Source organism: Cricetulus griseus, chromosome 6 (genome assembly GCF_003668045.3).
Source record: "Cricetulus griseus strain 17A/GY chromosome 6, alternate assembly CriGri-PICRH-1.0, whole genome shotgun sequence".
Taxonomy (NCBI): domain Eukaryota; kingdom Metazoa; phylum Chordata; class Mammalia; order Rodentia; family Cricetidae; genus Cricetulus; species Cricetulus griseus.
This window is the reverse complement of record NC_048599.1, coordinates 79141300-79213388: the sequence shown is the minus strand read 5'-3', so window position 1 is coordinate 79213388 and position 72089 is coordinate 79141300. Positions and strand designations below refer to the sequence as shown.

General features: G+C 38.2%; 1 pseudogene; it reads left to right on the top strand.

Moving 5' to 3' along the window:
* Window positions 1-12216: 12216 nt before the first annotated feature.
* On the top strand, window positions 12217-49050 carry LOC113830729 (annotated as a pseudogene).
* The last annotated feature ends 23039 nt before the right edge of the window (window positions 49051-72089 follow it).

Here is a 72089-nt window from a genome sequence, read left to right as displayed (position 1 = left end):
CTCAATGAGAGATTCAGGATGCTCACCTGAAGGTGCATTACTCATATCAACTTCCATTTTGTCAACATAAAATCCAACTTCATCAAAGCCTGCTAAAGAAAATACATATACATTGAAGTGGTGACCATGAAATAATGATGAGAGTCAGCTTTCCACATTAGGATCCAAAGAGACTTGATTAATTTAACTACTGAAATATAAATGACTTTATACTTACATTTAATGTTAAATGAGGTAAGTGCCATGTTTTTTTTTCATTTTAACAAACATAGCCAAGAAAATTGCAAGCTGCATTTGTGTACAAACTATAAAAAATATAATGTTAAACCTGAAGAGTTATTTGAGTGAAGGTTAGTGGCATTAAAAAGAAGTAGAAATCCAATATTTTGCATTATATAGTCAATAGCCACATTTGAAGCATCACCCCAGGCTTCTAGAATCATATATAGTATTCAAAATGTTACTGCAAACCAATACTAAAATGTTGCCCTAGAAATGCATACTATTAATAATATGGACAAATGAGTACCAAGGTTAAGTGCTGTTGTAGCTTAATGTATTGGGAGTTATTAACAGAAGTGGAATCCTGCAATAGCAATGAGAACCTGGCAATATACTCTCCATTGCAAATGAAGGATAGTCATATGAAGGAAGGATATTTTTGATTTCAAATCAATGCTCAGATATTCTACAACATTAATCAAAGACAATATATTGTGTTGGAAACTCATGGTTTTGCATGGAAGAGTGCTCTGGTGGTATAGCTTCAATAACATGAAATTTTAACTAATCAATTCAGAATTTTTTCAATAAAGTAATTGGATTAATTTTTTCCTTCAAAAAGAAACTTTTGTAATAAAACTGAAAACTTATGAACCACTGCATCTAACTGATGTAGTAAAATGCATGAAGTTTATAGATGCTAATATGTTAAACATATACTGTAATATAGGCTAACATAAATGTCAATTTTAAGGAAAATTATTCTGAGCAGTAATAAGTATGTGATAAGTGCACTGTTTATTAAAGGAACATGTTCACCAAGTATTATTTTAACTGTACAACAAACTTAAAATTAGAACATGAAAATAGTTTTGTGCCAACTATGAACATTCAACATCTTACTTTGTTATTATTTTTAACTTTAATTATAATAAAATTTAAAAATTTATATTAAAAGGAAATAAATACATGAACACATGCATGGATATATATACACATCCATGACATATATATGAAATATTAAAATTTGTATGTGAAACATTTTTCTTTTGGAAGTATCATCAGAGGGAAAAATAAAATTGAAAGTTTAGAATAACATTCTATGTATTCTCATGACAATGTCTATATTTAAAAAAATATAATCAGTTTACTGATGACATTAAGAATTATGCATCTTGAAAAGTAACCATCAAACACTCTATTCAATTGATAGAATAGATGACTTGAATTTCATATTTCAGTAAAAGGAAATTAAAATTAGAAAAATCATGAATCAGTTGTGCATATCTGTCAGGAAATGAGTTTAAACTACTTCAGTATAGGATAAATTGTTGGAATTGGATACTTATGAGTACTTGAAGTTAAATTATGAAAATATTACTTCTCTCAGTTCCACTTTGTGAAATAAAATATTATCCACTGACAAAATTGCTTTGCAATATTGTCTTCTCATTCCTATCACTACTCCTCTTTTACTCTGTTTCTACACTACATTACTGAAATAAACTTTAGCAGCAACTGACATGCACACTATAGCATATAAGCAGTTTGCTAATATGTGAAATGAGATTGAGAATAGTGTTTGATTATATCAATTTCTTTTTCTCTTTAAGTTGCTATTTTTTACTATTATGGAACTCTGTGTACATTTGACACTTCTTATATACATTAGTGGTTTTCCATACAACATATTAATATCATGTGATACAAGAATGAATCCCCAGTTTACCAGGTAGATCTCATGATCTTTATAGACATCTAATGATTATGGTTTTATCAATATTCTATATGAGGAAGTCAAAACAAAAAACACTTTAGGGGAGATTATACAGTTCCTCCAATGCAAAGTTCATATCCTTCTAAATACAACACAACTGTTTAAATACCTATTTTATGTATTTAGTATGACAACCCTGATTTAAAAAATACTTTTTCCACCAGTGCATAACATTCTGCTGATTCAAACAGTATAAATTGTCTCTTCCTAGAGAATCTACTTTAGTTGTTTTTTTTTCTGTAGCAGGAGAAAAACTAATGCTAGACTAGAGATCAATGTGCCTAACAAATTCATAAGCAGATCAGTTGTAGAGGTCTACTGCTCCCCAAATTCTTCAAACTTCTAGGTCAGTTAAAAATCGGGTGGCTCTTTGCTTTTCTGTCTATCTTGAGTTATTTTTTCTGCTTCTGCTCATTTAAGTTTGTTATCATTATCCATGCATTTTACACTGATATATTTTTCCTTCCATTTCATTCTGCATCAGGTCCTCTGTGCATATATTACAGCTATTACCTTAGCACTATTAGGAGACTTGTGACAGTGAGAATGAGTGGATCTCTTACTCTTGTGCCTGTTCCTGGGACACTTTTTCTCCTGTTGGGTTGCTATGTCCAACTTCAATGTTATAGTTTTTATTTCTATGTAAATTTATTGGAAATGTAACATTTTTGTCTCACTCATATACTTTGTAAAGCAGGGTCCTACTGGCTAGTATCTTTTATGAAAGTTCATTTAAGTAAATAGTAGGGCTCACAACAATGGAAGAAGGATGTGGAGTTTGATGATTTTGTGATAATGGAGAACAAATGTTAAGTTCCTTGTGTTCCTTGAATGAAGAATTTAATAAGAAATAAGAAATTGTCATTCTGGAACGTAGTACAATGCAAAGGTTGGTGCTTTGTAAGTATCTCAGTGCAAACAGGAGTCTGTGTTCTTCACAGGCTGGAGAAAGTTTTCTTCTTGAAGAATGTCAGTTCAACATTAAATTGAGTTTCTTACTTATAGTCTGTCATTAACACAAATTTATATGCATAGTCTTACTTGATTTTCAACTCAGTCCTAACTTTTTATTTTTAAATTCTGCATGCATTAGTTAGAAATCATACGATGAATTCATGTTTGTTTTTCATAAAAAATCTTCACTTATCTTACACTAAATTTAAGCCCTCTATGGAAAAAACTACAAATCTGTAGCATATTCCTCATTTTGAGGCAAAGGCATGGAGGGAATGATTTAATAGAAATATAGCTGGGGATGAAAGTTTAGGGTATAAGAAACAAAAAACAAAAATAGCACACTTCCACTCATGCAAGCTTTGCTAGCCACACACCTGTATCATTTAATAAAGGAGCTCTTGGCTTTCTGAAACAAGGCAGAATTCGACAAAGTAAAAATAATAGACAGAAGAATATTGAAATGCATACCAAAGTCCAAAATAATATGGCTTTTATTTGGGTTATGGAAATATCATTTTTTTCAATCCCACATCTTGGTAAACTTGGGAAGTGGTATGTAAAGATTTTTTCATGAAGTCCACAAAAATTATAAGAAAGAATCCCTTCACCTAACTAAAACATCAAAAAAAATCAAGAAAAAAAAGTAATAAACTGGGTCATCTTAGAAACTCCATTGATGACTAATATGCAATTGGGAATCTTATACTATAAAAACAAAGTAGAAATTCCTGAGATAAAATACTCAACAATGAAAGAAGAGGGATGAATGAAGAACATTTCTTTTTGGATTGATGTTGTTTGCATTTGATTTGAACAAAATACATAGCAAATTTTTACTGTGTCTTGATCTTAGAAACAAAAGAAAAATGGTTAGTCAGTTATAAATATGTGAATCAGTTTCCAAAGTCTCTAATTATTTAATTTAATTTAATTTAATTTAAAAATTAAACATGAGCACTTTCATAGGAATAAAGATAACTATGAGGTTAGCTTTCAGAATTATCTTCAATAGGAGAGACACAGGTTCATGACCATAACCATCCCTGAAAAATCCCTTAAAGTGCAAGAGCATTAGAAGAGGCAGCACTATACCACAAGAAGCATAATTTGGTCTTGAAGGGAAAGCTTTTGGTTCTGGTATACAAAGGCACCTTTGGCATCTTACAGGTTTTAAAGAAAATGAGTGCTCCAGACCTGGTGACCTACTCTGGCCTATCCTACATGCCACTAGGTGAGATTTTAAACTATTGCTGTAGCTGCAAAAAGGAGGGCTTCAAGACTACATCCTGGGTTTTTGTCAATATGTGTCTCACAGATAATTGGTAGGTATGTAACCTATAACTAGTACTGGTCTACACTTCATTTTAGGCCAGGACCCTGATATTTTCATTGCTAGAACTCATTAAGGTGTTAATGGTGTGCTTTCACTCTATTCTTAGCCTATGAATTGTTTTCATTATTGTGGGACTTTTGCGTTTCCATGTGATATCTGTGACTCTTTTGATGGGGGATTTAATTGAGTATATAAATTACTTTGAGTATTATAAATATTTTAACAAAATTATTTTTGAATCTGTGATTATGGGACACCTTTATTTTTCTGCACCCACTATATTTTACTTCATTACTAAAGCATAACTTTAATTGTAGTGATTTTCCACATATCTCATTCAATTTATTCAAGATATTATAATTTTGTGTGTTCTGCAAATGTTATTACTGTATAAATTACCCTTTAAACTAGTTTGGGTTCATAATTGTTTTGTGTTGATGCCAAAAGATATAATTTTGCTGGCTGCACTTATCTCTTCTAACTTATTTTTTTAATGTATGTATCATTTTCTACATTGAGAACATTCATCAGAAAATGGGTAATTTACTTCATCCTTTTGAGTTTGGAATATTATTTATTTCTTTCTCTTCCACACTTATCTAGGTATGCCTGTCAGCAGTATGCTGCCTAGTATTAGCTAAAGTATAGCTAATTAATTTGTTTCAGGATTTAGATGAAAAGTTTTATTAATCCTACATTCAATATGATATCTCTCATGCATCTTTGAGTGATATATAAGAATTGGCTAAGGCATGTTGTTCATGAAAATTGAAAAATTTTTATAGTGAAGAAATCTCAAGTTTATTTCATTTTTAAGGCATCTACTGAAATAACACTTTGGATTTTTACCAGTGATCTGGGTCTATTCTGGGTGTCCCAGGTTCTTGACATTGTATTCTTAAATAAATAAAGGTCAATTACTATAATGTGTCTGATATTAAACTTATTCATGCACAATTCTGAGTAGACATAAGATGGTAAGGAGAGGGACTGTAAATGTTGATGTAACTTACATTGCTTACCTAATTAGTGCAGGCATACTAAAATTCAGTTCAGGGAAGTTTGGCATCTCTGCCTGCAGATAGAAGCTTGAGTAGAGTACAGTTGAATAGGATGCATAGCTGATTACACTTAAGAAAAGTAGAAATATATTCTGTTGTTAGGGGAATGCAGGCAGTTTGATACTGGTGGGGGTCCTGGGCCAATAGCCAGTATGTCACTAGAGCTTTTGTTAAATATGTTGTTCCTAGCATATAAGCATATTACATTACTTTGTCAATTATTTGAAGAGGTATATGTGCACAATCCCTATCAAGTTAGTTCCCAAACTCTGAACAATTTCCTATGCTTTCCTGTGTCATGTTTTAAACATCTAATTTATTCAGAGAGTATGTGTATGTGTGTTTGTGTGTGTACATGTGCCTGCACACTAATGAGTACATGACACAGTTCGTAAGTGGAAGTCAGAAGACAAATTTTAGAAGTTGATTTCTCTCATTTCTCAATATAGGTTTCAAGTTTTAAAGGCCTAGCGAAAGTGGCTTTGCCAGGTGAACCATTTTGCCAGTCTCTTCCTCAGCTTTAAGGCAATCAGATATGTGCATTTGAACACTTGGCACCCATCACTGTTATGCAATAATTAACAGACAGATGCTTGTAGGAAGAAGTAGGTCCCTCTGGGTGTGCAATAAAGTTGGGAACTAGGCCTCACTTCCTGGCCTTTAGTTTTTCTATGGACTTAATGTGACCAGCCACCTCACATTCCTGCTCCAATCCATGATGGACTGTATCCTTTAGAACCATAAGCTCAAAGAAGTCTTCTAGTTTGAACACACACAAATAAATAAACACAGAAACATATAGTTATACAAATATACACCACGGTACTTTATATAGGTCACTAATGAGATGTACAACTTTAGTATCTTGGTTAAACTGCCAGTGTTAAACCCAGCTATGAAATAGCTATCATTTCTTTTTACAGCAAAGAATTATTTGACCAAAACTATTGCAGTTTGGCGAAGTTGTGTGCTTCACATCTTTTCTCTTTCAGCCAAAATGAAGATGTTACATGATGTTGCATGATGGTGAGGCTTCCATTATTATGAAACCAAAATTGTGCCATTAATTTTGTTGAGAGTTGGACGCAGATGATTGAGTCATTTTTTTATTGTTGTGGATATTAAGAAATACTTGAATAAAATAAATAGTGGAGAAAATATTTATTTTGGCTCATTATTTAAGATAATGTGTTGCAACAACTTGGAGAAGAGTTGGTATGAGAGAAGCTTGTCTGTGGTGTCAGGAGCAGGAGCCTGCTAATGATATAAGTCTTTTGGATCAGGGCTGAAGGATAAGTAAGAATATGAAGTCAGGCACTAAAAGTCATACTGTGTAGCACAAAATATAAAAGACCCAGGGACAGTTATTGGGGTTCAAGTTTCAAGCTGAAAATCAGAGAAGCAAAGCAGCAGACCACTAGCTCTTACCTCTACCTATGCTCAGACAAAAGGTGTGATTCTCAGACTACTCCCAACTTCACTGCTCCTCAGATTCACTCACACTGATATGCTCTCCTCAATGCCTCTAACTTTTACACCTCTCAAATACTGGTATTAAATACATGAACTTTGATTTACTCTCCAGTAACCCAGGGTGGTCTTGTACTCAGAGATCTATGTGCCTTTCTCCCGAGTCCTGGAATTAAAGGCATATGCTACTACTGCATGATCTCTATAGCTTGAGGCAGACTTAGCTTTCTGAATCCTGAGGCATGCTTTCATAAATCATAAATAATATATCACCACAATACTGCCTCTCACAAACATACTTGCTCCATATCCTACGCTTTTCACAAACTTCTTAAAATATAACAACATTTGGGAACAAGTAGGGAACATTTTACATACAAAATAATAGTGATCAGTTCAGTGAGCATTATTGTATTTAATACAGTGAGATTATTGTTGGTTTCATTGTTACAAAAACAAATTTTCTCCTTTACAACTTTATTCATGGGTTATGAATAATGAAAAGCTGATGAGAAATGACAATGGATATGTCAAACAAATCATGGGATGTTTTCTTGCCTAGTTAGAAAAACTACCCTTGAATCATAGTTATATTTATGCCTACTTTTTCTTTTCACTCCATCAAGGAATTATTATGGGAATTAAATTTGATAATATCTTAGCACTTTCAAATAGCTTCAAAGTTTTTAAAAGAATGAAGGTGTCCCTTTTATTTTGATCCCTTAAACTATCAATATTAAAATGTGTAGAAATTATTGAATTATTCATTTTCTTGTATATTTTGCCATGTAATAATTCATACAAAGTTTCCTGGATAACAGATTCCCCTGTCTACACCTCCCAGGTTTTCAAACTACCTTTCTGTCTCTCTTCAGGAAAGAACAAGATTCTATGACACAACAAAACATAACAAAATAAAATTAGTAAGATAAAGCTAAAAGCATCACATCGAAGGTAAAAAGGGCAAAAAAAAAAGCAAGGAAAAAACCCGGGCATTGGTGGCACACGCCTTTAATCGCAGCACTCGGGAGGCAGAGGCAGGTGGATCTCTGTGAGTCGAGTCCAGCCTGGTCTACAAGAGTTAGTTCCAGGACAGCCTCCAAAGCCACAGAGAAACCGTGTCTCAAAAACAAACAAAACAAAACAAAAAGACAAGGAAAAGAGCCCCAGGATAATGCACAATAATCAGAGACCCATTCATTCACACACCAAGGCAATCAGTAAAAATACTAAACCGAAAGTTCCCATATTCCTTCTGCCCCTTTTTCTATTGGATTCTCCAAGCTTTGAGGGGAAGGTTTGATGGAGACATCTCATTTAGAGTTTGTTTTCCAAGGTCTCTGTGCATAATATATGGCTGTGGATCTCAGTATTTGCTTGCATCAACTGTAGGAATAAGTTGCTCTGATGATGGTTGAATGAAACACTACTTTATGTGTGTAGCAGAGTATAATTAGGGATGTTTTTATTGTTAATATTGTTTTAAAACTGTAGTACTTTGTTTTACCCTAGGTGTCTGGGCTTTCTAGTCATGTTTCCCTTGTCACTCAGTTTCTGTAGTGGTTTTATCTCCTGAGGTAGTCCTCAGTTCAAACCAGACATTGGTTGCTTATGTGCCACCATTACCATAATATATTTTTCATTGAGAGCAGATTGCAAGTCAAAGCTTTTGTGGTTGGTATGGTATTCATTGTCCCCTTCTCAAATTCTGCAGAACATTCATACCAAAGTCACTAGAATAGAGGGGTGAAGTTTGCATGTAGGCACCAGCTCTACCTCCCTATATTTAGTGAGTTGATTGGGTAGTGTCTTCATCAATGAGACCTTGCTATGGGTTTTTGGAGAGTCTCCTATTGGGTTGTTTGTGGGTTTTCATGGAACCACATTGGCCAACAACTTAATTAGATATAACTCATTCCTGGTTCTTGAAACTTTGTTTGGTGGTAAGAAACGGCCATTTGGAACTCCAACACCCTGATTATTTGGAGACTACATTAAGATTACCTTCATATATTTTCAAAAGTTTCTGCTGCACTAGGTTTCCATAGCACCCCTTAAATGCCCCTCAATTCCAGCTATATCTCCCAACCCTCCCTCCCTCAATCCCATCTTCCCTCCCTTTCCCCACTCAATCCTTCCCTTACCATCACCTGGGCTGCAGTACATTCATAAAATATATTCTATTGATCCCTCAAGTGAGATATATGTGTTCATCCTAGTCCCTCTCTATATATCTAACCTTTCTGGGTTTACAGATTGTACCTTGATTGATAAAACACTCAATAAGGCATATACAAAATTGGTAAAATTGCTTGAGATGCATAATTTAATCATAGCCTCAGAAAAGGTACAAAAGGACACTGTTGTTAACTATCTAGGGGCTAAGATTCTCCCTCATACAATTATTCCACAAAAGATAGAGATTAGAAAAGATAATTTAAAAACTCTTAATGATTTTCAAAAGTTGTTGGGAGATATAAATTGGATAAGATGTTATTTAAAATTACCAAATTATGAGTTGAAGCCATTGTATAATATTCTCAATGGTGATTCAGCATTAGATTCACCTAGGCAGTTAACTGCTGAAGCCAGAGAAGCTTTAAAGAAAGTGGAGACAGAATTACAAAATGCCAGCCTTAAACGGCTAATAGAAAATATGGATATTCTTTTGTGTGTGCTTCCAACATTCTCCCAGCCTACAGCTTTGCTGTGGCAAGATGGTCCGTTACTATGGATTTATTCTAAATCCTCCCCAGGAAAAACTATTGAATACTATCCTGCAGCGGTTGCTGACTTGGCTCAAAATGGGATACAGCAATGTATTCAATATTTTGGGAAACTACCAATTAAGATCATAATCCCTTATACTGCTCAACAAGTTAAGATACTTTGTGGAACTGTGGATGATTGGGCAATTCTTCGATGTGGATTTTCAGGAGAAATAGATAATCATTATCCAAAACACCCTCTAATGTCATTTTTTAAAGAACATCCAGTCATTTTTCCTAAAATGACTGCAGCAGCTCCTATTGCTGGAGCCACAAATATTTTCACTGATGGATCCAAGACGGGCTGTGGAGCCTATATGATAGAGCATCAGGATCCAGTGCAATTTCAATATCAGCCTGGCTCCCCCCAGATTATTGAATGTAAAATTGTTCTTGAAGTGTTTAGAAATTGCCCGTTCTCCTTTAATCTGATTTCTGATTCGGCATATGTTGTGAATGCTGTTAAGGCCCTGGAGGTTGCAGGACCTATTAAACCTAATAGTACAGTTTGCAAACTCTTACAGGAGTTGCAAAAGTTGATCTGGCATCGCGATCAGAAATTTTTTATACAGCATATTAGAGCTCATACCAACTTGCCTGGACCTCTATCAAAAGGCAATGAGATCGTAGATCTCTGTACTAGAGGGGAATATGTATTTTTCGCTTCCTCTATGGAACGAGCACAGCACTTTCACAAACAATTCCATGTATCTGCAAAAACTTTACAGCAAAGGTTTCAGCTATCTCGAGCAGAAGCTAGACAGATAGTATTGAATTGTCAACAGTGTATAACCTTTTTGCACCCCCCTAGCCTGGGGGTCAATCCCAGAGGGTTATTGCCCTTGAAGATCTGGCAAATGGATGTAACTCATTTTTCAGGATTTAGAACTCTTAAATATATCCATGTGTCTGTGGATACCTGTTCAGGCATCATCCATGCCACCCCTATGAGTGGGGAAAAGGCTCGCAATGTCATTGGACATTGCCTTGAGGCGTGGGCTGCCTGGGGAAAACCTCAGCAATTAAAGACTGACAATGGTCCTGCTTATACAGCTCAATCTTTTACCTCCTTCTGTAAACAGATGGAAGTCCAATTAAACCATGGCCTGCCTTATAATCCCCAAGGACAAGGAATAGTTGAAAGAGCCCATCGCACATTAAAAGAATGTTTATTAAAACAAAAAGGGGGAATAGGCCATGGTAGAACACCAAAGGAACAACTATCTTTGGCTCTCTTTACTCTGAATTTTTTAAATTTGGATTCTCAAGGCCTTTCTGCTGCCGATAGGCACCAGACTCAGGCACCTGCTCAGAAGGGCTAGGTAAAATGGAAAGATATCCTTACGGGTCTATGGCATGGACCGGACCAGGTGTTAGCATGGGCGAGAGGTTCTGTTTGTGTTTTCCCTCAGGATCAGCAAGACCCGGTGTGGATTCCAGAGAGACTAACGAGGAGGTGCAACAAACAAGATGAAGCCTCCGATATTGATCCTGCTGCTGACCTTGACAACACCGTGGCTGATCCAGGCCAGAGAACAAATCCTGTGGGCCATAGCGAAAGCGTGGCCAATTCCCTTGCCTGTTCATAGCACATCTAAAGTTTTGCCTGTTTTCTTTTCTACTAGTTGTGAATTGGGCTTGCCTTGTGTCAATTTAGACCCTGACACTGCCCAGTATTCAGCCACTAATATTTCTCTCAATGGAGCATTATGCTTCTCCCTTATTAATAGTTCTAACCCATGCATTTGGTGGAAGAATGGTTCTGTTGGCAATTGGCTTGATCCCCTTACTAATAACCAGATCTCGAGTACTATGCTCACTGAAGCCCTGTCTCAGTTTAGTGCAGGTGCTAGTTCTGGCTCTGGCACTGGTACAAATGGAACCAAAGATGTAACTACATTTCTGTTCACTACATTTCTGATGCTGATGGAGGGGCTTCGACCCTCAAATTCACGCTTTAGTCAAGAGAACTCCACTGCTCGACAAGTCTTGCCTTATTGTGCACCCAATCGAGGCTATCCTCCTCATTGGACGCCCTGTCAGAGTCGGGACCACAAACTTAAGCAGATAGCTCCAGGTTTTGAATTTACTCCCCCTCTTGGCAAGTACCAGTATAACCTAACTCAGGGAAGTTCCCAAAGAACAGGCAGTAAAAATACCTGGCCATGGTTTCAATGGGTACTCTCCAACGAGCGTGGAGCATTTACTTCTCTTGAACCTTTTGCGGTTCTCCAGAATCTCTGCATAAGACTTCTTAATGTTTCTGGTACAAGGGATGAGAAGGGACCTTCTCTTAAAAATCTATCAGTACATAAAGCTTTGAATAATCTCACTGTTCCAGCTAGCCCAGTATGCTTAAAAGTTCCTTTTTTCTTTCTGCTCTCTAATGCTACTGATGCTACCAAAGAAGTGATCTCATGCAATTCGACTGATGTCTCCTGCATTGCTAGCCAATGTTGGAATGGTTCTGCTAATACAGCAGTAGTGATGAGGATTCCTATGTATGTTCCTATTCCGGTCAAAGTGGATACAGGAACGTTTCCCATTACGGAAATCATCAGAACCAAACGGGATTTTGGCATAACTGCAGCATTGGTTACTGCCATTACCCTTTCTGCAGCAGCGGCTATGACTGCCGCCGTTGCCATGGCTGCTCAGGTCCAATCAGCTGAGACAGTCAATGACATTGTGGAAAAAACAGCTACAACATTAACTACCTTGAGATCTATTGATGGCCACTTAAAAGCTGGCATTCTAACTGTGAACCAAAGAGTGGACCTGTTGCAGGAACAGGTGGATGATTTAGTAACCTTAACTTCCATAGGATGCATTCATTCCTTTTCTTCTTTGTGTATCACCTCCAGGATGGCCAATAATTTCACGGAGAACAGCAACCTGAGTTGGCAGCTGAGTGCCTACCTTCAGGGAAATTGGAGTCAACAGTTCGAGAACCTGACAGACACCCTGACACAACAGATTATTGCCGTGAATGCTACACGCCTGAGCCTGCCCACTGTTAATACCCTCTTAACTACCCTTAAGCGAGCCTTTAGTTTAGTTAAGGAATGGGCTGGAGTAGGGGTTATGTTTTCCATGATGCTGTTAGCCATTTTTGTTTGCTTGTGGTGCCTATGCAGGATCAGGAAGTCGCAAAAATCCCAAGCTGCTATGTTGGTACAGGCCTTTGCTGCTGTGGAAGCAGGACAGTCCCCTCAAGCATGGTTATCCATGCTGACAGACAAATAGATGTCTGTCTCGCCCTTGCTGAGTGAGTGATGCGTATCTGAATCAGTCATGCTCAATGACGGGCACCTACCCTCATGCTGAGCGAATAAGCATACATGTGTTCCCTTCAACCTAAGACATGAGCCTGTGAGGGCGACACAGTGACTCTTTGATGGGTAAGATAGGGACACTGGGGTTGAACCTAAGACAGAGATGACTGAAATCTGACAACAGATAGATAGTGCTACTCCTATAATATTAAAACAAAAAGGGGGAACTGTAGGGAGCTGCAGAAAACCGCACACAAAAGATGGCGCCGGTTTCCGCCCTCCGCCAGCCCGACGGCGAGCGCTCTCTGTGGTAAACAACTCCAAATTTGGTAAAGGTCATTTATCCTCTTAATTCTGCTTGGAGACAACCTATCCTGACGGGCCACGTAGGGTTAGGTGATTGGTAGATGTAGACTATATCAGGCCCCGTCTCGCCATTATACATTGTACAAAGCAAAGAGGTTCCCGATTAAACTGTATTTGAAGAAGATTCCTCGGTGTGGCGTCTTTCTTGCTGGTCAAGGGTGGACGCCGCACCAAACCAAAATTAATCAAAAGATATAGAGGGTGACTTTTTGTACTTATTAAAGGAAAAGTCAATCAGGATGACCATCTCAATTCTGAACATCCCTGCCCCAAATTCAAGGGCACTCTCTTTTGTAGAATAGGATTTTCAGTTTCATGATGTTCCACTTATTAATTGTTGGCCTTGGCGCCTTTTAAAATGTTCTTTATTCAAAAAAATCTTCTACTGTTTCTTGTGTTCAAACTGTACCCAGTTCAGGAATGCTAAGACTTGTAACAACAACGTATTACACAGTGCCTGTTTCATAAAAGATCAGTTTCCTGCATGGTCAACATAGGTGTGACCTTGACATTTCTAATTGGTGATCTGACCCTTTTCTTCCCCAGATAAGGTTGTTTTTTTCTCCAGTAGCATTCTCATACTTGTTCGAACATGTTAATTCTAAGGCAGCAATGAAAGGAGCCAAGTGTCCTGGTCTTTTTTTTTTTTTTCTTATTTAAATTCTTTAATTACCACTCATATTTACATATCCATCCCCCATTCCCTCGCCCTCCCATCCTGGCATGTTCCCTCCCAGCCCCCTGAGCCCATCCCCTAACTCCTCCCGAGGTCTCCCTGGGGAGGCCCTCCACCAGGGACCTTCAAAGTCTGTAATATCTTTTGGGGGAGGGCCCAGGCCCTCCTTGCTGTATCTGGGCTGCAACAGTATCCCTCCACAGGGAATGGGCTCCCAAAGTCCATTTGTGCTCTCCGGTTAAAGACTGCCTCCAATGTTAGCGGTTCCATAGACTGTCCTGACCACCTAGCTGGCACCCACATTCAGAGGGCTTGGTTTGGTCCAATTCTGTTTCCACAGCTTTATGACTAGGGTCTCCATGCTCTCACTAGGTCAGGTCCACTGTTTCTGCAGGTATCTCCAGCCTTGTCTTGGCTCCTTTGCTCATTCCTCCTCCCTCTCCACAACTGAATTTCAGTAATATGCTTCAGTACTTAGCTGTGGGTGCCTGTTTCTGCTTCCAACAGCTACTGGATGAAGCCTCTAGGAATGGTAACAAAGGTAGACACCAATCTCATTATAGGGGAAGGGCATCAATGGCATTTTCTCCACCACTGCTTGGATTCTTAGTTGGGGTCATCCTTGTGGATCCCCTAACATTTCCCCTGTGCCAGACCTCTCTCCCTACCTGTACTGTCTCCCTCTATCAAGGCATCTCCTTTCTTGCCCTCCTCTATTCCTCCCCTGTCTCAGTCCTCTTTTTCTCTCCCCCCTCCCTTCCTGTCTTCCCACCTCCCTCCTCTCCACCCCAGGCCCTGTGCTCCCACTTCGTTTAGGGGTTTTTGTCCCCCTCCCTTTCTTTGAGCAGTCAACCACATGTTCAAATCTCCAGAGCTTTCAATACAGAGGCTTTATTATAATTTACGGAATGGAAATCATCTTGACATACATAATTTTTGATATTGGATGAAAATGTTAATGCATGAAATTATGAATCAATTTATCCAATATTTATTTAAAAGTCACTATTCATTTAAAAGTAAAGGGAAAGTATTGTAAAAGTGATATAATTACATATATTACTAAAAAAATGCACACAGATGCAGCAAATTTCTCATTTTCAAACTCTTAACAGTATTAAATATTTTAAAGTAATTTGTTTCAGTTTCAAAATTTATAATATGTGGCTGAGGGGATTTCTCTGAAACCAAGAGCATTGACTGCTCTTACAGAGGACTCATGTTTAGTTCACAGTTTCTATATGGTAGCTCGTATCAGTTAATATTGTCTGTCCTAAAAGTTCTGACCTCTTCTCTTCTTTTGCATTGCACTACCTGGTGTTCAAAAATTCATGAGGGAAAATTAACTGAAATGAAACTGAAATAAATAAATATTTATTTAAAATATACCCAATCATTTTTTAGAACAAAAAGATACTGCTAATATAATGTTATCACAATAAAATGATAACCACATATTTTTGGAAAAATTACAAATTTCATGAGCCATTAATCAATCATATAAAATTTTGTTATTATGGATCTAGGTAAGTAATATATACAACATGGCTAATTTTTTCCAAATAGCAAATGTATTGAAAATGCTGAATCAACAAATCTATGCTTGATATGTGTTTTCTAGGCATTTCCATGCAAACATAATGAATAAAATAAATCAAAATAACATTGCAATTATGTATATATAAGCCCTATGGCCACTTGTATTTTAAGTATAAAATTATTTACAATATAATGTGAAAAACTCACCTGATATTTGATGGTTCAAATTTCTCTAAGTTAATGACATCTATGATGAAAAATTGTATTCACATTTTAAATTATTATGAATTATATTTATATCTAACCAAGGAAAGTTAGCAATTTATATGTCCATATATATACATATATATATGTTTATATATGGAGATATAAATTTATATGCATATATATATAGTACACACATACAAATATATGTATATATATGTGAAAAATCAAAAGGTAATTTAAGTAAATAATTAAAAGTATGAATTTATTTTATAGCTTTTAGAGCCACAAAGATATTTCACACTAACAATGAAATTTAAGCATAAGCATCTTCTATCTTTAATTCCACTTCAGATGTCCTGAAATCAAAATATCTGTGGAATTTAGAAATATATTCACTTTTCAAACATTTTTGCATGTGAGAATGTAATTCTTATACAATCATAAATAAGTGGACAGTTTCAGAAACTAAAGATATGTTCTGATAAATTTGTAATTTTACCTGCTGTAATCAAATAATAGGGATCTATCAACTATTATCATATCATCAAATGTTTAAATCACAAAATGACATATCCAACATTTATTCCTACAAAAATAGAAAAAATACTTTAAGTTATTCCTAATCTTCAGTAAAATTGTTGAGAATTCAAAATTGACCATGGTCTTGGAAATAGAATTTGGTAACTTAAATTATTCTAAAGGGAGAATGAATACAAGAAGCTGTAATGTTTATTAAATAGACAATCACCATTATTTTAGTTATACTGGGAGTCACAATAGTGGAATTTAAGCAAGATCAGTCAAGATTACCTAGCACATACACAAGTCAGTTTCTAGCAACAGGAAACAAAATTTTAAATTGTTTGACACACATACATGAAATCACTATGCAGGGAAACTGTCTCCAGTAGAAACTGAAGTGCAAATACTGGTTTCTATGACACAGAACCTGCCATTCCGGCTCATTCTAACAAAGTCAGGATAGCATTTGAACACATTCTAGAAACTTAAAATTTTACAAAGAATAAACAACAAATCCTATGGGTGACTAATGAGACAGTGGCTATTCCACATGGATAATTCAAGATGGACATCTTGGATAGAAATTAAGCAAATTAAAAGTGCTTGCTACATGGGAACTCATCCTCTGAAATGCATCATTTGTACACTATATTGGAAATGAGCTCTTTAAGAGTTGGGAATAATGAGAAATACAGAGGATGGGCTTCTTGAGAAACAGAAATGAGAATCTTTAAGAGTATCTACGTATCTGTCAACCTACATCCACAATGCCAACATGCAGAAAAATGGTTGACCAAGGAGAAGGTACACCAGAGATAAAAAGCCTCAGAAAATAATGGTTATATGTATATCTACAATGGAAACAAGAATATGAGAAACATGAGAAATTTATCCAGTGAATAATAAAATTACCCAGGGAATAAATTCCATGAAAACATGAGCTTTAAGGACGGCAGATCTGTAGGATTGTGAATGACATCACCTTAGAGATAAAGCCAACCTTGTATAAAACCTGAGATTATTTTTGTAGAGTTTGTTATTATCTAAACAGGTTTGAACAGCAGTATCCTGCATGATTTATGATATAAATATACAAATACAGTTTTCTGAAATGAGACAAATAAATTAGTCCCTGAAGCCAGAATTGATGAATATCATATGACATGCTCTGATATAGAGAATGGAGTGAGAGGAATTTAACACGAGGCAATAATGTTAGAGATTGGTTAGTAGAAGAGTAGAGGGTAGGTCAATCTTTTGAATGAAACTTTTGAATGAAGAGAACTAGTCTTAAAACAACATTTCTCAGAAAAAATGAAACATTTTCTTCATTTTTCCCTTTATAGGAATACCTCTTTATAATGTAGGAAAATCACTATGTAACAGGCATTTTATGGTTTCTCCTTCTATGTAATAACTACCTAATTCAGTTTTATACACCTGTACATTTTCTGGATAGTGCAGTGGAAAGTGAAACTTTATGGCAGTAATGTGAAGTTTGTTTTGCGCTATAGAATTCTCTTTAATGGAAGTGTTCAAACGTTCTCTATTACATTGAGAAAAAAGAAACACACAATTCCAGACAGCCCTGATTCTGCAATAGGTCATCACCATAACCTCAGGATCACTGGGTAAAAAGCAGAACACTCCAACAGCACTATGAAATAGACAACACAAAAAGAAATTAAAATGACATATACTTTTGCTTCAATTTATGGTAGAGACTGGCTCCCAAAGGGTAGATAGTAAAAACATTCATATATATATATGATGTTCATATATATGAGGACCTGAACTTTAGTATGTATCGATACTGGTAGTTCACCGTGAAATTTTTCAAATTAAAGTATAATGTATTAGTCAGCATAATAGTGTTCTTGGAAGGAACCTGAGGAGAGTAAGGCTTAGATGAGTTACATTTAATTAATGCAGAGTTCACAAAGCTCTCTTTACAGTGGAGAACCAAAATGACAACAGACTCTCACTCCAGAATTTGTCTGAACTCCAGTGTGATACAACTAATTATTCTGAGCCCTAACTCCTCTATGGAATGATTATTTAATACAACACTAGAATGTCATTGTGAGATATAATAATGAGTCTAAATTACCGATAATATAAATGTCACATACTGTAAATAATATAAGCACAATGTTAAAGAACCAATTGATCTTTCCAACTTTTTTTAAACATACAAAATTGTTCTTTCCACATTTTAAAAAATTTATATGAATCAATATGTAATTCCTCCCATAAGCCTATTCTGAAGATGACCTACGTATCTTTGTAACTTTTCCCCTCCCTAGAATTTACAGGATCCACCATAATAACAATCTATCATTAACTAAATGAATAAACTACTAATGACTGAGTTACCTGTCATTTTTGTTTTTCTCAGTGATTTCTGTCATCCTTAGAAGACTAGTAAATGGCCTTTGTCCTAAAAGACTATAATTTTGTCTTAATTATACGTATGCTTTATTAATGTATTCTAACCTTCTAGTTCAGCATTTTTTAAGTTAGGAAATTTATCTGGATAAAACAGATCCGCATTTATCCAAAGCAAATTATCCCTTTGAATGACATGGTGTGTCTGTGCTCTACATGCTTTGTGACATAATCTTATATGTTTTTTCTGTCACCCAGTGATGGCTGCACTTACAACAAAATAAGAAGAAATTGGGTGCTGAAAAAACAGAAATGTATTTTTTTTTATGATCCAGGAACCTGATTCTGAGATCAAACAGCTGTCATTTGATTGGTCAGAAGTTCTTTGTGGTTATATGGAGCTACCTTGTCTCCTCATATTGTGAACAGAGGAAGTTTGCCTTTTTTAATCCCTTCTTTGTGTATTTTTGTGTGTTCAGTTTTTTTTTCTGTAAAGTGCTTTTGATTACATTCATGGCTTCAAGCAAGCTAGGCAAGGCCACTGTCATCCAGCCACAAACCGAAGTTTCGTGTTTTCTCTTTAAAGTGCATAGTTCTCATTTGAGAAACTGCCTTCATGACATGATTGCTTTGCAGTCTCTGTATAGGCAGCGACACTTTGCTGTGGTCCAAGGTTCTATAAGGGATTGATGTCTCTCAAAGCAGGAGACACACAGACAGCAGACCAGTTCTGCCTGACAGTAGAAGCTTGAATCAGAGAGTGTTCATATTCAGACCTGGAAGCACATGACAGGCAGAATTAACCTCTTCAAATACAAACACCTAGTGACCCACTTCTGACAACCAGGTCCCATGTCCTAATAGCTCCATGATGGCCTTTTGAAATAATCCCACAGCTGGTGAACAAACATTTCATACAGATCTTGTATCTATTATCAGAAATTTGGAGTTTCAGATTTCTGAATGTGAATTTACAGGAATCACAAAAGTTTGTTTGAAAGCAGATAGCAAATAGAAACTGCATGTGTCTTCACTCTTAAACCATGCTTCTTAACCTGTTTTCCTTTAAAGATATCTATATACTAGGGGGTGGGCTGGGTAAAAGAAGGAGCACCTCAGCAATTTTGAAAAGTTCTATTGGCTCCTGCTATACATAAATTATATATGAATGTGGTGAATACTCTTCAATGATCCTTCCATATCTGCCCATAGAGGACACCTGACTATGGAACCTACACAAAATAAGTTCTGGCTTTGGCTATTACACCCTTGAGGGTGGTGAAGAGTAAAGGTAGAGTAATACAGAAGAAAAAGCTATCTCATCTCCATATGATAGCTTAAGCTTCACTGGGTTTCTAAAGGCCACTCCTCATGGAGATAAAGGGCCAGTGTCAGGATCAAGCTGCTTACTAAATGGTCTTTCCGAGGCTGCTTCAGCCATGATTAATTTTCTATTATCACATCTTCTTGCAGAGCCAATCATTCCCCAAACAATTTTCATATACATTTCTCCTCATCTGGTGTTGGCTTTTATTTTTTATAAAGAGCCTTCTAGTTCACATCACAGTTAATATTCAAAAGGCAGTAGGTGGTGATTATTTTATTGTTCATGCAAAGGCAAAGTTAAAAGTTTTGCACATTATGAAAACCATGTTAATATACTATTTTAATTTGAACATAAACTTTGTTTTATGTTTTTGAAATTTTTCGGTCATTTTGGTTATTGATCTCAGGGTCTGGTATGTGAAGACATGATTCTACAACTCAGCTATCTCATTTGTCCACTTTTATAATTTATACTTATTTTTTATAAATCAAAATAGCCCAAATGACACCACCAAACAATATAGATTATTGATATAGTGCTTGGTTACCTCTCAGATTCTGAGTGAGGCCCGTATAACTAAAACCGTCACACATTTAAGACACAGGACTTGGACAATTGGAACTTGATCTCACATCAAAGCCTCTTTTTTGCATTCTGATTTCCAGGATTTCACAATGTAGTATTCAAGTTCCAAGGCAGGGAAACTATTCAATAGTCCTAACCTGGTGTCAGTGAGCGGGATGCCTCCATGCCCTGAGGTTCCCGGAGAAAGAGGGAAACCTGCCGCCACAGCCTGCCTTGTCAGGCTGCTGAGAGGCTTTGGAGCAGCTTCCATATGTTCACACCATCCCAGCGCTCTTGGGCATTGTACTGGGCACTTCTGAGATGATAAAGACAGATCCAGATAAAGAAAACCTCTAAAGGTTTATACTACATTTAAAAATATATGTAGGCTTGTGAGAGAAAAAGTACCAGGAGGAAATAGAGTAGCCGGTTGTGGTGGCCAATGCCGGTAGGATTTGCTGAAGGAAGCAGAGGCAGGCGGATTTCCACAGAGAAACCCTGTCTCAGAAAAAAAAAAGAAACAAAAGGAAATAAAAGTAGAATAGTAAAAATGCCACCTAGAGATGAAAAATACACAGAGAATCTGGATACAATATGCCACATTGTTTTCTTTAAATTCTTTGATTGCTGAGAAAAGACTTACTGCTACTAAAATACATTTGATTATAAATGCTGTTAAATTAATCCAACTTATACATTTTAAAAATGCTCTGACTTCAAAATTTAAGTCTAAGGACAGGCTACTTAGAGATAAAGGTTTTGCTTGTATTTCCACAGGAAAAAAAAAGCTATGGATTCCTTCCAGACTAATATGGTTTGATCAAGCAAGACCCCCTGAAGCTGAGAAGATACAGCCTTACAGACTACAAAAACAAGGACTTGGTCAGGTTTCCATGTTTTATCTTGATCCTAATGCTATAAATATCGCCCCCAAACAGCAGGCAGAAGTTTAGAAAGAACGACGCCCATATTCCCAAATATTGTTTATAAATGTTTTTTTCATTTAAATGGAGTAGGTTATAAATGATAACGAACATAGTCAATCTTTAAAAAAAAAAAAAAAGAAACAAAGGGGAATAGGATATAGGAATAAATACTTTGCATTGGTATAGATTTTCATTTATTGATACAACTTTAAGGTCAATTTTGTGATAGGTATATGTCTCCTCTTGTTTAGGTATTGTGTTTATACAGATATTTTACCTATAATAGTCAGAATTTATAATTAGATTAGTTAGGTTTTCTAGATATAGAGATGTATTTGAGATAGTTAGGTATTCTTCAAACCTTTCAAAGACCTATAGAAATATGGCATTTAAATGGTTTAGTGCTTTTCTTGGCAGTGAGACACAACTGCTCCTGGCACACCAATTACGTCAGAAAGGAGAATGGGCATCGAAGAAACTCGTTATGGAGCTTGCTTTCAACATGGCAAGATAAGCCATTTGAGCAAAAAACTGCTCTTACATGGACTGTTTGTTGTTGTATAAGCTGGACATACAGGACCCACAAGAAAGTGACTGCTGAACTTACAAAACAAGACAGTACTGAAGGGTTCCCATTGAAATGGAGAAGTGTGCCAGACACACTGTGGTCTATGGGCTGAAGATGGATTCCCCAACATTACAGAGGAACTTTGGGTGACTGTCCAGGTAGCAAGATGTCTCTGTCAGTTCTAGAGTTTATATATTATCCTTCTGTGGTCTTTGATAGAGTTGAAGATAGATAGTTATGGTTATAGTTTTCGTCAGTTATTGTAAAAGATAAGTTACCCTTCTTTTTATTTAGACAGAAAAGAGGAGATGATGGGGAGTATACTACTGTGTATGATTATCTTAATGATTGTTAAATAAAATACTGTTTGACCAATGAGACAGTAAGTTAGATGGAACTAGGAGTCAAAGAGGATTCTGGGAAATGTAGTAGAGAAGTGATGATCCAGGCAGGAAGTGACATAGCAAGGAGACTCATATTTAAGCGAAGGAGAAACAGGAAGGGTCCCTTTTTCCCGTTCACCTTTTCCAGCAGCAGGATGTGGGCCACCGGCAAGGAAGGACGCCAATAAGGCATCCGATAAGATAAGTCTTACAAAATATATAGATTTATGATAATTGAGACTGAGCTAACAGATGAGGAATCCTAGTCATTGGCCAAGCAGCTTTGAACTTAATACAAGTTTCTGTGTATTTATTTGGGCCTAACTGGGGCAGGCGGCTAGGATAAAGCTCAAACGTGGCAGTGGGGCTCAGCGGCTTTTGGCAGAAAGATTTATTGTAACACTAACCCAGCTGAGAAACCTAGGAACCACAACTACCAACATGATTGGTGCTAAAAACCTAGCAGGCTTCCTGAAGATAGTAATTCATGCATCAAAGAAGAAAAAAAAAGCAATACAGTGACTGTGTCAGACTAGCAGAATTCCAAATTCTAAATCATATTCTGGTTATATTGATTTTTTAAAAAAAAACAATTTATTAGTTCAAGTTAGGGAACAAGCTTATTTCACATGTAAGCCCCTTCTCCTTCTCCATCCCCTCACACAAATTCCTCCACTCCCACCTCCAACCTCCCCCCCACCCCATCCACCCACCACTTCCAAGGCAGGGTAGGGCCCTCAACAGGGGCTCTGCAAAGTTCACCAAATATTCCTCTGCTGGGCCTGGGCCCTTCCAAATGTGTCCAGGGCCAGAGTGTATCCCTTCATGTGGGATGGACTCTCAAAGTCCCTTCTTACACCAGGGAAAAATACTAATCCACCACCAGAGGCTCCCTGGAGTGCAGAGGCCTCCTTATTGACATCCATGTTCAATGGTCTGGATCAGTCTTGTACTGGCCTCCCAGATAACATCTGGGGTTGATGTGCTCTCCCTTGTTCAGGTCAACTGTTTCTGTGGGTTTCTCCAACCTGGTACAGACCTCTTTGCTCTTCATTCCTCCCTCTCTACAAATAAATTCCAGATTTCAGCTTAGTGTATATCTGTAGATGTCTGTCTCTGCTTCCATCAGCCACTGGATGAGGATTCTAGGATAGCATAAAGCGTAGTCATCAATCTCATTTTAAGGGAAAGGCTTTTAGGTTATCCTCTCTACCATTGCCTGGATTGTCAGATCATGTCATCCTTGTAGGTGTCTGGAGATCTCTTTAGTTCCAGATCTCTTCTCGGACCAATAGTGGCTCCCTCTAATATGGTATCTCTCATCCTGCTCTCGCTCCTGTATTCTTCCTCCAACTCAATATTACTGCTCCTCCATTTCCTCTCAACTAATCCTCTTTTCCTGCTCTTCTGATGGCAGCTCCCTCTCCCCTACCATCATACTCCCAAACTAGATCAAGAGTTCATGCAACTTCCCATTCCTGGGGTCATTTATCCCTTAGAGTCCTTCATGATCCCTAGTTGCTCTAGTGAAGAGGATTATATGCTAGTAATCCTTTGCTATATTTCTAAAATTCATATATGAGTAAGTACATACCATTTGTGTCTTTTTGTGACTGGGTTACTCAGTGAGGACTCAGGATGGTTTCTTCTAGCTCCATCCATTTGCGTGGGAATTTCAAGATTCCATTGCTTTTTTTAGGCTGAGTAGTACTCCATTGTATAAATGTAACACATTTTCTCTATCCATTCTTCAGTTAAGGGGTATCTAGATTGCTTCCAGGATCTGGCTATTACAAACAATGCTGCTATGAACATGGTTGAATATATGTCCTTGTTGTATGAACATGCAATATTTGGGTGTATACCCAAGAGAGGAATGGCTGGATCTTGAGTTGGAATGATTCCCATTTTTCTGAGCAACAGCCATACTGATTTCCAGAGTGGTATTATAAGTTCACACTCCCACCAGCAATGGAGGAGTGTTCCTTTTTCTCCACATCCTTTCCAACATAGATTGTCATTGGTATTTTTTATTTTAGCCATTCTGACAGGTGTGAGGTGGTATCTCAGAGTTGTTTTGAGCTGCATTTTTCTGATGGCCAAGGATTTTGAGCACATTCTTAAGTGTCTTTCAGCCTTTTCAGATTCCTCTGTTGGGAATTCTCTATTTAATTCTGCACCCCACTTTTTAATTTCATTGTTTGGTGTTTTGGTGGCTAGCTTCTTGAGCTCCTTATATATTTTGGAAATCAATCCACTGTTAGATGTGGGATCAGTGAAGATCTTTTCCCATTTTGTGGGTGGTCGTTTTGTCTTACTGACTGTGTCCTTTGCCTTGCAGAAGCTTCTCAGCTTCAGGAGGTCCCATTTATTAATTGCAGACCTCAGTGTCTGTGCTACTGGTGTAATGTTCAGGAATCAGGCTCCTGTGGCAATTTGTTCAAGGGTAATTCCTACTTTCTCTTCTAGTAAATTCAGTGTGGCTGGATTTATGGTGAGATCTATGATCCATTTGCACTTAAGTTTTGTGCATGGTGACAGGTATGGATGTATCTGCAATCTTCTGCATATCTGAATCCAATTGTGCCAGCACCATTTGTTGAAGATGCTATCTTTTTTCCATTGTATAGATTTAGCACCTTTGTGAAAAATAAGGTGTTCATAGGTGTGTTGGTTAATATCAGTGTTTTGAATTCCATTCCATTGGTCTATCTGTCTATTCTTGTGCCAGTACCAAGCTGTTTTCAGAGCTATAGCTCTATAGTAGAGCTTGAAGTCAGGGATGGTGATGCCTCCAGAAGATCCTTTATTGTAAAGAGTTGTTTTGGCTATCCTGGGTTTTTTATTTTTCCATATAAAGTTGAGTATTGTTCTTTCAATATCTGTGAAAAACTGTGTTGGGATTTTGCCGGGGATTGCATTGAATCTGTAGATTGCTTTTGGCAGGATTGCCATTTATACTATGTTAATTCTACCTATAGAAGAGCATGGGAGATCTTTCCATTTTCTGGTATATTCTTTAATTTCTTTCTTTAAAGTTTCAAAGTTCTTATTATACAGGTCTTTCACTTTTTTGGTTAGTGATACCTCAAGATATTTTATGTTTCTTGTGGATATTTTGAAAGGTGATGTTTCCCTGATTTCTTTCTCATTGGATTTATCATTTGTAAATAGTAGGGCTACTGATTTTTATTTAGTTAATTTTGTATCCTGCTAACTTGCTGAAGGTGTTTATCAGTTGTAGGAGTTCCCTGGTAGAGTTTTTTGGGTCACTAATGTAGACTATCATGTCATCTGCAAATAGTGAAAATTTGACTTCTTCCTTTCCAATTTGTATCCTTTGATCCCCTTTTCTTGTCTTATTGCTCTAGCTAGAACTTCAAGTACAATATTGAAGAGATATGGAGAGAGTGGACAGCCTTGTCTTGTTCCTGATTTTAGAGGAAACACTTTGAGTTTCTCTCCATTTAGTTTGATGTTGGCTATTGGTTTGGTGTATATTGCATTTATCATGTTTAGATATGTTCCTGTTATTCCTGTTCTCTCCAAGATGGTTTTCATGAAGGGTTGTTGGATTTTGTCAAAGGCTTTTTCAGCATCTACTGAGATGATCATGTGGTTTTTTCTTTTTCAGTTTGATTATATGGTGGATTACATTGATGGATTTTCCTATGTTGAACCATCCTTGCATCCCTGGGATGAACCTACTTGATCATGGTGGATGATTTTTCTGATATGTTCTATGATTCGGTTTGCCAATATTTTATTGAGTATTTTAGCATCAGTGTTCATGAGGGATATTGGTCTGTAGTTTTCTTTCTTAGTCGTATCTTTGTGTGGGTTGGGTATCAAAGTGATTGCAACCTCGTAGAAAGAGTTTGGCAATATCCCATCTGCTTCTATTGTGCGGAACAGTTTGAGGAGTACTGTTATCAGCTCTTGTTAGAATTTCTCTTAGACTTCGGCAGTGAATCTGTCTGGCCCTGTTTTTTTTTTTTTTTTTTTTTTTTTTTTTTTTTTTTTTTTGGAGGCTTTTGATGACTGCTTCTATTTCATTAGGAGTTATAGGTCGATTTAAACTGTTTATCTGATCTTGGTTTAATTTTGGTAAGTGATATTTATCAAGGAAACTGTCCATTTCCTTTAGATTTTCAAATTTTGTGGAGTACAGGTTTTCAAAGTATGACCTGAAGATTCTCTGGATTTCCTCAGTGTCCGTTGTTATATCCCCCTTTGTGTTTCTGATTTTGTTCGTTAGCATGCTCTCTCTCTGCCTTTTGGTTAGTTTGGCTAGAGGTTTGTCTATCTTGTTGATCTTCTCAAAGAACCAACTCTTTGTTTCATTGATTCTTTGTACTGTTTTTCTATTTTCTACTTTATTGATTTTGGCCCTCAGGTTGGTTATTTCCTGCTGTCTACTCCTCCTTGGTGAGTTTGCTTCTTTTTGGTCTAAAGCTTTCAGTTATTCTGTCAGTTCTCTAATGTGACTTTTCTCCAGTTTCTTCATGTGGGCACTTAGTGCTATGAGCTTCCCTCTTAGCACTGCTTTTAGAGTGTCCCATAAGTTTGGGTATGTTGTGTCTCCATTCTCACTAAATTCTAGGAAGTCTTTAATTTCTTTTTTATTTCTTCCTCAACCCAAGAATATTGCAATCAGGTGTTATTCATTTTCCACGTGTATGTAGGTTTTCTGCAATTCATATTGCTGTTGAATTCTAGCTTTAATGCATGGTGATCTGATAAGATATAGAGGGCTATTTCCATTCTTTTGTAACTGTGGAGGTTTGTTTTGCTGCCAACTATGTGGTCAATTTTTGAGAAGGTTCCATATGGCGCTGAGAAGAAGGTATATTCTTTTATGTTTGGATGGAATGTGCTATACATATCTGTTAAAACCAGGTGGGTCATAACTTCTGTCAGATCCTTTGATTCTTTGTTAAGTTTCTGTGTGGCAGTCCTGTCTAGTGGTGTAAGGGGGATGTTGAAGTCTCCTACTATAAGTGTGTGTGGTTTTATGTGTGGTTTGAGCTTTAATAATGTTTCTTTTACAAATGTGGGTGCCTTCGTACTTGGGGCATAGATGCTCAGGATTGAGACTTCATCATGATGGACTTTTCCTGTGATGAATATGAAATGCCCTTCTTCATCTCTTTTGATTGATTTTAGTTTGAAGTCTAATTTGTTAGATATTAGGATTGCTACACCAGCTTGTTTCTTGAGCCCATTTGATTGGAAAACCTTTTCCCATCCTTTTACTCTGAGGTAACGCCTGTCTTTGAAGTTGAGGTGTGTTTCTTGTAAACAGCAGAAGGATGGATTCTGTCTTTATATCCATTCTGTTAGCCTATATCTCTTTATGTGTAAGTTAAGACCATTGACATTTAGGGATATTAATGTCCATTGTTTGTTGGTGCTGGATTGTTTTGGATTTATTGTTGGTGGTGTCACTGTTTGAGGATTTCACCCTCCCATTTCTTTTTGTGTTTGGTAAAATTAGATTATCTACTGCTGGTGTTTTTGTGAGTCTAGTTAATGTTCCTTGGTTTGGAGTTTTCCTTCCAGATCCTTCTGTAGTGATGGATTTGTAGATATCTATTGTTTAAATTTGTTTTTTTTTCATGGAATATCTTGATTTCTCCATCTATAGTGATTGAAATTTTTGGTGGGTACAGTAGCTGGGTTTACATCCATGCTCCCTTAGTGCTTGTAGGGTATCTATCCAAGACCTTCTGGCTTTCAGAGTATCCATTGAGGAATCGGATGTGATTCTGATTGGTTTGCCTTTATATGTTACTTGGCCTTTTTCCTTTGCTGCTCTTAATATTTCTCTTTATTCTGTAGATGTGTTTTGATTATTATGTTTCAGGGCAGGGACTTCTTTTTGTGGCCCACTCTGTTTGGTGTTCTGTAAGCTTCTTGTACTTTCATAGGCATTGAAATGTTGAACTTCTGATCCTCATACTTCATCCTTGCTAAGAGCAATTATAGGCCTGTGTCACTAGACATGAGACCTAGACTGCTTATTTCTTTATATGTCTAAAGTCAATCATTTCTATTTTGTTTCATTCCATGGAGATCTGTTTACTCGTAATTTCAACATTTTGATGTATTTTTTTTTCTTAATTCATTACATAATTCTTGGAACCACTATATGTCCCTTCTTTACTTGTCTGTTTGTTCCTTTGTTTCGATTTTGTTTTTCGTGTGTGTGTTTGTGTGTGTGTGTGTGTGTGTGTGTGTGCTCCAGTGTTCATTTATCTTTTCACCAAGATTTATTAAATGATTACTGTTTGTTTCCTAGAGCAATACTTGTCTTACAGAGAACCTAAATATAACTAGGAAAACATGGGATCATTTCAGCTCTACAGTATAATATTCTAATATAGATGTTCCTAACATACAATACTGAAGGAGAGCTTTGTTCTATATTCTGAAGTACCTTGTAGGAGCAGAAACTAGACTTTACTTAATTGTGATACTGTAGATCAAACCAGGGTTTGTCTACGCTAAGCATGTGCTCCATCAATCAGAAAACTTCCTTCACCTTTATATGAAAGCCTACATTTTGAAAGGATATAATTATAAACACTTTATTCCCTCACTCCTTTGTGTTTCAACCCCTTGTCATTCTTTTATTTAGACTACCATTGCTTATTTTAACTGAAGCAAGTTCTATGTGCCTGATGAGATTTCACTCTTCTAAGGCCATTTTAAGTGTATTAAGATCCAACTTATAAAGGCCATCTAGAATTATGTTCATAACTTTTTAGATCTACTTTCTGGTAAAATAATAGTCTATAAAGAAGTATAAGGAAATATTAAAAGGAAAATAAGCATCAATAAGATAATTCAATCAAACCACCCCAGTATTAAGCCAATAATTAAAAATAGCCTTTTAGGGAGGGGTCTGTGTTGAGAATTGCTACAGCATATTATTGAAAAGGTCCAGTTTTCAACTGCATCATGACATAGCATGTCAATAAAAGGATGGCTTACTATCTGAGCACAAGCATGGGATCTGAAAAACACATGCACTATAACCACATAGAAAATGTATCCCAATATTTAGCTGAAGTCATGCAATGGTGTTAAACGAAGGAATGGTTACATTTTATTGACAAGAAAATCAATTAAGAGAATCTTTTTAGTCCAGCTGCCCCGCACCCCAAGAGTCAGCCTGTGCGGAGTACCGGGGAAGGAGCTGGGAACCAAACTTTTTCCTGCCCTAGAATGGACACGCTACCCAGAGGTCCAGCCTAGCCCCCCAGGCACCATTTCAGACAGCCATCTAGGTGTGAGGATGAAGGCCTTCTGTCACTGGCTGGCAAGAGGAAGCACAGGGGTAACCTGCCCAAGGAGTCAGTGAAGATCCTCCAGGACTGGCTGTATCTGCACCGCTACAATGCCTACCCCTCAGAGCATGAGAAGCTAAGTCTCTCAGGGCAGACCAGCCTCTCAGTGCTGCAGATATGTAACTGGTTCATCAATGCCCAGCGTTGCCTTCTCCCAGACATCTTCGGAAGGATGGCAAAGACACCAATCAGTTCATCATTTCCCGTCGTGGAGGTAAGGCTTCTGCTGTGGCTCTCCGCAGAGGCAGCAGCCCCTCCCTGCTGGCTGTGTCTGTTCCGGCCCCCACCAAAGTGCTCTCCTTGTCTGTGTGCTCCATGCCACTCCACTCAAGCCAAGGTGAAAAGCCAGCAGTCCCCTTCCTGCAGGTGGAGCTGGAAGCCCCCAAGGCCTTTGTGACCCCTGGGAGCACACTCTGATGAATAGGGCTGAGGCTAGAAGCCCCACAGGTGGACTCTTCAATACACCGCCACCCACACCCCCAGAGAAGGACAAGAAAGACTTCAGTAGCTGCCAGTTGCTGGTGAAGTTGGCGCTGCAGAGGGCGGCTGAGATGCAGCTTCAGAGGCAGCAGAATCCAGCACCCCCCTTACTACACACTTCCCTCCCTCTGGTCTTGGAAAATGACAAGTGGGCACCTGCTACCAGGCTCAGGTCAGCTATGTCAGGTTCCTGGTTAACTTCTTCAAACAGAGGGTTATCTACGTATCACTGCCAAGCCTCTGGATCTTCTCTGTCCAGAGGTCTTCAGCAGAAAGACAGCAGCTGGTGTCACTGCACTGTTACGGTGACCTGTATTCTGCTGACTACATTCCTTCTAACTTCCTCTCATGATGTTGCTGCTGCTTCTCCAGAGAGCCATCGAACACCTCCCTCCAGCCTGCTTTCCTAGACAGGGTCAGGAAAACTGCCAAGTTCAGACTTGAGCTAGGTCCAAGCTGCCCCTAAGCTGTGCCTCTTTTGGTCAAGCTAGGTGTGCACATTCCAACCTATTCAAAGGACAAAGGAAAAGACCCAGCAGACGTCACAGAACCACAGAACCGACTCCAGTTGAATGTTTAGGTTTAAATTGTTTATTTTCCTTCTGCTGTGGTTTGCATTGATGGCAGTAAGTAGCCCGGAAGCACGTGTGTGGGGAGTGAGCACCTTATACGGTGGAGCTTTATAAACGGAGTGATCTACTATTGCATTGGAGATGATTGTATAAGGAACCAGCAGGATCTCTGCAGCCGTGCTGAATTCCACCTGGAAGTGGTTGTTTGAGTCTTGGTTTGGATTACTCTATTGTAAAAGAAGGAAAATACCTACAGGTGTTGGATTATTTGCACCAGATACAGAAAGGAAGAAAACCGAAGGCAAGTCCACCTGAACCAAACAGCCAGTTAGACAGACCGCAGAGACAGATGAAAAAGGCAGAGACATAATGAGGTTTTTGTTGTTGTTGTTGTTGTTTTGTTTTTGTATTTTGGGATGGTTAAGCTAGACTGAAACAGTTTTTGTTTTCTCTCTTTCGGGTATCGTCTTCCCTGCACACCCCCTTTCCCCTTTCCCTCCCTCCCTCCCCCCCCCGCTTTTTTTTAGCCTGTTTGGATTCATTCGTCCTGAATGAATGACCTTTGCCCAATGTCAAAAGCACCAGCATCTCCTACTTTGGGAAAAGTTAGCCATCTGCTGGTCAGGAGGCCCTTCAAACATGCCACTGGTTCCACAAAGGTAGTTGGAACCTTCCTGAGGGAAAGGGCTAGTGCAGCTACAGATGGGCCCAACACCTGGGAGCTAAGTCTGTTCCACCACACTTCGAGTTGAAATTGTAAGGGCCTGCCTAAATTTTCCGGGGAAACAGATAACCTGTGTTTTTCATCTCTCCCCTCCCTCCCTGTTTTTACTTTGCTGTTTTGTTAGTTTTCAGCAACAGTTTACCCCATCTTTATATATCCTAAGAAACACTAATCCTAGGTTTTGTTAACCAAAATATTTGTGTTCTGAATAACCAGATTTGAGGAGCTCTGACTGTAATTTCCTGATGTTTATTAGGTTGTGAACAGAGGAGGGGGTCCTGGGTGTTCACAGACTTGGAGTACCTGTCCCAGAGTAACACCATTCTGGCCTTTCTTAGGGAGCCCCCTGCTACACTTACAGGTTTCCCTTCTTCTCCTAAGCGGCTTAGCCCCATCCCTTATTGTGCAAGTGGGAACTGAGAGATTTGTTCTCTGTGGGGGATTTGCTTTTCTAGGCTAGATCTCCTGCCTCCCTCCAGGGGATCTAGCATCCTCATTCCTTCCAGGCATTTCTGGGGAAGGATGAACATGGCACCTTCCTAGAGTTTGCTCTTTGCCTATTTCTGCCCCAACTGTATGTGATCCTAGATCCCAGGAATGCTGCAGGATACCTTTGGTAGGGGGTGATACTGGGGTGAGTGGGAGTTTTCTCCCTCACACTGCACTGACATATTCTAGCATTCAATCCTCCTGAAATACAATGGGCCATCTGGAGGATGGGACAGTCTCTGCTTGTATTGCTTATAAGAAATCTGGAGAAGCATGGTTGTCATATTGAACAATATTTGAGCAAAAACTACTTTAAATAACTGTTTTTTTGTCTTTTGTCAAATAATTTTTGGTTTTATTTTTAAAAAGGAGAGAATCTTTTTAAAAAGTTGAATATCTGCTATTGAAAATCCAATCGTACTTTTTTTGTCAGAAGCTATTAACAATAAAAACTAGCAGAATGAGCAAACTTCCATATTGAAGGTATTACCACAGAGAAAAATTTAAGAAGCCATTGAGAAAAATAGATAAAACTGAACAAATACTCCTGGGAAATATCATATAGAAGAATGGAGGAGGCACTGACAAAACAACAATTTTTGGTGACAAATATCAAGGTACATGTGTAAGAAACCCAACCAATTTCAGATAGGATCAAGGCAAAGATAACTTGTTGTAATAAAAATTGAAAAGCTCCAAATTAGATGGAAGTCTTTTGCATAGTGAGAGGAAAGAGATTCATCAGGTACAATGTAAGAACAGCAGTTAATTTCATATCAGATCAGAGTGGAGGCACAGAGAAGGTGGCAAGATGAGGTATTGGAAGCAGAGAGAAAAGAAAGACATTACAAGTAAATGGAAGATGATGGGAATTTATTTATAACAGAACTATTTTGGGAAAGCAAAACTGCAGCAACTGAAAACAAGCTCTCAGAAGAGCAGAGTGAGACCAACACTATCGCTCAAGCTCAAAAATTGTGTCAGGAAAAGTAATTTTGCAGCAAGAAGATACTGTGAATTCTTATTTTACCTCCTTTATCTTCTGATAAGAAAGTAGTTGTATAAAATGGCATATGTGGAATTATATTTCTGAGCTTATATTATGTAAGACATTCAGTGTTATATAATAGTAATAATAACAGTTGTTGTTTTAAAATAAAATAATGACAAGCCAAAGTGGGGAACAAAAATTTTGTGGAAATTATATTTGCTTTCACTTCTTCAAGCATCATAGAAATATAAGAAATTATGCAATATAATTATTTCATAAATTTCTTGATGCATTTAGGTGAATAAAAATCATATATGAGGTGACCTATAAGATTATACTGTTTAATGAAGGCATAAAAAATCTAACCTTTCAAATACACTACCTGAGTTAACACATTGACTAAACTGTGTAACACACCATTTCTTTGTGCTCCTAATGTTAAGCAATACATGACAAGAAAATTAAAAATGAATTATTAAATTTGTGTTATGAAAATTTAATATGTATTATATAGCACCACAGGAAGGAGCAGAATAAGAATATGCAGATATTAAATGTCTATTTTCTAGTTAGTATATATCTAAATTAAAGACTAATAAATTAAAATATATTTCCTAAGTCATAGAATACAAATAACAACTTAAAAATAAAAATGCGAGTTTGTCATCGCTGCTCAGAGTCATCTGACACAAGTGACCATACAGAGTTCGGCAGCAGGATCAGACACCTCAAGGTCCGGTGACAGCTCTGCCTCCAACTGCTGGCCCAGCAGGACCCAGAACGCCCGGACATTGCTGACACCTGGGTAACAGTGACACCTCCATCCAGGAGAAGAGGACCTACATCAGAGTATTGGATCTGTTTGCATCTACCAGAAGGAAACCCTGGTCCCACACCCACCAGGAGAACAAGAAACACTTGCTACACCCACCAGAAGAAAGGATGAGAAGAAGACAAGGTAAAGGCAGATCCAACAACAGAAAACCCAATATGACACCACCAGAGACTAGAAACATACACCAGTAAGACCTCAACATCATGATGCAGATGAACAAGAAGAGAATGACTTTAAAAACATCTTCAGGAAAATGATAGAGGACCTCAAAGAGGACATGAGAAAATCCCTTAAAAAATTGAAGACAAAACAAACCAAAAAAATACAAGAAACAGTTCAAGACCTAAAAACTGAAATAGAGACAATAAAGAAAGCACAATCTGAGGCAATGCTGGAAATAGAAAAGCTAGGTAAATGATCAGGAACTACAGATGTAAGCATAAGCAACAGAATACAAGAGATGGAAAAGAGAATCTCAGGGATTGAACACACACTAGTGGAAATAGATTCATCAACCAAAGAAAATCTTAAGTCCAAAAAAATCCCTAACACAAAATCTCCAGGAAATATGGGATACTGTGAAAAGACCAAACCTAAGAATAATAGGTATAGAAGAAGGTGAAGAAATCCAACTGAAAGATGCAGAAAACATATTCAACAAAATCATAGAAGAAAACTTTCCCCACCTAAAGAAAGACATGCCAATGAAAATACAAGAAGCCTACAGGAAACCAAATATACTGGACCAAAAAAAAAAAAAAGGTCACATCAGCATATAATAATTAGAACACCTAGCATATACATCAAAGAGAAAATATTAAGAGCATCAAAGGAAAAAGGTCAAGTAACATATAAAGCCAAACCTATCAGAATCACACCTGGCTTGTCCTTGGAAACTCTGAAAGCCAGAAGGTGCTGGATCAGTATTCTACCTACACTAAGAGCCCATGGATGCCAGCCCAGACTACTATACCAAGCAAAGCTTTCAATCATTATAGATGGAGAAAACAAGATATTCCATGATAAAAACAGATTCAAACAATACATATCCACCAATCCACCCCTACAGAAAGTACTGAAAGGTAAACTCCAATCCAGGGAAGTTAACTACAACCAGAAAAACATAGGCAATAGATAATCCCAATTTACCAACCGTCAAAAGAAAAAAGGGATAGAATCCCACACATAATCTTGCCACCATCACCAAATCAAAAACAAACAAGAATGAAAAATAATCAATGGTCATTACTATCCATCAACATTAATGGTCTTAACTCCCCTATAAAAAGACACAGATTAGCAGAATGGATAAGAAGACATAATCCTTCCTTCTGCTGCATAGAAGAAACTCACCTAAACCTCAAAGACAGACAGTACCTAAGAATTAAAGGTTGGGGAAAGATCTTTCAATCAAATGGACCCAAGAAACAAACGGGGGTAACAATCCTAATATCCAACAAATTGGACTTTAAACTAAAATCAGTCAAAAGAGATGAAGAAGGTCATTTCCTACTCATCACAGGAAAAAATCCATCAGGATAAAGTCTCCATTCTGAACATTTATTCCCCCAATACAAAGGCATCCACGTTTGTAAAAGAAACTTTACTAAAACTCAAATCACACATTAAACCACACACACTTATAGTGAGAGATTTCAACACCCCACTCTCACCACTGGACAGGAAGACCAGACAGAAACTTAACAAAGAAACAAAAGAACTAATAGAAGTTATGGAGAAATTGGACTTAACAGATATCTATAGAACATTCCACCCAAAATACAAAACAATTTACCTCTTCTCAGCACCACATGGAACCTTGTCTAAAATTGACCACATTCTTGGCAACATAACAAACCTCAACAAGTACAAAAAAATTGAAATAACCCCCAGTCTCTTATCAGACCACCATGCTTTAAAATTAGAATTCAACAACAACAAGAACTACAGAAAACCTACAAACTCATGGAAATTAAGTAACACCCAATTGCACAATTCATGGGTGCAGGAAGAAATAAAAAAAGAAATTAAAGATTTCCTAGAATTCAATGAGAATGCGAACACAACATATCCAAACCTATGGGAAACTCTAAAGCAGTGCTAAGAGGAAAGTTCATAGCGCTAAATGACCACATGAAGAAACAGGAGAATAATCACACTAGAGATATTAACAGCACAACTGAAAGCTTTAGAAAACAAAGAAGCCAATACACACTTGAGGAGCAGATGCCAGGAAATAATCAAATTGAGGGCTGAAATCAATAAAATGGAAACTAGGAGAACAATACAAAAATCAATATAACAAAAAGTTGGTTCTTCAGAAAATCAACAAGATAGACAAACCTTTATCCAAACTTACCAAACAACAAAGAGTGAACATGCAAATTAATAAAATCAGGAATGAAAAGGTAGACATAACAACAGACAGAGAGGAAATCCAGAGAATCATCAGGTCATACTTTGAAAACCTATATTCCTCAAAATTTGAAAATCTAAAGGAAATGGACAATTTTCTGGACAGATTTCACTTTCCAAAATTAAATCAAGAACAGATAAGCAACTTAAATAGACCTATTACCTCTAATGAAATTGAAGCAGTCATCAGAAGTCTCCCAACCAAAAAAAGCCTAGGGCCAGATGGCTTCAGTGCAGAATTCTACCAGAAATTAAATGTATAGCTAATACCAATTCTCCTCAAAAGTATTCCACATAATAGAAGCAGAAGGGTCATTACCAAACTATTTTTATGAGGCCACAATAACCTTGATTCCCAAGCCACAGAAAGACACAACTAAGAAAGAGAACTACAGACCAATATCCCTCATGAACATTGACACAAAAATTCTCAATAAAATATTGGAAAATCCAATCCAAGAACACATCAGAGAAATCATCCATCCCAATCAAGTAGGCTTCATCCCAGGGATGCAAGGATGGTTCAACATACAAAAATCCATCAATGTAATCCACCATATAATTAGACTGAGGAAAAAAAAACACATGATCATCTCACTAGATTCCGAAAAAACTGTTGACAAAATCCAACATCCCTTCATGATAAAGGTCCTGGAGAAATCAGTGATAACAGGAACATAACTCAACATAATAAAAGCAATATACAGAAAGCCATCAGCCACCATCAAATTAAATGGAGAGAAACTCAATGCAATTCCTCTAAAATCAGGTACAAGATAAGGCTGTCCACTACCTCCACACCTCTTCAATATTGTCCTTGAAGTTCTAGCTAGAGCAACAAGAAAACAAAAGGAGATCAAGGGAATACAAATTGGAAAGGAAGAAGTCAAAATCTCACTATTTGCAGATGATATGATAGTCTACATAAGTAACCCGAAAAACTCAACCAGGGAACTCCTACAGCTGATAAACACCTTCAGCATAGTGGGAGGATATAAGATTAGCTCAAAAAAATCTTTAGCCCTACTATATATGGATGACACATTGGTGGAGAAAGAAATCAGAGAAGCATCACCCTTCACAATTACCACAAACAACATAAAATACCTTAGAGTAACACTAACCAAAAAAGTGAAAGACCTGTTCCATAAGAATTTTGAGTCTCTAAAGAAAGAAATTAAAAAGGTACCCGAAAATGAAAAGATCTCCCATGCTCTTGGATAGGCAGGATCAACATAGTAAAAATGGCAATCTTGCCAAAAGCAATCTACAGATTCAATGCAATCCCCATCAAAATCCCAACACATTTCTTCACTGACCTTGAAAGAACAATTCTCAACTTTATATGGAGAAACAAAAGACCCAGGATAGCCAAAACAACCCTGTACAATAGAGGAACTTCTGGAGGCATCACCATCCCTAACTTTAAGCTCTATTACAGAGCTATAGTCCTGAAAACAGCTTGGTATTGGCACAAAAATAGACAGGTAGACCAATGGAATAGAGTTGAAAACCCTGAAATTAACCCACACACCTAAGAACACCTGATTTTTGACAAACAATCCAAATATATACACTGGAACAAAGAGAACATATTCAGCAAATGATGCTGGTATAACTGGATGCAAACATGTAGAAGACTACAGATAGACCCAAGCCTTTCACCCTGCACAAAACTTAAGTCAAAATGGATCAAAGACCTCAACCTAAACCCAGCCACACTGAACCTACTAGAAGATAAAGTGGGAAATACCCTTGAATTAATTGGTACAGGAGACTGTTTCCTGAACATAACACCAGTAGCACAGGAACAATAAATTACAAGTTCTTAAACATATACAACATAAAAAGTAAAATGACATACATAAATTCAATGATATCAGAAACTCCATCAAAAGTAAGAAAAACAGTCCTATCAAAATTTAGGGACTACTACATTATGTATAAACAGGATCTAATTCTATGGAAGTAAATTTTACCTTCAAAGAGTTACACAGGATGAGGACAAAGAAGTAGGATGACTGTGTCATTCTAATGGAGAGTTAGAATAGCTGTATGAAAATCAAGTAGACTTTAACATTAGAAATATAAGTAAGAGTTAAAAATGGCTTTCCTAAGGAAAAATCCATCAATTCCTAAGGAATTTGTGACCATTGAAGTACATATACATTTGAAGACAGACTCCACAAGTCATAAAGTTTATATTTCAATAGTAATTAAAGCTCCAATATACTATTTTCAGCAATGAATATAACTAAGCATAGCATAAATAAGGAAAAATTAGATTTGACTAGAGTTAGAATATAAATAAACCTAACAAATCATCTGTTGGATCTCTGCCTGGCAACTGCAGAATCTATATTGCTATCCACAACACAAGTATTATTTTCCCCAATAGACCATTTGCTCATGATATGATAAAATATTAGTATATTTAAAAGTTTTCAAATTATGCAGACCATGTCTCTTGACCAAAATTAAGAAGAATTAGAAAGCAACAATAAAAGAATTTTAAGAATTTCATAAACATATGAAAAAATAAAACACTAAACTCTTAAATACTCCAAGAGGTCAAAGCAAGATTACAAGCAACGTCATAAAATATTTTGAAGTAAAGAAAGATAAAGTTACAGTTATATATGAATATTAGAATCCAGAGGGTACTGGCTAGGATTTACATATTCTTTTGTCCTTGAAGAAGGAATTATACAGAGATATGTTACTGACAGAAACAGAGGCATTTTTCACTTGTTATTTATTTTTGAGATTATATTATAACTGCATCATCTCCCTTTCCCTGAGCAACCCTTCCATATCATCTCATATCCATTTGCTCGGAAAGGCTTTTTAAAGAAAGGGACAGCTTGAGGAGTGGAAACTGACCAGATCTTAGAGAATACTTTAACAGTGAGTGCATGACCAAGTGTTATGCAAAGGACTAAAAGTTTGATTCCTCCCATTGAGGGTCACTGCCATAGTAGGGGCTTTGCTAGCACATGTTCTACCTTGATCCACATACTTCTGGAGATTTCCAATTGTCTTAGCTTCCAGTCTGCATCTCTGCCACTGGTTTCTCTCACTCTTCTCTCTTAACAACTTTCCTACAACATGACCACACAGAAGAAATCATAGGATATTGCTAGTAGGTATTCATAGCTGTCAATGCTGTTATTAGAAAAAATATCAACTTATGTTTTAAGATTGAGACTGAAAACAGTAAATGAAATATAAATTTAGGAGAATAAATCAAATATATTAAGAAATTTATGCAATAAATAAGTATAATAAAGAAAATTAACAAACCCCAAATTTGCTTCCTGAAACCAGAGAAAACTGACAATTTTCCCACTTACAAACAATAAGATAAGACCTACAATTCCAAAAATGGAAAAAAAAAACAAAAAAACTGTCCCTGATGTTATCACTAGGGCCCTCGCCACATATACTGACCAGCATGATGACTCCTGAAAATCATATTTGAAAGAAATCATCATTAAATAAAATAGTTTGAAATAAGAGAAAATAATCTTAATTAAAAAAAAACAATAATATTGAAGACCTAGAAAATAGATGGACATGAGAAGAGGATTGAAGAAAATACTTAGCCTGCCATAAGTCATGAAGTGCCAGCAGCCAATAGAAATTACAAGTAAATCACAAATCTTCCTGAGAGACTCTAGGGTGATTGTTGCCCTGTTGATATATTGATTTTAGATATCTGCCCTAAAGAACTGTGAGAGAATGGATGTCTGTTATTTCAAGACTTCAAATTTGTAACCATCTGTTATATATCCTGAGGAAATTAATAAGACTACATGTCAACAAATTAAATGACTTTGAGGAAGTAAAGTAATTCATAGAAAAGGCTAACATACTTACACTCAAGAGGAAATAGAAAGTCATTACCAAGAAGATGATTGCAATATTATGAAACACATTCCAAAAAGTCTATGTACTTTGACTTCACTGTTCTTGTTAGGTTGCTGGTTAGAAATTGCAAGTTTGAACTGGAGTGATTGTTCTGTTAGTAAAAAGGTTTGCCTTGCAAGGATAATTATCTAAATTCAATCCCTAGAAACCAGGAGATAATAAAGTTGGGTGTGGCTACCTTGTGTTAGTAGTGTATAGGAGGCAGAAACACACAGATTCTAGCATCTCACAGGCCAGCTAGCCCAATCTACTTTGCTTGTCTCTGGCCAATAAGAGAGGAGTGGCAATGGAGGTTGTTCTATGACCTATGTACACACACACACACACACACACACACACACACACACACACACACACACTTCCCTATATACATCTGAACCCCACACAAAGAAATTAGCATGCTTGAAGGTTATCAGAAAGGACCCTCCAGAACAATAGGCTTCAGATCCTACCTCCAATGCCCCTGTTAACATTCTAATTTGAAGGAGAGAGGAAACATCACAAATGTCTCCCCTCCCCCACAGTGGAGACACAACAACTTTACTGAAGTCCATTAAGAGAAGGCTATTTTCTGCACAAAAATCTTGGTTGCTTTTACAGACTTCTATTTTCTTTCTTCAGTTATCACTCTGCTCTGATAGATGGTTTTTGATCAGTAGAATGGAATCTGTATAATATCTCTGGCCCTTGGTGAACATGTATCTACCTGAATTACTATGAATTATCTACTGGAAGACTTTGTTCTAAAGAACAAAGACTCATCACTTTCCCTTCTCTTCAGAGGAGACTTGCCAATCACCTGCACAGAAAAGTTCTCCATAGAAAAACTCTCTGTTCAGAGACACTAGAAAATAGTAGATGTCACAATGGTACCTTTGTTCACTCAGTGAGCATTTTCCTTAAAATGCCCCCTTGGTCCTTGTTGACCCTCATGCTTCAGTGTGCTTCATGTTCTCGGTGATTGCTTGTGTGTTTTTCTTATGCATTAAGTCTTGTCTGTCCTGAATTCATTTAATTTAGCTGGGAGTACTAGTGAGTCAGGAGAAAGTAGGAGTGACATTCCAGGGACAGGCAGATAAGAATTTGAAAATACCCGTAATAATATTACCAAGCTGATTACTGGAACATATTTAAATCAATTAAGATTAGTAAAGAAATACAAAATTGATATAGCATATAGTATATAAAGAAGGTAAAAGATCAACAAACATTCCTCACTTCTTGATAGATGCACATTTTCCTCTGTTAGTGATTATTATTATTATTATTATTATTATTATTATTATTATTATTATTGGTTTTTCGAGACAGGTTTACTCTGTGTAGCTTTGGAGCATATCCTGGCACTCGCTCTGGAGACCAGGCTGGCCTTGAACTCACAGAGATCCACCTGCCTCTGCCTCCCGAGTGCTGGGATTAAAGTCGTGCACCACCAATGCCCGGCTCTTTTAGTGATTATTTAATAAATTTCTCTTCACGACGTCACTGCTCTATGTTTTTTCCTCACAATGGACTGTGGTTCAGGTACAGAATATGAACATATTTTTATTATCTTAGCAAAGATTCCCAAGGTAGTTCCCAGGTATTTAGCATAATTCAATGCTCTTTTAAAAATTAGCACTGGTTAATATTTATTTAACATATGTTATATATAGAATTAGTTTTAAAGCTAAATGATTCTTCAAGATATATACCTACTACATATTTCATTATTATTGCTATTAAACTCTATTTGTACATTTGTCTCATGAAAAAAATGTTATTTTTATAATTTAATTAGATTTTTATGTGAATATTTTTGTAATTTTTCTAGGTCTCGAAACTCTTTTATTGCTTACTTAAACACATTAGTCAAAATATCTTATTTTCCCTTGTAATGTTTCATCATTTTGTAGATTGCTTATATAGTTTTATGCTTTAAGACTACTAACTTTTAATTAATTTACATTTGGAGAGAAGTATAGTTGAATGGTATAAGAAATAAAATTAATATTGATATTTTATTTTTCAGTCACTTTTAAAAGAACTACATCTTAACGGAATATATTTCATTTCATTTGTAATTCTTCAATTTGTCTAGCTATTGCCTTAAAATTGAAACATTCCATACTGTAGCAAATCTCATTAAAACTCAGGCAGTACTAGAAGCAGGAAACTGAAGAATCAGGAAGTTTGGGGTTGGAGAGATGGCTCAAAGTTTAAAATGACTTGCTGCTTTTGAAAAGGACACACGAACATTTCATTAACAGGACATATATGGTAGCCCAAAATTGTCTGTACCATAGTTAATGACATCCTTATGCCCTCTACTTGCCAGAATGGCATGAGTATGGTGCACATTCATATAAAAAACCATTTATTTATATATTCATTTTAAGTGCTGGAAATCAAGTGCATGGTCTCATACACTCTAGAAAAAAAAGATACACTACTAATAAATATTTGTGTTTACTTCTTTGTTATAAGAATAACACTAAGAGTGTGAATTCCTTCTGTTGAAAAACAAGGGACTACATCTTCCACAGATTCCTCTGCAGCATTCTGAACACACATGACATGCTGTGGCATGAAGAGAGAGCAGTAAACATGTACAAGGGTTTAGTATGTGAAACTATTCTAATCACTTCCATCCTGTGAAGAAAATTCTAAAACCATCATTGCTTCTGTAGGCCTCTTGTATTATCAGAATTCCTTGCATATCAGAAATCTGTCATCTACTGCCTCCTTGAGTGCTGGGATTACAAGCTTGTGCCTCCATCATCCCCCATCATCCCACTAGATTCTTTCTCTCCTAGTGGGTTGCCTTGTCCAGCATCAATAGGAGGGCTTGTGACTTGTATTGTTTTAACTTGATTTGTTCTGTTTGGACAACAGTCTCTTGGAGGCCTATTATTTTCTGAAAAGGAAACAGAAGGGGAATGGATCTGGGGGAAAGCAGAGTGAAGGGGGCAGTAGGGTAACTAGCAGGAGTGAAGGGAAGGGAAGCTGTAGTCAGCAAGTATTGTACAAAAGAATAATCTATTTTCAATAAAAGTAAATAACTAAAAATTTATACACTGACAAAAGCATCTTCAGGGAAAAAAGGTTTATTCATCTCACAACTAATGGTTGTAGTCCATGCTTGCAAGAGAGTACGGTGGTAGAAAAAAAAACAGTGACATCCTGAAATTTGAAGGCAAATGGGTGGAACTAGAAAAATAATCATCCTGAGTAAGGTAACCCAGTCCCAGAAAAACAAACATGGTATATATTCACACATTAGTGGTTATTATCTGTAAAATAAAGGACAACTATTCTATAATCCACAGAAGCAGAAAGACTAGGTAACAAGGAGGTTTCAAGAGGGGCAACCTGGATCTCCCTGGGAAGGGGAAATAGAAGAGATTTCACAAGTGGACTGCTATGGTGTGGGGATAGTAACATGAGTAATCAGGTGTGGTGGAGGGAAAGAGGGTGAGGGTTACTGAAAGAAACTCATGGAAAAGGGAAGGGGCATTTCAGGGTCAGGTAAAAACCTGGTACAAAGGAATCTCTGAGGAATCAACAAGAATTACCCTAGGGAAGAGTCCAAATACTAGCTGATACACAGGCTGAACTGGCCATCTCCTGTGACCAGATATTTCAAGTGGAGAGAGTGGGAAAACAAGCCAGCAACATAATTAACCTTAGACCTACATTCTGTCCAGTCTTTGGGATGTGCAGAAGTAAGGCTGGTCTAGAGATTGAAGGAGTAGCCAACCAATGACTGGTCTAGCCTAAAACCCATACCAGGGAAGTAAGCTTATCGAGACACTGACTGGAACACCAGGACCCACAGACTGGATGACCCAGAGACCTAGGATAGAAACAAACAGGACTTGTCAATATAATGATGACTAATGTTATTATGTTATACACATAGATTAGTGCCTAGCCCAAGTGTCATCACAGAGGGATTATCCAGCAACTGATAGGAACAGATACAAAGCCACAGCCAAACATTTGGTGGAGCTTAGGGAATCCTGCAGAAGACAGGAAGGATTGTAGGAGCCTGACAAGTCAAGAAAATCAAAAGCAAACACATAGTAACAACAAACATGGACTCAGAGTGGCTCAGAGAATCTGAACTGACAACCAGGGAGCCTGCATGGGACTGACCTAGGCACTCTGCATATATGTTACAGTTGAGTAGCTATGTCTTCATGTATAACTCCTAAGAGCTGGAGCATGGGCTGTCTTTGACTCTTTTACTAGCTTTTGGGACTTTAGTCCTCTTAGTGAGTCACTTTGCCCAGCATTAATACGTGGGGATGTGCTTAGTCTTGTTGCAACTTGATATGCCATATTTTTTGAGATCCATGGGAGACAGCTTCTTCCCTGAACAGAAAGGGAGATGGAGTGAATTGAAGGTTGAGAACAGAGTGGGGTTGGGATGGAGGACTGGGAGGAAAGGAGAGAAGTAAAACTGCAGCTGGGATGTAAAATAGATAAAATTTTGAAAAGTTAAATAAGAGAGAGAGATGAAATGAGTCATTCATAGCCTGGTGGTGGGGCCACATGTCTTTTATCTCAGAACTTGTGAGGCAGAGACAGGTGAATCTCTATGAGTTCAAGACCAGCATGATCTGTCGAACAAGTTTCAGAACAGCCAGTACACATAAAGTAACTCTGTCTCAAAACCAAATAATAATAATGATGATGATGATGATGATGATGATGATGATGATGCATTTATGTCAGTGCATACTCCCTTCATCTGTTTTGTATTTCGTCTTTGGAGAATCCCAACATTCAGAGTTGTTCTTCCCTCCTCAACTATGCCAAATAAAAAAAATCCCTCACAAGAATTACTAAAGGTTTCTTTCATTGAAATAATTCCTCACCATGACTCCTTTTAACCACAAGACTATACCAAGTGTCAAGAGTGTTAACAAAACTATCACTTATTGCCTGCACTTATACAAAACATGAGCAAGCTAGACCAATAAATTATAATTTCTTTTTATAACTATATTAGGTTTTAATTAGTCATGCCTTTGTATCTTTGATTAAAAAATCTTTAAAATTGTAGTTTGAATATATTTTGCATCCTCACATCAAACAAGTAGTTGATAGAAATTGGGCATATTTTTATTGCTCTCAGATTTAAGATTTCTCCTTAAATAGTCAGTGTTCACCATATTATTCAACTCTTTAAAATGTTCATGCATTGTTGTTGGTGTCTTACAATATTAACTTAATTTAGCTTATCTGAGTTTAATGTTTCTATTAGTTCTGAGATGAAAATATCATTAAATCAGCTCTGCAATATGACCCATATAAGATCCAAATTTTTAGAAAAATATAATTTTCAACTTCCTAGTTTTTTAAATGAGTATATATAGTGATTTAGATAACATATATATATATATATATATGAATGTATTAGTTGAAAATTATAAATCACTTAAATGTTGGAAATAAGGTAAAAAGTGAAACTCATGCCCTTTGTACTGAGCAACTGTTTAAACCACACACTTATATTTTAGGAGGATAGATGTTTTTATTTAATTTTGGATCAAGAAAAAGATATAGAATAATGAAGTCACATGTCAACTTGGACACCGATATAACTGAAACAGAAACAATTGTTTCCAATAGAAAATTGTAGCTCAAAAGATGATAATTTACTAGCCTTGTGTATTAATGAGTTTTCTTTTGATTCAGGACATGTATTTCAGATTACCTAAACAAGTAGATTATAATTAATGTTCCCCCAAAATGTCCTTCAACAAACATTAATTTTCAAAGGTTTGACATATATTTAATCACATTTTAAAGTTTGCAAATTGTATTTTGACAGTTTGGGGAGTGTAATGAGCTCATTTACTGGAATTAATTAAAAAGCACAATTAGTGACATGTACCTATGGGCTGTATAAGCTTGGGAAAAAACTTCATATGGTCTGTGCTGGCATGTATTATTTAAGCTTGAAATAAGTCAGAGTTATCTGAATGAAGGGATCCTTAGTTGAGAAAATGGCTTTTTAAGATCCATAAGAATAACATTTGCTTAATTAGGGAATGATAAGAGAAGGGCCAGCCCATTGTGGCTGGTGCTAACCCTGGGCTGATGGTCCTAGGTTCTATAAGAAAGCAGACTGGGCAAGCTTTACAGAGTTAGACCATAAGCAGTATTTCTTCATCAGCTCCTGCCTCCAGGAATTTGAGTTTCTGTTCTGACTTCCTTAGATGATGAAGGGTGATATGGAATTATAAGCTGAATAAAGTCTTTCCTCCTCAATTCGCTTTTTGTTCATGGTGTTTAATTGCAACAATAGAAACATAACATGCTCCTTTATGGAATTCTCACTCTCCAATGGAATTTTCCTTTTGCTCTCATTATATTTCTTTGTATGTATTTTGGCTAATTTCTAATTTTATTATTTGTTTTCTGATACTATACATCCTTGGCCAATGGTGAATTATAGTGGAAACTGGTTGAAGATATTCCACACATTTGAAAAGCATTGTGATGGAAATTTAATGGAGAGATTGCTGTCTGGCTAATTTCAGGATTTGAAGAGGGCTGAGAGATTTTTTTAAATTTTTTTTTATTAGTTCAAGTTAGGGAATAAGCTTTTTTCACATGTAAGTCCCTTCTCCCTCTCCCTCCCCTCACCCCCATCACTCCTCCCCTACCTGCAATCTACCCCCAACCCCATCCACCTACCACTCCCCAGATAGGATAGGGCCCTTAGGGGGAGCTCTGCAAAGTCCATCAAATCTTCCTGTGCTGGGCCTTGTCCCTTCCCCATGTGTCCAGGGCCAGAGTGTATTGAAGGCTGAGAGATTTATGTAAAATACTTGCTGCTCAAGCCTGATGACTTGAGTTCTATTCCTATAACCCATGTATAAGTAGGAGAGCACTGACTTGTAGGGGAACCTGTAGCCATGCCTGCTTAGGAGCTGGCTACAGGTCTGCCTGACCATGCCTTTGAGGGAATGGTCAGGGTGACGTAGAGTGAAAGGATCAGGTAGCTACATCACTTTCAGTTTTCCTTTGCTTCTTGCTGTACAGACTGCTGCCACGCCGGCTGGCTAGGCCACTCTGTAAGTAAGGCTTTTCCCTATTAAATACCCTTTTATTTCTACCTGGCTCCATATTGGTAACTTCCCAATATACTGACTCCACAAAATTGTCTTCCCACCTCCAAACAGGCAGAGTAGAGTACACATGCAACACTCACATACCCACAAATACCCACAAATCATACACAATAGTAATATACAAACCTAAGTATTTTTAAATAGATGAGAAATTTATTAATATTTTTCCATTCACAGTCATTGTATTGCAAAGGATTGTAAAAATATCATACAATGAAAGATGCTAACATAGTTAATTAATGCAGTTTGCAGGAGCTATATCAATGATCAAACAAAGTTAGATAACAGCTCTCACATTTGTACTCAATGGGAACTTGGGGGGGGGACTATTTCACATTAAGTGTTTTCATTCTTTAAGAAAAAATATTTATAGCTTCAGATAAAATAAAAATGTTGGGGGTATATTCTTCAAAATGTATACTGAAACCACTAATTCATATTATTTACTGGTTAGAAAAATATGCTTCTTTTATGTTACTGCCATATAAAAGCTCTTGCATTTATTAGTAACCTTAGAATAAAACATAATTACTAGATTTACAAATAATTTTATCAAGTGAAAAATAAACTCAATTGTTCTAGAATATTATGTTAAGATTTGTTACATTTGTTTATGGTGTGGAACATTTATTTAAAGAATCAAAGAGGTTTGAATTTGCTTAACTCTTTGAAGCTGTGTAACTTTGCCTGTCTAAAATACCTGATTAGTGTAATAAAGAGGCGAATATCTGGTAAGATATCCAATATCTGGTAAGATGTAATAATAGATGGGGCTGGCAGAGAGAATATATAGGAGGGGAAATCTGGAAAGATGAAGGAATAAGAAAGAAGGGGCCAGTCATCAGTCACACAGTGAGACATGGAATAAGAAGGAAATAAAAGATACAGAGAAAAAGAGAAAGATAAATCCCACAGACAAAAAGTAGATGGGCCGGCATGAGAACGAACACCAAGTGAGCCGGCCTGGAGCCCTGCCCCTGAGCCCCCGCCCGATGAGAAACACTCCGTCCCAAAGTCTCTGCCCCCAAGGTCAGCCATCTGGACACGGAGGGGGGGAATTGAGTCTGTTGTACCAGACACCAGACCTTGAGAATATGCTGATCTGGAATGGCTCTGTGTCTCATTTGAACCATCCAATAGAAATGATTCTGTATTTCGCCTCATTTGAAAGACTCTGTGTTTCACCTCATTTGAATAACTCTGTACTTCGCCTCATTTGAATAACCCTGTATAGCGCCTCATTTACATTGACCAATGGGAATAGCTCTGTACAATGCCTCATTAGAATTATCCAATAGAATCCCTGCTTCTAGCTTGCGCCTTTTTCCCTATATAAGGACCCCTTTCCCTTGGCTCGGCGCGCTTGGCCTCACAGAAGCTAAGTCGCCCGGGTACCCGTATCTCCAATAAAGCCTCTTGCGGTTTTGCATCCAAGTTCGTGGTCTCGCTGATTCCTGGGTGCGGGTCTCCTTCTACGAAAGTACCTCTTCGGGGGTCTTTCATTTGGGGGCTCGTCCGGGATAGAGACCCCCCACTCAGGGACCACCGACCCACGTTTGGGAGGTAAGTGTTGTGCGGATCCGCTGTTTTGTCTTGTCTGGTCTCGTTTTGCCTGTCTGTCTGAATCCGTCTTGTGAATTGCGCTTGCATTTGTATTATACAGCTGTGTACATTTGTATTTGGCGGATCCGTGGAGGAACTGACGAGTTCGGACTCCCGACCGCGGCTCCAGGAGACGTCCTGGTAGTGTTTGAAGCCCTTGGCGTGAGAGATTTGTACTTCGAACTTGGGAAGCCCTCGGCGTGAGGGATTTGTACTTTGAACTTAGATCTATGACTGGACATTTTCCCAGTCTCTTTGGAGAAGGCCCTCGGCTTGAGGGAATTGCAATCTTTACTGGGGACGAAGAAGAAGGGCCCCCTTCTTCGACCCCCTCTCAATTCTTACTTTCGACTCTCTGTCGAAACCGCGCTGCGAAAGTTTGTTCTGTGTTATTCGGTCTTTGTCTTGTAGCTATCATCTGTGTCCTCCTAAGTCTAGAAACTATGGGGCAAACTGTCACCACTCCTTTGTCCCTAACACTTTCGCACTGGAGAGATGTACAGGAATATGCTCATAACCAATCTGTTGATGTGCGTAAACGCAAATGGATTACTCTTTGTTCTTCAGAATGGCCGACCTTTGACGTAGGCTGGCCGCGAGATGGTACCTTTAACCCCCAGACTATATTCCAGGTAAAAGAGAAGATTATGGATCCTGGACCACACGGGCATCCCGATCAAGTGGCTTATATCGTCACTTGGGAGGTTTGGTTCAGGACCCCCCTCCCTGGGTACGTCCTTTCTTACATCCCAAGGGCCCCTCTCTCCTTCCCCCCTCTAACCGCTCCGACTGACCCATTCCCTCGGCCCTTACACCTCCCACTCCTTTGACACCTATTCCTCCCAACCCCCCTTCCCATTCCAACCTTTACCCTACCGCAGTGAAAGACACTAAGGCTAAAGAAAAGAAGACACCTAAGGTACTCCCCCTGGGAGAAGACCTGTTGGTTGATCTATTAACTGAGGACCCCCCGCCATATCCGCCACCGCCGCCCCCACCAGAGGCAGAAGCGGACTCCGCCGCCTTGGCGGAAGCGGCCCCTGACCCTTCACCAATGGCTTATCGATTAAGAGGTCGCAGGGAGCAGCCCGTTCCAGATTCAACCACTTTGCCCCTCCGAACTGGACTGAACGGCCAACCTCAGTATTGGCCATTCTCAGCATCAGACCTCTATAACTGGAAAAATAATAATCCTTCTTTTTCTGCAGACCCCGTGAGGCTGACATCTCTCATAGAGTCGGTCCTCACGACTCACCAACCCACCTGGGATGATTGTCAGCAGCTGTTGCAGGTCCTCTTAACTTCGGAGGAGAAACAGCGTGTGCTACTAGAAGCATGAAAGAATGTCCCAGGAGCCAACGGGCAGCCCACCCAGCTGCCCAATGAAATTGATGCGGCTTGCCCTCTTGAAAGACCTGAATGGGATTTTACCATCGAAGCAGGTAGGACCCATCTGCGTCTCTATCGCCAGTTGCTTGTAGCGGGTCTCCGGGGGGCAGGACGCCGACCCACTAATTTGGCCCAGGTGAAGCAGATAATACAGGGTGTGGAGGAATCACCTGCCACTTTTCTAGAGAGATTAAAAGAAGTGTACAGGATGTATACTCCCTATAATCCGGAAGATCCAGGTCAGGCCACCAACGTTTCTATGTCCTTTATTTGGCAATCAGCCCCGGACATAAGAAACAAGCTTCAAAGGCTAGAAAATTTACAGGGATATACACTCCAAGATTTGTTGAAGGAAGCAGAACGTATTTTTAATAAGAGGGAAACACAGACAGAAAGAGAAGAACGCTGGAGGAAGGAAACCCAGGAGAGAGAGGAAAGACTAAGACAGGAAGCAGAGGAAAAAGAGGTTGCGAGAGACCGTAAGCGGAATAAAGAAATGAGCAGTCTATTGGCCACAATAATGACAGGCCAGAGACAGAATAGACAGAGGGATGACAGAAGGGGGCCCCACCTGGACAGGGACCAATGTGCTTACTGCAAAGAAAAAGGACATTGGGCAAGAGAATGCCCTAAGAACCCCCGGGCCAAGCTTCCACGGCCAAGGGCTTCTGACCTCCTGAACCTAGAAGATTAGAGGAGTCAGGGCCAGGAGCCCCCCCCTGAGCCCAGGATAACACTGCAAGTCGGGGGGCATCCGGTCACCTTCCTAGTCGATACAGGGGCACAACATTCCGTTCTGAATCGGTCACCCGGACCCCTGAGTCACCGGACTGCATGGGTACAGGGAGCTACAGGCGGAAAGCAGTACCATTGGACTACAAATCGGCAGCTCCAGCTCGCGACCGGTAAGGTTATGCATTCTTTCCTCCATGTGCCAGATTGCCCCTACCCCTTACTAGGACGGGACCTATTGACCAAATTAAAAGCTCAAATACACTTTGAGAGGTCAGAAGTCAAAGTCACAGGGCCAGAGGGAATTCCCCTTACCATCTTGACAATGTCCATAGAAGATGAATATAGACTCCATGAAAAAAGGACTAACTCGAACAATCAGGAAACCCTTGACCACTGGCTTGCGGAATTTCCCCAAGCCTGGGCTGAAACAGGAGGAATGGGCCTTGCCATTAACCAGGCCCCAATTATAGTAACCTTAAAAGCTGCCATCCTTCCTGCATCCGTCAGACAGTATCCAATGCCTAAAGAAGCCCTCGAAGGAATTCGGCCACATATTAAAAGGTTACTTGAACAAGGGATTCTGGTGCCCTGTAAATCTCCTTGGAATACACCCTTGTTAGGAATACACCGTTAGGAAGCCGGGAACTAATGACTACAGGCCAGTGCAGGATCTGAGAGAAGTCAATAAAAGGATAGAGGACATACACCCTACTGTCCCCAACCCTTACAATTTGCTGAGTGGATTGCCACCTAACTATACCTGGTACACAGTCTTAGATCTTAAAGATGCTTTCTTCTGCCTTCGCCTGCATCCCACCAGCCAGCCTATATTTGCCTTTGAATGGCATGACGCGGCCCTTGGAATCTCTGGGCAGCTGACTTGGACTAGGCTACCTCAAGGGTTTAAGAACAGCCCTACCCTTTTTGATGAAGCTTTACATCAGGACCTGGCAGAATTCCGGGTTCGGTACCCCGCTCTAATCCTCTTACAATATGTAGATGACATTCTCCTGGCAGCCAAAACCAAAGGGGAATGCAAGGAAGGCACTTAAGCCCTCCTCCAGACTCTTGGGAGCCTAGGGTACCGGGCATCCGCCAAGAAGGCCCAGATATGTCAGAAACAGGTGACCTATTTAGGATACAAGATAAAGGATGGACATCGATGGCTAACGGAAGCCCGTATGCAAGCCATATTAGACATTCCCACCCCACAAAATCCCCGCCAACTGAGAGAGTTCTTGGGAATGGCAGGCTTCTGCCACCTATGGATTCCCGGGTTTGCCGAAATGGCGGCTCCCCTCTACCCCCTCACTCGGCCAGGGGTTGCTTTTAAATGGGAAGAGCCCCAAAAGAAAGCCTTCACCGACATCAAAAAGGCTCTCCTTGAATCACCAGCCCTGGGTCTACCGGACTTAGCTAAGCCATTTGAACTCTTTATAGATGAGAAAGAGGGCTATGCTAAGGGAGTCCTCACCCAAAAACTGGGGCCTTGGAGAAGGCCCACTGCATACCTCTCCAAGAAATTGGATCCTGTGGCATCGGGATGGCCACCCTGCCTTCGAATGATTGCCGCTATAGCCCTGCTGGTAAAAGATTCTCACAAGCTAACCTTGGGGCAGCCTTTGACCATACATGCCCCTCATGCAGTTGAGGCAGTCATCAGACAGCCTCCAGATAGATGGCTTACTAATGCCCGAATGACTCATTACCAGACTATGCTGTTGGACAAAGACCGGGTCCATTTCGGGCCTTTGGTGACTCTGAACCCAGCCACCCTGCTCCCCCTCCCTGGGGAGCCCGAGGCTCATGATTGCTTACAGGTACTGGCCGAGGCCCATGGGGCGAGACCTGACCTGACTGACCAGCCTCTACCCAGCCCGGACCACATCTGGTTCATGGATGGAAGCAGCTTTTTGCATCAAGGAGAACGAAGGGTGGGCGCGGCAGTCACCACAGAGAATCAGGTCATCTGGGCCCAGGCACTCCCCCCTGGAACTTCCGCGCAGAGGGCAGAACTCATAGCACTCATGCAGGCTCTAAAATTGGCAGAAGGTAAGAGGCTCACTGTGTATACAGACAGTCGTTATGCCTTCGCCACTGCCCATATACATGGAGAAATTTACAGACGGAGGGGGCTGCTTACCTCTGAAGGGAAAGACATTAAAAATAAGGAGGAAATCCTCGCTCTCTTAAGGGCTCTTCATCTGCCCGCCACCTTAAGTATCATACATTGCCCCGGACACCAAAAAGGGGATTCTTTTGAAGCAAGGGGCAATTGAAGGGCAAACTTGGCTGCCCGAGAGGCGGCCCTGACCACAGACACCACTAACCTCCTGGCTCTAGAGCCCACCAACGACCATCCCTCCCCCTCATGGGACTATGAACAAAGAGACATCCAAACCCTAGAGAAATTGGGAGCCACCAAGGAACCAAACGGGGATTGGACTTATGAAGGAAAGACTGTCATCCCCTACCGGGTAACCAAGTACCTAGTGACATTTTTACATAAGATGACACATCTGAACTCCAAGAAGATGCAGGAGCTCCTCGAACGAGAAGAGGAATTCAATTTCCTTTTGGGGAAGAATGATATTCTAAAACAGGTAACTGAGCAATGTGATGCGTGTGCCCGAGTCAACGCATCCAGACTGAAGCTTCCTCCCGGGAACCGGGACAGAGGCTACCGGCCCGGAACACATTGGGTGATAGATTTCACTGAGATTAAACCAGGTAAATATGGATACAAGTATCTATTAGTTTTTGTAGACACCTTTTCAGGATGGGTTAAAGCCTTCCCTACTAAACATGAAACAGCCAAGATCGTTACTAAGAAATTGCTTGAAGAAATCTTTCCCCATTATGGGATGCCTCAGGTACTGGGAACAGACAATGGGCCCGCCTTCGTCTCTCAGGTAAGTCAGTCAGTGGCCACCTTGTTGGGGATTGATTGGAAATTACATTGTGCTTATAGACCCCAAAGTTCAGGACAGGTAGAAAGGATGAATAGAACAATCAAGGAGACTTTAACAAAATTGTTGCTTGCAACTGGCACTAGAGACTGGGTTCTCCTACTCCCCCTAGCACTCTACCACGCTCGTAATACCCCTGGACCACAAGGGCTCACACCCTTTGAGATCCTGCATGGAGTACCTACCCCTATCATTAACTTTCTTGATCAAGATGTCTCAGATTTTGCTAACTCCCCTTCTCTCCAAGCTCATTTACAGGCCCTCCAACTAGTACAACGGGAGGTCTGGAAACCCCTTGCTCAAGCTTATAAAGACCAGAGGGACCATCCTGCCATTCCCCATTCCTACCAGATCGGGGACACAGTCTGGGTCCAGTGTCACCAGACCAAGAACCTCAAACCCCGATGGAAGGGACCCTACATTGTTTTGCTTACCACCCCCACCACACTCAAAGTAGATGGCATTGCAGCTTGGATACATGCTTCTCATGTAAAACCAGCCCGACCCACCGATTCAGCCACTGCATCAGAATGGACCGTACACCGCACTCAAAATCCTTTAAAGATAAGACTCTCTCGTACACCCTCCTATTGATTGTTTGCCTGTTTACTCCCCATGTAGCAACCAGCCCCCATACCATTCATGCGTTAACTTGGCAGGTTCTTTCCCAGACAGGGGAGGTCATTTATGAGACCACCAAAAACCATGCCCTCGGTGTATGGTGGCCTACATTGACACCCGATTTCTGTGACTTGGTCGCTGGTCTAGATACCTGGGACATTTCACATTGTTACCCTAAGGCTTGCAGCAATGGCAACAGTTTGCCACGAATGCGCAGGTCACTCCAAAGTTCGAGAGAAACCACTCCTGGATGCAGCAGTCAATGGGCCAAAGACCAACTGTCGGGCAAGGACTTTTATGTCTGCCCTAGAGACGGACGGGCCTGGAAGCAGACTCAGACTTGTGGGGGTCATGGACAATTTTTCTGTGCCGCTTGGGGATGTGAAACAACAGGGGATGCTTACTGGAAGCCTTCATCCTCATGGGACAAGATTCAGGTAACCAGAGGATGGCAAAAGGGCTCCACCGGTACCACCTCTATGCCTCTCCTCATTTCCTTTACGGATAAGGGTAAGAAAGCAACAGAATGGCAGAAGGGATATGTTTGGGGCCTTCGCTGGTACCTGTCGGGACCAGACCGGGGGGCCATCTTCAAAATTCTACTCAAAATAGAAACTATCACCAAAACCATGGGCCCAAACCCAGTTCTGACAGACCAGAAACCTCCCACCAAGCCTCATGGGCTTCGGCCCCATAGGCCTCTACCCCATCTCCCACCCTCGCCAACGCCCTCATCCAAAACTACTACTCTAGTTCACATCCCCACCTCCCCATATCCAGGGACAGGGGACAGATTATTTGAACTAGTACAAGGGGCTTACTTGGCCCTCAATTTCTCAGACCCCAGCAAGACTCAGGAATGCTGGCTATGCCTAGTTTCCCAGCCCCCATATTATGAAGGCATAGCAGTATTGGGTAAATACTCTAACCAAACCTCAGCGCCTACCAATTGTGGAACTGCTATGCAGCACAAGCTCACATTGTCTGAGGTCTCAGGAAAGGGGCTATGCATAGGCAGGGATCCTCCCTCATATCAAGAGTTATGTAACCAAACAGAGCCATTATCTCAGGACAGCTGATACCTTGTTGCCCCCTATGGAACTTATTGGGCTTGCAGTACTGGTTTGACCCCCTGCGTCTCTACTACCATTCTCAATGCTACTATTGACTTTTGTATATTGACAGAACTTTGGCCCAGAGTCACGTATCACCAACCTGAATATATTTATAGGGTACTAGAAAAGTCAACCCGATATCAGAGGGAGCCAATATCCTTAACCGTGGCCCTATTATTAGGGGGAATAACTATGGGAGGTATAGCAGCTGGCATAGGGACCGGTACGGTTGCCTTACAGGAAACTAGTCATTTCAAACTTCTACAGCAAGCCATGCATACTGATATCCAGGCCCTAGAAGAGTCAGTAAGCGCACTTGAGAAATCCTTGACATCACTCTCTGAGGTAGTCCTGCAGAACAGACGAGGGTTAGATTTGTTATTTCTACAGGAAGGAGGACTATGCGCTGCCCTCAAGGAAGAATGCTGTTTTTATGCAGATCATACAGGAATAGTTAGGGACAGCATGGCCAAACTTAGGGAAAGGCTAAAACAGAGGCAACAGCTATTTGAGTCTCAACAAGGATGGTTCGAAGGATGGTTCGCTAAGTCCCCCTGGTTGACTACCCTTATATCCACGCTCATGGGACCTCTGGTTATTCTATTTTTGATCCTCATATTTGGTCCCTGCATTCTGAGCAAAATGACCCAATTCATCAGAGAACGACTATCTGTTGTACAGGCCTTAGTCTTAACTCAACAATACCACCAGCTAAAGCAAATAGATCCAGAGTATCCAGAGACCTCTGAATGAAAGATTCCATTCAGTTACAAGAGAAATGGGGGAATGAAAGACCCCTGCCCCTTAGCCCTTTCTTTCTCAAGTTTGTCTCCTCCTCCTCCTGTCGGCGGCTTCCCCGATCCCCACCCCCGGCGGCCTCCACTTCCCCCGCCACCCGCCACCACCCGGCCGAGAACGAGCACCAGGTGAGCCGGCCTGGAGCCCTGCCCCTGAGCCCCCGCCCGATGAGAAACACTCCGTCCCAAGGTCTCTGCCCCCAAGGTCAGCCATCTGGACGCGGAGGGGGGGGAATTGAGTCTGTTGTACCAGACACCAGACCTTGAGAATATGCTGATCTGGAATGGCTCTGTGTCTCATTTGAACCATCCAATAGAAATGATTCTGTATTTCGCCTCATTTGAAAGACTCTGTGTTTCACCTCATTTGAATAACTCTGTACTTCGCCTCATTTGAATAACCCTGTATAGCGCCTCATTTACATTGACCAATGGGAATAGCTCTGTACAATGCCTCATTAGAATTATCCAATAGAATCCCTGCTTCTAGCTTGCGCCTTTTTCCCTATATAAGGACCCCTTTCCCTTGGCTCGGCGCGCTTGGCCTCACAGAAGCTAAGTCGCCCGGGTACCCGTATCTCCAATAAAGCCTCTTGCGGTTTTGCATCCAAGTTCGTGGTCTCGCTGATTCCTGGGTGCGGGTCTCCTTCTACGAAAGTACCTCTTCGGGGGTCTTTCAAGGACCTTCTGGCTTTCAGAGTTTCCATGGAGAAGTTAGGTGTAATTCTGATAGGTTTGCCTTTATGTGTTACTTGGCCTTTTTCCTTTCCTGCTCTTAATATGCTTTCTTTATTCTGTATGTTTAGGGTTTTGATTATTGAGTGTTGAAGTGACTTTATTTTTGTGGTCTACTCTATTCGGTTTTCTTTAGGCTTCTTCTACTTTCATGGGCATGTCTTTCTTTAGGTCGGGAAAGTTTTCCTCTATGATTTTGTTGAATAGGTTTTCTGCACCTTTGAGTTGGGTTTCTTTACCTTCTTCTATACCTATTATTCCTAGGTTTGGCCCTTTTATGGTGTTCCATATTTCCTGGATATTTTGTGTTAAGGATTTGTTGGATTTAAGATTTTCTTTGGTTGATGAATCTATTTCTCCCAGTGTATCTTCAATGCCTGAAATTCTCTCTTCCATCTCTTGTATTCTATTGGTAATGCTTGCATTTGTATTTCCTGATTGTTTACCCATCTTTTTTAATTGCAGAATTCCCTCAGACTGTGTTATTTTTTTTTAATTGTCTCTATCTTGGCTTTTGAACCTCGCATTGTTTGAATTCTTGCAATTTTTGGTTTATCTTTTCTTCCATTTCTTTTTTCTTTCTTTCTTTCTTTTTTCTTTTTTTTTTTTTTGGTTTTTTGAGACAGCGTTTCTCTGTGTAGCTTTGGAGCCTATCCTAGCACTCACTCTGGAGAACAGGCTGGCCTCGGAACTCACAGAGATCCAACTGCCTATGCCTCCTGAGTGCTGGGATTAAAGGCATGTACCACCAATGCCTGGCTCTTCCATTTCTTTAAAGGATTTTTCTCATTTCCTCTCTTAGGGTCTCTATCATCTTCATGAATTTGTTTTTAAGATCATTTTCTTCTGTTTCATCTGTGTTGGGATGTTCAGATCTTGTTTGCACAGAGTCCCTAGACTCTGGTGGTGTCTTATTGGCTTTTATTTTGTTGAATGTGTTCTTTTATTATTGTCTACCCATCCCTTCTTCCAGTGGGTGCAATTGGTCTGTCTTCCTCTCTTATGCCCTGAGTGTGTGTGTGTGTGTTGGGTAGTGCAGCAATCTCAGCAGACTCTTTGTTGCTTGGTCCACAGGGGTGGATGAGGATTCTACCTGCCTTGCAAATCCCAGGCCAGGATTTCTCAAAGTGAGCAGGTAGAAATCCAGCTCAAGGTAGAAGTCAAATGTCACCTCTGCCCTGAGAGGGGAAGGGAGTATCCTAAGGATCTCAGCAGACTGGAGTTTGCTTGTTCAGCTGGGGGAAGTCGCTCTGCCTGCACACCCCAAGCCAGGAGTTCCCAGAGTGATCAGGCAGAAGTCCTATTTACTTGTTGTTATATAAAATCAGATTATATAATTCTCTTTTTTTCCATTTTTCCCCAAAACAAAGGAAATACATAGAATGATATTGCTTGCTTTTTATCTAGAGAGAAGTACATGTTAGTGGTAAACAAAACAGACCTGTCAAAAAATACTTAAAATTAAAGTAAGTCTCTTAATCAAATTCTATAAGATTTTTAAGTGAATGGTTTGAAAATTTTCACAAAATAAAACTGCATGTGATATGTAGAATATTTTCTTTAATTATTATTCATTTATGCATAATATTGTGAATGAATGTCATAAAAGTACTTTCAATGATTTTGCAATTCCTTAGACACATATGAGTTTGGAGATGAAATAGATTTTATATATTTCAAAGACTTAATACATACACTTAATAGTATACAATAATGGATTATCAATAGTATATTGCAATTTATTTTAAAAGCATACATGTTGATTCTGTTATAGATAATGCAGATTAACAGGATGGTATTGAAAAGTCCTTGTCTATGCATATGTAAAAAAGGAATACCTTTTATAATTTTAGTTTTTTTTTCCTTTGAAGACAGAGCTGTGTTTGCTAGACTAGCCTTAAACATATTACAAAGTCCAGGCTGACCTGTGATTCACAAAAATACTTCTCCCTCAGATTCCTGATTTCCAGGGTGAATCACCAAGCCACGCTTAGAACTTAATTTCTATTAGTGGGATGGGGGAAAGTGAGTCCTAATAAGTGAAAGGTGCTACAAACCACAAGATCCCACAGTAATTAAATAGCTTTCATTTCTTTAGATGATCCACCAGAGCTAGGGACTCTGTGTCGCAGATTTAAACCAATCATATTTAGTGTTATAAATTTGGGAATAAATGTGGCTCTTTCTTGCAGTAGATCCTTCTAGCAGGTATTCCTTTCTGTAAGAAACAGGATTTCCATCTCACAGATCAACAATATCTCATAATTTACTGGGCTCAATTTCTTCCATATATTTGGAGGTTACTGATTCCACTATTTACCTATGTGTGAAACCTATTTTTTACTACAAGGTCTCAGTTTATGATTACATTCCTTAGATATGTGTATAACCTGTTTTTCAATACAAGGTCTTAGTTACCAATTAAATCCCTTAGTTATATGTGAGACCCATCTCACTCTATCAGGTCCTTGCTCCCAACTCCTGTGTAATTGCAGATATTTGCTTTCCTTCTATTATCCTTATTTACAGGCATTTGGTCAGTGTTTAGGGCCCAGGCAAAAGCATTCCATATAAGACATACCCTGATATCCAAATGTGTAGAATTGCTACATGCCCAGAGCTGTTGATTCATAGCTGTGGATATGGATAGAAAAAAATAAGCATGTTCTGGTTTTATCTTTCTGTGGATAGAGAAGTGATAATCTAAACTAACACCCACTAGAAGTTTTTCAAATTTCTTGCATTTACCTTCATCCCAGTTTATTAACCCAAATCTTAGCTCAGAGATTTATTACTGTGTTTCTTCTCTAAGAAGATAAGGACAGACTATTTCCTCATCTTCAGAAAAAAAGTGAACTTTCCTGGAGACCCACACCACCACAGAGCACAGGAAGGCCCCAGGTTCTGCTTATTTTGCAAAATAAATTTAGCTCTTCTTCATGAGTTACAGCCCTAAATAATTAATACTAAAAGCTTCTCTTAGCAGGAAAGGGTTACAATACACCAAAAACTGCTGGCTTCCATTTCTCTTTTGTTTACATAGGTTCCTGGTTACACCACACTGTCTATGCATGCTGGGAGAAAAATGGGAACTGAGTAAAAAAGAAAACAGAACAATGGAAAAAAGAAAACCACTTCTTTGCTTTACTCATGATTTTTACTGAATATAAACTTTTAGCATTTTATCTAACCACTTTAAAATGCAGCATACCATATTAGTCTCCCTTTCTAGAATTTCCTGAAGAACTCATCTCTTAACTAATCTTCTCCCTTAAGGATTTCATGGGATGTTCACTAGCCACTTATACTTTTGAGCTGACAACCAGGACTTCCTCTACCTGAAGATTCTTATATGTCTTTTATATTGCAAAATAATTCCAGTCCTGGACCCTGTTAGGGCTGTGAAATTGCTTGTTGTATGGATATATAAACTGAAAACATTTGTAGCAGTGTGCAGAATAATAAAGGGACATGGATATAATGATTGTGTTTTAAGTACATTCTTTATCCCTCAGATTTTAGTTCATTCCCTTATTGTGGCTCCTTTTTGTTTTTTTGTTTTTTTGAACCATGAGTGAAAGCTTTAGGAGCTGTTCTTCTAAATATTTGATAAAGAGGTAAAAATTAAATAGTAGATATAGTCACTTAATGCTAGGAAACAAATTTGCTTAGATAATTTTTAAGGAGAATCTAGAAATATTCTAATCCGATGAGTACAGAAAACCTAACATCTGATCAATGTTAAGGAATATGCTATAAGTGAGCTGGAGGGAAACTATTCCAAGAATAGAGTACTGAGAACTAAATGGACTAGTGTATAGATCAGGCTGAATGTGTTTGAGTTCCAATAAGGGGCAGGATAATGGCTTAACATAGGGCTATTCCTTCAAAAACTTACAGGCTTTCAACAATGAGTCAATGTTCATTCTACATTGGATATGATGGCCTTGGTGATTGTCAGTAGTATCCATATTATGTTTTGTAAAGCCCACTGGTGACTTCAATATCAGTTTGTAAGCTAGGAAGGAAAGATGTTCAGGATCTGATTACAAGATTAAGTCAGTAGTCCTTAATTGAGTACTAGGTATTTAGTGGAAATAAATAAATAAATAAATAAATAAATAAATAAATAAATGGTAACTAGCAAGATTTCCAGTGACACAATTTGAGTAATGTTCATTCAACCCCTCTTCTTTACTTAAAATAAAATGCCCATTATGGAGAAAGGATTTTACTATTGTTTTTGTATGTAAATCTGAAGATTCTTACTTGACATAAAAAAAAGACACTTGAGCCATCTCTTAGATCAGAAAAATATTCTTGAAAAAAACATGAATTTGGAGGTAAATACAATTAATATTATGTAAATCCACAGGCATAGAGAAGATTGCTAACTGTGATTCCCACTTCCATAAACCATTTCCCATTCCCTTTTTACATTCATAGACAGCTAATGCACCCATCATTCACAGATGTTCATCTTAATTCAACTAAATGTGTAATTATTAATTATTACTGAAGTTAACAAAATTGGTAGGAGATACCTAGAATGTAAGTTTAGTTAAAAGGCATTTGCTGAGTATCTGAGCTGTAGGAAATATTGCATGCTTACTGTTGTACTTATGAAGATCTTGTTTTTCTGAAATAATTTAATTTTCTTTCCCAAGAAAGAGTTTAATAAGCATTTGGATTAAATTGGTGGATTAAAATATTCAGTGTAATCAAGCAGGCAATAGAAAGTGTAATTCTAACTCTTTGGAGTAAAAGTGAGCAGTGAGCAACATTCTGGAAGACAGGAAAGCATATATGGAGTAGATAATAGATCCTTGGTGCTCAATAAACAAGTTGAGTAAGGTTGGAAGACATTATTCTGAAGTCAAGCTTTGTATCACATTGATGGTGATGCTTTTTTCTCTTATATTATTCCAGATAGATAACTGAAATAATAGGAGGTGAAAGAATAATCTTAATTCATGTTCCTAGGTTATAATTCATTGTATGAGTATTGTATGAGCATTTATAGAAAATTGGCTCAATGATTACTAAAATATCATATACCTCACTTTAAATATTTACATAGTTCTAACATTTTAATTGGGATTCAAGAGTGTTTAAGAAATGGAGCTTGGTGTTTGTATGTTGTGCATCCAGCAAGTAATCTGCAATGCAAACCACAGACTGATGTGGAAACCAGCACCATTTTTTATTCTCTTCATGGGACATTGTGGAAGTGAATACAACATAAATATTTTCTGCACTTATGATTGATTACAAAATTATTTGAGATGAATAATTTTAAGAGACAAGAAATCTGGGGTAGACAACACTGTGGATGAATAAATACTATTGTTATAGGCAATAGTTTACAAAACGGTAATTATATCATGAATATATCATGTATATTATTTTTTTGTATTACTGCCCATATATTATTCCATATGATCAAGAATATATAAGTAATTCCATTAAGTTTTTTTATTTTTAAAACATGTATTTATTCTGTTTGTTTATTCATTTGTTCATGTAGTGTGTCTGAGTGTGTATGTTCGTGTGTATGTGTGTGTGTGTGTGTGTGTGTGTGTGTAGAGGTCAGATGACAACTTTCTGGAATTGTTTTTCTCCTTTTCCCATGAAGATCTTAGAGAAATGAACACAGGTCATCACGCTTAAGGGAAAGTATATATTGCGCAGCCATTGTGCCAAGAATCTATGTCAGGTGGCTCACAAACAACTGTACTCCCAGCTGTGATGGATCTGACATTCTCTTCTGCTCTGTGTATTTACTCCCTTCACAAACACTTGTGCATTTACTCCCCAAGAAACACATAACCAAATATATAATGAAACTTTTAAAGATTTATTGTTGAACTAACAAATTCCTTATTTGACTAGATACCTACGAGATCCTAAAATTCCTCATAACCAAACACATGTATAATAAATAAACTGATGGTACTGGGTAGTATATTTTCAAATTAAATATTAATGTTGAGTCTAGAGTATATGTTACTCTATTTAGTACTAATGGCAACTTTCTGCAATAGATAATAACTTTTAACTTGGAAAGTTTAAATTTTGATAGAAAAAATATTTGACTAAGGCAGAAACATAATGGATTTCTGAAATTAATATTAATAAATTAGGTGACTGAATGTTGATTCGATTTCTGTAGATTTCTACTCTCAGCTATACAGACTTGATTGAACTCTACAATAATTACATATCACAGGAATTGGTGGAATACATTTGTTCCTGGCTATAATTCTAGACTTCAAATAACTGACCATTGGTTACATTCTAAGTTCAGTCAATTACATGAGCACAAGAATTTTCCATTTCTATGCAAACTTTACTGTCATCTTCATTTATGTGCATTCCACTGTACTTATTCAACTCCTACATTAATGAGTAGAATATCATTTAATACATTGCTTAATTTGCTTTTCTCCTTATAAATATTTATGACTGCTTATTTTTTCCATATTATGTTGAAATATTAGAAGATATTCAAATCTACTATCCAAGTAAGAATATAATGTAATTATCAAAATAACTTCTAAGTTATTATAAATATCATAAAACACTAAATTGTAGTAAGTCAGTATATATTGTCCCATTGGACATTTATAGATTTTATATATATAATTTTATTGAAGTATATTCTTTTCTCATAAAATATATCCCAAACCCAGTTTCTCTTCATTCTCCTCCTCCCAGATTTCCCCACCTATCCTCCTCCACATCCACTCCTGGCTTTTTCCTCTTTAGTAAAGAACAGGCCTTCAAGAGAGAGCTACCATGCAAAACAAGCAACACAATAGGAAGAAAGGAGTCCCAAGGCCAGGCACAGGAGTCTAACAAACACCCACTCCAACTCTCAGGAATCCCAGAAAAACAAGCAAGCTAACAGCCATAACATATATGTAGAGCACCTGTTGCTGACCATGCAGGCCCCGTGCATACTACCCCAAATGAATTGATTCCTAACAATATTCTGATATATTCATAGATTAGTCCTTGTTTGTTTTTATATATTAGTAAATTAAGAAAGATGTTGCTTGGAGAGATGGCTCAGTGGGTTACTTACCTGATCTGCAAGTATAAACAACTTTGTAGATTCTTGAAATCAACTCACCACTACATCATAGCAATCATAACTTACATTGAAACCCATATTGCAACATCTTATTTGTGCTTACCAAAGCAATAAGATTTTATCGTCAAGAAAGAATGATTAGCATTTAATTGTCAAACAAAATCTTTAGGTAGAGAACAGAACTAAATCATTATTTTTGGTGAAGAAAGCATTTTAGATAGTTTTATATACAAAAACTCAAGAACATGTCAATCTTTCTGTGTTCATATTTGTGTCAAGTACTATAATTTTAACAATTATAATATACAAAATTATTTATAATTGGAATTAATTTAAATCAACTCAAGGCTGAATACACTCAAATTTTCAAAACACAGAATTGAGCATAAATTTATACTCATTTGGCAGTTAGTGTAAATATTACTGTTCTTTCCAAAGTACTGCTGATATATACATTATAAGATTTAGTTTAATATTGGCATGAAAAGACTTGCTCATATGAAATATTGGTACAATAACAATTTTCACCATAGGATTCCCTAAAATTTAGTGATTAACAGTTTCGTGTGAGATCTCTCTGGAGATACTAAGTCTTATAACAAATGACACTAACAAAAATACACCACGTAGAAATATCAGCATAATGAGATACGTACCCTATGCCAAATTAAGCAAGAATGGCTTTTCCTCTGCTTGATTTGGGCACTCTTCATCCAACCATTCCATTTCCTTCAAAGCAAGGATATTTTCAAACATCAAAGCACGACCAGAACTATTTATCCTTCTATTTTTTTCCTTTTGGTTTCAAACAGGTATTTTGTATTCAAATTTGACCTTAATTATGAAGCAGCATGCAACATAAAGTTTTGTTTATCTTGGCCCAGAGTTTATTATGTATTTGATTTGTGCAAATCAATATCTAAATAACTTCTAGCTATACACTCTATTTGGTAATTTCACTTAATTTTAGTTTATTATACTGTATAATTTTACTCTTCCACATTTTGTAGGGGGATATAGGGGTTGTGTTACTCTCTCTCTCTCGCTCTCTCTCTCTCTGTGTGTTTGTGTGTGTGTGTGTGTGTGTGTGTGTGTGTGTGTGTGTGTGTGTGTGTGTTACAGAACTTGTGTGTATTTCAGTACTAAAGATTGAGCCTGGACACCTGGTGAATAAGAAATACATGTTCTCTACCTCTTGAGCTCTAAATTTGTCCTTCCTGTTATTTTACATTGTTAAAAGGAAAATAAAACTTAGCAGTTCACTAATTTTTCTGATAACCTGTATTTGAGTGAGACATTAATATAGAGACGATATTGTTGAGATTATGATTTTTAGATTAGAGTGTTTTTAACCTGATTGTGTGACACTCTTTAGTCCATGAAATGACAAATCTTTATTTGTGAGGCTGAAGTTAATTGGTTTCATTAGCAAGAACATTAATATTACATTTCCATCCTGAAATTCTAGATCTGATATCTTGGGTAAGTAAACTCAATATACATTTAGTATCTTTTGTGTGTTATAGAATATGTATAAAATAAGTCTGTTAACAACTTATCAGAGATATTCTATGCAAAATACTAGGATAGTGGCAAGCACAAGTAAGGTGTTGTAATATGCATTTCTAGGTAAGTTATGCTTGATAAGATGTAGTGGGAAGTTGTTTTCAGGAAGCTGTACTATTTTTTAATTTTTTCTATTTCTTTAATTTAAATTAGAAACAAGCTTTTTTACCTGTCAATCCTACTTCCCTCTCCCTCCACTGCTTCCCTGCCCCGACTAACCCTCTATCCCATCCCCTTTCTGCTCTCCAGGGTGGGTGAGGCCTTCCCTGGGTAATCTTCAAATTTTGTCATATCCTTTGGAGCAGGGCCTAGACCTTCCCCTGTGTATCTAGGTTGAGAGAGTAACCCTCTATGTTGAATGGGCTCCCAAAGTCCATTTGTATACTAGGGATAAATATTGATCTACTACCAGAGGCCCCGTAGATTGCTGAAGCCTCCTCACTGAAACCCATGTTCACAGAGTCTGGATCAGTCACATGCTGGTTTCCTTGTGGTCCATGACCTTCTCCTTGTTCAGGGCAGCTGTTTCTGTGGGTTTTACCAGCCTGGTCTTCATCTCTTTGCTCATCACTTCTCCCTCTATACAACTGGACTCCAGAAGATCATTTAAGTGTTTATCTGTGGTGTCTGCTTTCTGCTTCCATCAGCTATGGGAAGTAGGCTCTAGGATGGCATATAAGGTAGTCATTAATATCATTATAGGGGAAGGATATTTAAGGTAGCCTATCCACTATTGCTTAGATTGTTAGTTATGGTCATCCTTGTAGGTCTCTGGACATTTCCTTATACATACTCTTATCCTCATCCAGTAGATTCTTTGGTTTGAAGTCTAGTTTTTCTATATATATGAATATAGCCACACTGGCTTTCTTTTTAGGGGCATTTGATTGGAAAAAAATTATAACCCTTTCCTCTGAGGTAATGTTTATCTATTGTGTTGAGTTGTGTCTCTTTTATGCAGCAGAAGGATGAATCTTGTTCTTTTTAACTGATGAATTAACTTTATTGACATTGCAAGATATGTGCTATCAAACATTTCCCTCAAACACAAAAGAATATATTTATTTTTCAGTACCTCATGGAACCATTTGAAAGTTGACCATACACCAGTCACATCACATGTCTCAACAGATACAAGAAAATTGAAATAATGCCCTGTTTCCTCTCATACCATCATGGATTAAAGTTGGATTTCAACAACAAAAACAAGAAAAAGCATTCAAAGTCATTTAAACTGAACAATTCTGAGCTGAATTACCTCTGGGTTAAGGAAGGCATAAAGAAAGAAATTAAAAATTTCCTTGAATTCAATGAAAATGAATGCACAGCACCAACAAATTTATTTTAAACCATGACAAGATTACTACGAAGAAACTTCATAAAACCAATCACCTGCCTAAAGAAATTAAAGAATTCTCATACCAGTGACTTAACAGCATACCTGAAAGCTCTGGAACAAAAAAACAAACACATACAAGAGGAGTAGATGATAGGAAATAATCAAACTCAGGGCTGACATCATTGAAATAGAAACAAAAAGAACAATGCAAAGAATCAATGAAGCAAGGAGTTGTTTCTTTGAGAAGACCAACAAGATGGAAATATCTCCCATGTTCATGTATCAGTAGGATTAACATATATAAACTTACCACATTACAAAAAGCAATCCATAGATTTAAGGCAGCCACCATTAAGATTCCCAGACAATTTTTTACAGACTTGAACAAACACTTCTTAGCTTTATACGTAAAAACAAAAATGCCAGGTTAGTTAAAACAATCCTGTACAATAAAAGAAATTCTGGAAGTACTGCCATGCTTGATTTAAAGTACTACTACAGAGCAATAGAAATAAAAATAAAACTCATGATATTGGCATAAAAACTGATAGGATGATCAATGAAATTGAGAGCTTGTTTGGAGGTTCTAGCAGGGGAATGCAGCAACTAGTATACCCTTGGCTGAAGATGGGTCCTTTTCTATTCTGGGAAGGTTGCCCTGTTCAACCTCACATCAGCTTCAGGAGGAAAGCACACAGAGTGGTGAGGGAGGAAGGGGACACCTGACTAGCCAGCCAGATCAACTGAAACAGTTCTGGCGGTCAGTGGGTTGACAGATGTTGTAGCCAGATTGCCCTCACATCTGATCAAAGAAATTGAAAGAAAGATTCAGAAGTAAATCCATAGAACTATGGACACTTAATTTTTGACAAATAAACCAAAATTATACAATGGAAAGAAGAAAGCTTCTTCAACAAATAGTGCTGCTCCAACTGGACATTGGCATGTAGGAGAATGCAAATAGATTCATATTTATTATTCTCTACAAAATGCAAGTCCAAAGGGATCAAAGATCGCAACATAAAACAAGATACACCGAACCTGATATGAGATAAAGCTGGGAATAGCCTTGAAAACAATGGAATAGCAGACAGCTACCTGAACAAAGCACTAATCTTATGGCCACTAAGTTCAACAATTAATAAATGGGACCTAACAAAAAGCTTCTGTAAGACAAAGAACACTATAAAAAGATGAAATGGCAACCCACAGAATGACAAAAGATCTTCACCAAACCCACATCCGACAGAGGGATAACACGCAAAATATATAAAGAGCTCAAGAAACTAGTCATCAGCAAACCAAATCATCCAATTAAAAAAAATGGACACAGATCTAAACAGAGAATGCTCAACAGAGGAATCCAAAATGTCTAATCCTTAGTCACATGGAAAATATAAATCAAAGCAACACTGAGCATCTATCTTAATACCTATCAGAATGGCTAAGATAAAAAACACAAGTGACAGCTCATGCTGGAGAGGATGTGGAGCTGGGAAACACTACTCCTATGCTATTGGGAGTGGAAATTCCTGCAGCCACTTTGGAAATCAATATGATGGTGTTTCAGAAAATTGGCAATCCATCTACCTCACATACTACTCTTGGGCATATAGCCAAAGGACATTGTATTATACCACCAGGATACTTGCTCAAATATGTTGATAGCAGCTATTTTAGTAAAACCTGAAACAGGAAACAAAGAAGATGTCCCTCAACCAAAGAATGGATAAAGAAAATGAAACACATTTACACAATGGAGTATGACTCAGCTGTTCAAAACAATGACATCATGAAATTTGCTTTTAAATGCATGGAACTAAGAAAGATAATCCTGCATGATGTAATGGAAAACAATAAATGCAAGGATGGTATGTACTTATTTCTAAGTGTATATTAGCCATAAAATAAAGGAGAAACATGCTATGACCCACAAATCAAGTCAAGTTAAGTAACAAGGCGGGCTCAAAATGAGCATGCATGAATCTCACTGTGAAGGTCAAAGAGAATGGACATTCTCAATTGATAGGTAGAGAGGATGTTAAGGGGTTATGAGGGTGGGAACAACATGGAAAAGGTTGAGAGGATGGAGAGAGAGAGTACTGAGAGAGACAGCTGCAATATGGGGGTATCTCTGAGGAAAGCTTGAAACCTAGAGAAATGGAAACTACTAGTAATCTATGAGGGTGACCCTAGCTAAGACCACTAGGAAGAGGTATATACAGCCTGAATAGTGTATATGAAGCCTGAACTGGCCATCTCTGTAACCAGGATAGACTTCCAATGGAGGGACTAGGACACCAATGCAGCCACAAACACTTTCCCCTAACAATTTTTCCAGTTTACAAGATCCAAAGGAAAGGATGGAGATGAATTTATGGGTGACCAATTAATGAGTGGCCCACATGCAGACCAATACCCTGAAAGGGAAATCATCCCTGAAGACCAGGGTGCAGAGATGGAGTACCCTAGAGACCTAGGATAGTACCAAGCAGGACTCGAAAAAAAATGTCAATGAAATGATTCCTAATGCTATTCTTCTTAACCCATAGATTTATTCCTATACCCACTGAGATCAGAGAGGCTCCATCCATAAATTATGGAAACAGATGCAGATGTAGAGACCCATAGCCAAACATTAGGCAGAGCTGGAGGATTCCTGCAGAAGTGAAGAAGAAGGATTGGAGGAACCAGTGGAGTCAAGGGTACCCCAAGAAAACCCATAAAATGAAATCACCTGGGCTCAAAAATAGTTTCTCAGAGACTGAATTTATAACCAGGGAACTACATGAGATTCACCTAGGCCTTTCTGCATATATGTTACAAGTTTGTAATTTGTTCTTCTTGTGCAACTCCTAATAGTGGGAACAGGGCTGTCTTTGACTGTGTTCCTTGCTCTTGGAACATAATCCTCATACTGGATTGCCTCATCTAGGCTTAATAGAAGAAGAAGTACCTAGTCTTGCAGGTACCAGCTTTGTATACTATAGCTGGCATATATCCATGGGAGGCTTGCCAATATCTTAAGAGAAACAGAGGTTGAGGAGTAGATAATGGGGTCATGGGGCAGGTGAGGATGGTACAGAGGAAATTGAAGGAGTAGAAGAAGGAAAACTTTTTATTAGGATATAAAAACAAAAAGGTAAATAAACTAAAGAAAAATACAGCCATATTAAAAAGATTCACATTTCACTCAATACTGTTAAAAAGGAGGATCATATTGTGTTTAACAATTTCCACTCATTAACAGTCTCTGGAATTATGTAACTCTAAGAATTTACTGTTGCCAGGGATCTGGCTTGACTTGTACCTTCCTGGCTTCTTCCTGCACTCTGTCTTATCTTTGTTTCCATTCATTGTCAGTCTCTTACATCTGTCTATTCCCTTATCTTTCTTCACTTATGCCACCATTCATTCCACTCTCCTCTCTCCTTTCTCCATTCCCTTATTTTTCCTCTCTGAGTTCACTTTTATGCAAAAAATCTCATTTTTTGTTGATTTTATTGACCCTATCCTCTGTACTTTCCAAGGAATGTGTCCTTTAGTTGCTCCTATTTGTTTCTTAGGACAACAAATGGGCCTGATGTGGCTGATAGAAACAGCTGCTGTGATCAAAAGAAAACTTTACAAAGAAAGGGACTGCATAAACTTTATAGCAATTACTTTCTCAGCTCCGGCTAAGCCAAACTGTGTTTTGTGATGCTGATTTTCTGTAGTAGAAACTGCCATCATCTAACAATACTTTCCATTCTTAGCACATTTAGAAATTATGTAAATTGAAAGAGAAGACAAGAATACCCTAATGTGCTTGGGCATATCTCTGTGTAATGACCACTCTTGTCCTATTTATCTTTTCAAACTGTCAGTATCAGAGACTTCCAATGGAGAGCCCAGATTAAAAAGGCCAATTAATCATGAATAAGCTTGCTCATCCTCTCTGCGTATGATTGTCTAGCTCTTTGCTGTAGCTGTATCTGAAATATACATGTCTAGTAAAAGTTAATGTGAGACTTGGAAGGGATAATGAGAATGAAATGCATCCTGTTAAAATGACATAAAAGGTTTTAAGTATTGTGGCTTTTAAATTGCATTTGGGATCTGACATACAGAATTATGTGTATTTGGACTTAGACTTTTCAAAATGTCCATGAGAATAGCACAGAAAAAGAAGAGTGTATTGAAATATATGTACATTCTTCATCTTGCAAGCAAATATTTCTTTTGTTAGAATCAAATTGTAAACACCATAAATAAGAAAAATAATTTTGATACAGCAATCTTCTCAAATATATGTCACTGAAGAGATCCATATATAATATATGCATAACACACACATATATATACATATTTATTTATATATGTATATATATATATATATATATATATATATATTATATATATCTTGAGTTCTATTATGACAGAGTGCACATATGATAGCTACACTATGATATATATTTAATGTTTACTTTTTTTGAATTAAGGATATTTGTCACCAATATCTTGCAGCTTTCCAAAACATGTCGACATTTATAAGTAACATATAAGTATGGTATAGCAAAAAGAATGAAAGCTCCAGGGACTTGGATAAGCATCCAAATTAACTTTGCAATTGTCTAAATCTGAGCATTAAGTAGACAATCCACACTGTAGGAATTTGTACTTATGGTGATGAGGACACAAACAGTATCCTAGATGTTTGAATTTCCTGGAGCATAATTAATAAGATACATGGTTAGGATTTCCCTGATTGGCTGAAGCTAATTATAGTTCCAGTTTAATAACATTTAGTGTTTTAAGCCTCTCATACACTCTGCATTGTATTCATTCAACCAATCTTTACATTTCTAATCACCTACTATCACATAGAAAATTTCTTATGTG